Genomic DNA, 60,948 nt, shown 5'->3' with positions numbered 1-60,948 from the left:
GTGAAAAAGCCGGCGTCTGTAGCAGCAAAACAGCACCTAAATTCCTATTGGCTGCACCGCTACGTCACGTGCGCACATTGACGGAGCGGGCATCCCCGTGACACCACATCACCCTCGCTCTCGGAAGTCTGTTACCCATGCATTTCTTGTATGCACAAGCTGTCGCCTGCCTTCTAACTTCACCTCGGTAATTGCTATAAAGATATTAATGTAAAAAAACAGAATAAATCCGAAAGGAAGAACATTGGCAGCAATGAGTTTTGAACCTGGGACCCCACGCTCAGGAGCAGAGTGCCTTACCCACTGGGCTAAACCAGCGCGTCTTAAATAGCAGACCTCTGCTCTCTGCTTTGTGACATCACGCTACTTGAACTGAAATTTCTATTGCCAAGCCCGGCGTGACAAAAGTGGCAACGTCAAAATCACCATGGCTTACTCAGGAGCATCTCCATTAGATTCAATGCCAGTCAGGCAAGGTAGCATGACGTCAGGGATCGAAGTGCAACGAACTTGTGATATGCAGGAAACGTTGGCCGAGCGTCTCAATGCACTCGCTTGCCCACGAGGAGCTCATACCTCAAAGAACTGCTCAGCGGTGTTCAACTGCACATTAATGCTGTCGCATTCACAACTCGTAAGCAGTGCTTAGGTGTCCTTGGACTTTTTCGATGTACAACCAAACACATCTGAAATCGAGATTTATTCGCATGCCATTTAGCTTTCATTACAAAGTTTTTAGATTAAAATGTTACAACAAAAATCACAAAGAAGAACATAGCAGCATTTTTTAAAAGTGGCAACGAAAACAGCAAGCAAACACCAGTGAATCATTAAATCATTACACTACAGAATAAAATAAAAAAATAAGCAAGCCTAAAGAAAAATTAAGGTAAGTGGTCATAAATTCTGTACAGCTAAACAAAGTATATAGATAGTGGGCCTTGGTTTCGTCATCCAGGACAAGTGGAGCTGCTAACAGGTCCAGAGGGAAAGAATATACCGTCTCTAGAGCAGGTGGTAAAAATTGGAGGGAGGGGGAGCTCATCAGTAACCAGAGGCCCATGCTAAAATGATCAGCGAACAGTTACACACTCTCTGAAAAGCGTCAGTAGTGCAGCAAAGACAGAAAAAAGAAAAGGCTGCAGAGAAACAAAGGAGTCATCAATGCACAAAAGGTCTGATCAAGAAAAACAACTTCCACAATGCCGTGATTGTGTTGGTGCAAGTATCAGGCACAGAAAAACGGGCTTCACCGTGAAACGTCACACATAGACATGCACACAACGTTCGTAGTAGTATGTATATAGAGTATATGGTAAACTTGCGCACAACCATACAGGAGTGTAACACACGGTGTGCAAAAAACTGCTCTCACAGGATGTGAGGGAAGGTTATAAAAGGGCCACGTGATAAAAGGGCTCGAGTTCATTTTTTTTTGTGTGTGTGTGTGATGGCGAAGCAAAGCACAAGACATCTCTACTCTCTGCAAGGGGCCAACTGGAATGTTGGGACTGTGACAACATTGAAAGGAATTACAAGGAGAAGAGAAAGACCTTGCTCTAATGGGTAAAAGAATGTTTACCTCATACTAGTTAAGAAGATACAAGCACTAGCAAATAAGCCTAAAAAATAAACTCAAGGTACTCCAACTCCGTTACAGCCTCGCCTATAACCTGACAACTCACGATGGCTGACGGGGCGGTACTGTCCTGGACACGGATCAACTTCTGCCATGTTGGCATTTTGAGCCAATTGATAAGGACATAGCAGCCTTGTGGGCCAACCAAAGCTGACAAGATGGCAAATTCAGCTGCCTCCAGAATAGTACCCAGACAAGAAAAATGGCAATAACTAAAACAGCAATCTCCATAAGTACCATATTTTAGCAGCTGACTAGACAAAAAAGAAAGTTAACTCACATCCACAAGGCATGCGGGCACCAAACTAAAATCTAGGAAGTCGTAGCCAAGTGACAACATGCCCTTAGAATTTCCAAGGCTACTAGCACTGGCCAAGGGTAACCAGAGTGCTGCCTTTAAAAACTGCTTGTTCCTCTTTTGCGAACAGCCCCATTAAATTGTATCATACAAAACATTATGCAACACAGTAGCTTTCTCACTTAATACGAGAACAATGCAAAAAAACAACCAAATTGCATCGCAGAGGCTGGTATCACAGCCATCACAACAGGCGTTAAAAACAAGCAACAAGAACTATCCTGTGAGGTCTCAGAACAGCGGCAAGGTAGCAGCCATGTCTAGGATGAGGGGTCCCTTTCTTCCGCATTTTTTCTTGCATAGCTATGGCCTAAGACCCAATAGTAGTCATGAGACAGTGAAACCCATTCCATCCTCGTCATGGGCTTCAACCTACCAATTCCTATGCTAATTTTAAAAGACATCAACGTGGTAGTACTACGAAGCGCTCTCGGATCTGGACAGCCTCGCTGCGGACCTCACTTGCTGTACATCAGTAGCAACATTAGTGCCTTCTTTTCCCCCATTTTCCCCAGAGTACAAAAAGAATGTTGTAGCAACGTCTTCGCGAGTGCGCGACACGTTCAAGTCGATGGATCCTTGCAGTGTGATGGGGCAGGAGGTGCAGGAGGAGGAGGGAGGAGGTGCCTGTCTCTTCCCGGCTGATTTAGGAATCTATCGAATTAGTGTGCGTCAGTTCTTTGTAGCAGTGTCGGCAAACTGGCACTGGTCGCTTGGTCATGTGCCCAGGTAGACACAACCTCTTGTCTATGCAACGAATGCAGAACACGTCTCCGCAACTCCAGCAGTGGAACTGCAAAAATTTGACACAGAATTATGGCAGAGCACTGTAATATCCCGAATCTGTGCATGTCTATTAGTGCCTACGCTTGCAGAGCTTACAAGAAGAAAAATAACTGTTCTACATTTTTATCCTACCCTATGCACAAATCGTAATCCTCTTTACCTTTTTAAAGATGCATTGTGCTCCAGTGTGCTATGTTATAAAACCGCGACTACCACTCTGCCTTACTGTATGCCTTTGCCAAAATATTTTTCAAAAGTTACACGAGCTTAATGTGTCAAAAAAATGTTGTCTAATATCGTCGCATCCTCCATACTTCTGCAGATAGTGCACTGCGTCGACCCAAAATGTGTTGTACTGGAGCTAGTCTCCAGTACAACACATTTGGAGTACAGTACAAGAGCTATGCTCCCTGATATAGTTTTATGCAGTGTGGTCATGTGTAGTTCGGCCTTCAATACTGGTAGTGTGTATGTGGTCTCAGAGGCCATGTCCATAAAACCCGTCTTCATTATCTGCTTGCAGTGTAGCTGAGTCCTCGTTTGACTATGGTCAATTCGTGGATTTAAAAGCAGTTATAAAAGTCTCGAGCACAAATATGACCAAAAGGACACTGCAAACATTGTTACTGAAATGTCATGCTGTGGTAGAAAAGAAACATGCTACTCTATACCTACTTGCGCTAGCAAAGCCAATGCCATCTGTCAGTAGCGGACAAACATGTTCACATTCGAAAGAAGGTTGCGATTCAAGCATGACAACTCTTTATTGTGGCGGGTAGTTGAAGGCTGACTTTCACATGTGCTGCCACAGTTACTGATAACTGATATGGCACAACTTCATCACAACAGTAATGTTGCTTAATGTAATCCATACTGTCCTATCTTATCACTACTACCAAGCTTAGCAATAAATTAACTTCGTTGTTTCACCATTCCTTTGTGACATCAGGTGTTCATCTGTGCGCTGACAAGTCTGTCCTCACATGCGCAAACTGGCACTGACCAAACTCTGGACCTAAGTAATAGAACACTGACTGGTCGAAAGATCATGAAACTTTAACAGTTTAAATCCAGACTACATCAGGAGCAGCAGTGTTCCATCCTTTATTACACGATTACTACCAGTGATAGACTGTTTTTGGCAAGATTACCGAGGTGTTGCGAGAGCTTGAAGAAAATTTGGTCACTGTGGCCTATAAGCATATGAATATTTTAAGATGACCAGTGCATGCATCATTGCGGGAAAACTGGATTAAAAATGTGGAAAACCCGTGAAATCAACCAATTTAATTAATTTAATTCTGGGGTTTTATGTGCCAAAACGACAATATGATTATGAGGCATACCATGTGGTGGACTCTGGATTAGTTCTGAGCAACTGGAGTTCTTTCATCTGCACCCAATGCATGGTACACAGGCATGGTTGCATTTCGCCCCATCGGAATGCAGCCGCGGTGGCCAGGATTTAATCCCATGCCCTCGGGTTTAGTAGCCCATCACCACAGCCGCTACGCTACCGTGGCGAGTTAAAGTTAACTAACATGTTCACAGTTGTAAGCAACAGATTACCTTTCTCCTGAAGTGGTCGAACGGTGTGGAGCAGGGACATTCCTTGATGTTCCTAAACGACTTCCAGTCCACAGCCACTGAGTCGAATTCCTCCATCAACTTTTGAAGCACAGTGGAACCAAAACTGTCCCCCAGCTCTGAAACAGAGACAGAGGCGAATTCAGAGAAAGCAAGTTAAAAAAAAACATAAAATTTCAAGTTAGAACTTCTACTGGCTTCAAATAAAAAGCCCCTCAACCTGCGCTGCACATTTGAAAACAGGAATAAATTGCAAGAGGCTAAACATGTTGAGTAGAGTGACTGGTAGGGACGTGCGAATTATAAAAGTTTCAATTAAGAATAGGATAGTCTTTGCCCTTCGATTCAAGAATTCACTATTCAAGATTGTTGAATATTAGATAAGGGATAACAACAGCTGATGCAAGTGGTGGCTGTTCTAAGTGATACTAGTACTGTAGAACTGTGGTTGATCCACACGGACAGACCACTCCCTGAGCAAGCACAAGGGGTAGCTCACCCCTTCACAGCCTGCGAATTTGTTGTCTTGATTTAGGCAAAGCAATTTATTATTTGGCCTATTTCATCATGTTTGTATTTTTTAGAACAATGTGTGCTGCTGTAGTACACACTTAGCTCCTTAAACAAACACAATTCTATAACGTGCATGTGATGATATGCTGTCCATTTGTTTTATGTATTACTTTTGTTGCCACTGGTGCACCACATATGATCAAATTTAATTTGCTTTTCATTTAAAATAGTGGCGTGTGAATATCAAAATATTCAAATAGGAATCAGATACGAATAGTTAATTCTGAATACTGAACCAAACATTGAACAATGATATACAGACACATTTATTAAGAAGTTTCTTCACTTTAACATGTTGGGACATTGCAATTATGTTGCCAGCAGAAAAAAGTAGACTCCACTGCATGGTTGACACTTGTTAATTATGAAAATTGAGTTAGTTCAAGCTATGTGTCTGGCCTCGCCAACCTGCACATTACTATGCATCACCAAATTGCCAAATTAACTCAGAGGTCCTGCAACAGTTGTTGCTCGGCACATTTGTCATCAAGCAATAAGCTCAGGAGCGTGTGTAGCTGTGCAAAAGTAGTGACAAGTGGGCAAGACAAGAGCTGTGCCAGCAGCTGGCAAAGTGCACTGTTTGCTATGAGCATTGCTCGGAAAATAAGTACAGCGTCTTTTCTTTTGCCCTCATTTTGCAGCACATGCATGCAAGGCTACTGTAGCACAGCAAGTGCGGTAAGGCTGCTTTTCCCTTGGTGCGAGACATTTGTCCCACTCAGTCTCGTCAAAATACTGCACTTGCACGAATATAGTGTATAGTGTTACAGAAGGATGAAAGAAGAGAGAGGACGAACAAGGATCGGAGACGCTGGCTGCTGCATGTTGTTGGTGGTCGGCCATCTTAACTGCTCTGACTCGGCCTGTATATATATTGTAAATATAGTCTTTATATACTCGCAATATCCCCGTAACGTATTGGTGGGAGGTGCAGGGTACCACGGCTGGAAACGGAGCCCCGCAGAGGACGTCTCATCACTGTCCGCACCATGAATGATGGTGAGCATATGGGATCAACGTCGTTGCCGCCTCCAATGTCACCGTCGCCAGCTACATCGCTGTCACCTTCGGTTGTGGTTGTGCAAGCCAAGGATCCTGGAACTTTCTGAGGGACCGATGGCGCCGACGCCGAAGAGTGGGTGGCTATGTATGAACGCGTGAATGGAATCAACTGATGGGACCAAACGCTAATGCTAGCTAACTCGTTGTTCTACCTAAGAGGCATGGCAAAGGTGTGGTACGAAAACCACAAAGAGGAGCTAACCAGCTGGGACCAATGCAAACAGAAGTTGACAGAGTTGTTTGGCAAACCAGCCGGCCATAAAATTTCTGCAAAGCAGGAACTGGCCTCCTGTGCTCGATCCCCCACGGAGTCCTATGTCTTGTACATTCAGGATGTGCTGGCACTTTGTTGCAACACCGATCACGACGTGACAGAAGCTGAGAAGGTCGGGCACTTGCTTAAGGGCATTGCTGACGACGCATTTAATCTGCTCATGTGCAAGCCCTGCTTTACAGTTGATGCTATTATTAAAGAGTGCCGAAAATTCGAGCAGGCCAAAAGCTGACGCGTCTTGCACTAATTCGCCAGACTTCCCAATACTGCTGCAATGTCGACCTGTGAAGATCAACCCGCACAGCAGCATGCATCGCCATCAGAGGACGTGGTGCGAACCGTTCGAAGTGAACTGGACGCGATGGCACCCGCAGCTTTCTGTTCGCGTAGCCCTGATGCTACGACTTTTTCCGTTCCTCTTGTATAAGCCATCGTTCGCCAGGAACTTGAAAACTTTGGTTCACATTCTGTCTGTGCTGTCGCCAACCTCAGAACCAATGATCGCCCTTCTACTATTCTTGCTCCACCTCAACGCTTCTCTCTGCATTATTGCAACCTGACTGAGTGGAGAACTGTGGACGACCAGCCGATCTGTTTCACCTGTCGCCGCATTGATCGTGTTGCCCGATACTATCGCAACTCGTGGCCCTCAACACCTCGCACGCCGACCGACCTGAGCCGTTTTGATGCAAATGTCCGCAATGTTTCGCCCACCGCTGAGTCTAACAGCGCGGACAACTCTGATAGGAACACATGGTACAGTCGCTCACCATCGCTGCGCGGACGCCAGTCTCATTCACCGCAAACACGTCATCCATCTTCCCGTTCGCCACAGCCACGTCGCTTTTCGTCCCCTGTGGCGTTTGGCCGCACCATTTTGGAAAACTAAGAAATGCAGCCCTTGGAGGTGGTGCTGCATTGCCTACTACCGCAGCAAATCCTCTGTCTGTGCCCACAAGGAGGAACGTAATAGACATTAAAATGGCATACCTGTCCAAGCACTTGTCGACACTGGAGCCCACGTATCTGTGATGAGTGCTAGCCTATGTAGACGTTTAAAAAAAGGTCCTCACCCCAGCAGCTGCCCGAGTGCTTCGTGTGGCCGACGGCAGCGTACTGGTTGTTCTCGGAATGTGTACTGCGCGTTTAAGTACAGTCGGCTGCCCTAGTTCTGTTCTCTTTGCTGTGATCAACAACTGCCCTCACAATGTGATCCTTGGATTGGACTTTTTATCCACTCATTCTGCTCTCATCGACTGCGCGACCGGCATTTTTCAGTTGGAACTGCCTCAACTCGCCAATGCTCTGAGCACCGCCACACCACACTTGTGCTCGCTTCACAATGTGCATCTGTCACTCGAGGCAGTTACTTACGTCACTTTGACCGCCCAGTCACAGGTTCCCGACGGTAAATATGTGCTTCGGCCCATCATCGACGTGCTTTTGAACCGGAATGTTGCTGTTCCACATATGTTGGTCACGGTTACAATAACAACATCGTTCTACCGCTTCTGAATTTCAACCTGTGCCCTCAAGTGATTCCGGCTGGCATGTTCTTGGCCAGCGTTTCTAGTGGTTTGGAATTTGACATTGAGAGTCTGAATGCCGAGAGTGGCTTATTAGCGCCAATTGCAGCTCACAGCTCTGGTTCCTTAATGGATGACTTCGCGAAAATGATTGCACCTGACCTCACCTCTGCACATGCCACGGACATACATCACCTGCTTGAATTGTACAGTGACATCTTTGATTTTGGCGACAGGCCTTTAGGCTAAACATCTGTTGTTCACCACCGTATAAACACTGGAGACACAAATCCTATTTGTCGGCATCCCTATCGGGCATCACATGCTGAACGTCGAGTCATCCAATCAGAAGTGGAAAAAATGCTCTGCAAAGGGGTCATCAAGCCATCAGCCAGCCCTTGGGCTTCGCCTGTCGTCCTTGTGAAAAAGGAAGATGGTACCTGGCATTCTTGCGTTGATTATCGCCACTTAAACAAGATCACGCGAAAAGACGTCTACCCACTACCACGCATCGATGACTCCTTAGACTGCTTGCACAGAGCTAAATACTTCTCGTCTATCTATCTTTGATCCGGCTACTGGCAGATTTCAGTTGATGAAATGGACCGCGATAAGGCGGCCTTCATCACGCCGGATCCCTTAGATCAGTTCAATGTCATGCCCTTTGGCCTATGCAATGCTCCTGCGACATTTGAACGTATGATGGCCTCTCTTCTGCGAGGCTACAAATGGACCATCAGTTTTTGTTACCTTGACGATGTTATTGTTTTTTCTCCCAAGTTCGGCAGCCACCGTACCCGACTCGCTGCAATTCTTGCAGTCTTCCGAAAAGCCGGCCTTCAACTGAACTCCACGAAGTGTCAATTCGGGCGCCATCAGATTACCATGTTGGGACACCTCGTTGACGCATCCGGTGTCCAACCAGATCCAGAAAAAGTTCGCGCTATACGCAGTTTCCCTGTGCCACATTCTGCTTCTGACATGCGTTGCTTCATCGGCCTGTGTTCTTACTTTCGCCGTTTCACCAAAAACTTCGCCGATGTTGCTCGGCCTTTGTCAGATCTTCTAAAAAAGAACACACCATTCTCATGGGGCCCGGAGCAGGCTCACACGTTTGCCGCTCCCATCGGGTTTCTGACCACCCCTCCCATACTTGTCCACTTTGATCCATCGGCACCGACCGAAGTCTACGCTGACGGAAGCGGCCATGGCAAGTTCCCTTGTTGAAACTTCGACTTCATGCTTGTGGGCAACTTTCTGTGGCGATGAAGGAAAAGCTACGACGGCAAGGTATGTACAAGTAAGGATATTTCGGAAGAAACTGCCACATCATTTACATTACATCAAGCTGGGGAAGAGAAAGTATATCCATTCACAACTTATTTACAACAGTAGAAATAGACAAAGTGTACAACGGAGTGTTAAATATGGCCTAATTTTCTGCTTTTCTCTTCTATGTTTCGGCAAATGTGAAACTGTCGCATGTGGGAGCTTCGCTGATTCAGTAGCTGTTCCAAGAAACCAAAAGTGCTCTCAAGCTCCATCAGACTACTTGGTGCAATAACATATGTGCAGAAGCTCTGCCCCTGTAGCTTTCCTTTCACTGGCACAGAAAGTTGTCCATGAGTATAGTGTGAGATGTTCGACCACAGTTGGTCGTTTCGAGTCTCTACAACAGGAGGGTTACAGAAGCAGCACACTCACTGTGTTGATGCAGTTTCTGCCGAAGCTCTTTGCACTCATTGTAGTCGGTGTCCCCGAAGCCCGAGTCGCGCACACTGACAGCCCCCTCAGAAGAGGCCGGCTGGGAGTCCAGCTCGTCCCCGGTCAGCGACTCCCCCAGCACAGAATCCAGGTCCTTGCTCGGGGTGTCCGCGTGGTGCAGCAGCTCTCGCAGCTGCGCTATGCGCTGTGCATGGGCACACAGATCTTTGTATGTTTGCAAGCGTATCTCGCTTAACAAATATAGTTTAGGACTAGACTGCTGGGCTAGTTGGTGTCGCATATTGATCACCGCACTGAGCGGAAGAAATTGTCAATAAAGGAGAGGCCAGGCAGACAGCACAGACCGTCTGTCCTGTCCGCCTGGCTTCCCTTTTCTCAACAATTATTTCTGCTCAATGCAATAATCAGTACTTAACAACAAAGCACAGTTGCCTGTTTGAAAAACATTAAGTTGGCTTTCTAGCACATTCGCACTGACCAGCCATCAATGTGAGTGTCGCCTATTAACTCTTTCGGGACCGGGGAAAAAACAGGCAATTCTGATGGGTGTCAAAAATTATTTTTTATTACGAATAGTCATTATGCTATATTGCTGCAATGTTTATCAAAATGTAGCTAATTAGATGGTCTTTCATGCATAAAGAAAGGTTAGACTTAAAAGTGATATATAATATTTTTTAAAAAATCTCAAATTCAAGATTTGCTGAAAGAACAACATAAAAAAGTTGGAAAAGTCATGGATATACAAGTGGAAAAACATAATAAAAAAAATTCAAGATATACAAAATGTGCTACAATGCCTCCTTTCTTGCTTGTGAAAATTTGGCACGCGTATCTACAACTGTCTTTTTTTTGTGTGAAATCTAGCTTGCACCAGTGGTCAGCCACTCAGGTCCCACGGTTCTTGTGCCACTCGACAAAGCAGTTCCGGGCAGTCGTAAAACACAAGTGAACTTGGCATGTGCTGCAAAAGACATTAGTTTTGAGCTCGATTTTCTTCTGCTCATAGCACAGCTTGCAGTTTCTGCGTTTTGCCACTTTTTCCGGCTTGTGGAGTGCATGTTTTGCGACGGGTGGTGGAGGCGTGTGTGCTTGCTTGGCACCGTCAAGATTCAGAAGCTGCCGAATGAGCTCTTCTCTAAAAGCTAGGTGGTCAAACCCGGCAGTGCGTGCCAGCTCAGGAATCTCTGGGTGCAATGTGCGGTGAGCTTGGAAGAGCACGAAACTGTTCACACATGCAATATCGATGCAGTGGAAGAACAGAGTCTTCCACCACCGTACGCTTCTCATGAGAACATTATAATATCCAATCATTTGATCCGATTTATCTACGCCTAGCATGCCAGCATTATAATCATGGATCAGCAGAGGCTTTGTTATAGATATCTGAGTCCAGGAGTTTTGCCTTCTTTCCCTTCTTTTTGCGGTGACCGTGTCATTTGCAGTATGAACCGTGCTCATCATGTTGACAACACGCCGGTCTTTCCACTGAAGGTACAGGATGTTCTGATCGCGCAACCATCGAATGTCGCCACGTCGAGCTTTTTTTTCCCACCGTGCATCCTTCAGTTCGGCAGGAAATCCTCGGCGATCCTTGCGTGTGGTTCCGCAAGCCAATGTTTTTCGGCTGAGAAGATGACTGAACAGGCTAGTAGAAGTGTAAAAATTGTCCATAAAGATCCTGCAGCCCTGATCAAGATATCTGTGACACAGCTGGCAAACTACGTCGAAAGCTAAGCCATGGGGCCCTGGCTGCTCACGCTTACCGGTATACACACTAAACTGCACAGTATATCCGGTGCCAGGGTCAGCTAGGACCCACAGCTTGTAGCCCCATTTTGTTAGTTTATCTTTGATATACTGTCGGATGCCTGACCGCCCTTTCGATTTCACCATGCGCTCATCCACGGAAAGATCGCGATGTGGCTGGAAAAGATTCGCTGACACTTCGTTCATGTGTTGCAGGAGCCACCACATGTATCGGAGCTTTCCTCTTGAACTTTGAGTGACATCGTCCAAGTCTGCAACTTGCAACATTGCGAGTAGAGCTATGAACCGGCGTCGCCGCATGATCCGTGGTGGGAGCAGACCGCTGTACAGATCTCCTACGTTCCAATACAGCTTCAGCCGAGGAACCTTCACAACGCCCATGTAAATTACGAGTCCGATAAACTTTAGCATTTCACTTGGGGTGACTTCTTCCCAAGATCCATCGGAACAAGCATGCGTTGGTTTTTCCAAAATGTGAGTCCAAGCATACTTGTTCGTGTTGTCACAAATTGTTTCGATCACATTCATCGAGAAAAACAGAAGAAAGAAGTCCAGAGCAGTCAAGAATTTCTTTGATCCGCTTCTGAGCACCACACCCACTTCTGCGTCCAAGTACACGCCAGGTTCCCGTCGCGGCGAAAACTCAATCCGCTTCTGCGCTGGCGGCAGCAGATCATTGCCGTAGCTTGTTGAGACCCTATCAAGTAAAGATAAAATAATGAGAACATATAGCGAGGCCGTTCACCTACTCCAGAAAGAAATGAATGTGGAACTATGCTCACCTTCGGCTACTAGATGAAGTCCGTGGCTCATCATCATCCGAATCGGAGTCCGAAATAAAATCGGAGCTGCCGAAGTCGTCTTCAGACTCTTCGCTGCTCGGTTCATCAAAAAAATCCGTTGCCGAAGCAGCGGAATCGCGCGATTGACGGCGTTCTTTTCGAGCGACCGGACGCGAGCACGACGCCATTTTCCACTGCGTCCGCCGCCGCCGCAATCGAGAAAATTCTCTCTCGCGTATCGCCACCTGCTGGAAATGAAAGAAACTATGCCGAAACCGAGAGTCTAGTTCCTGACGACCTCCTAGATGGAGCTACATGTCCAAGCGCGCGGAAATTTGAACGGGGCAGTGCACGCAAAACCGTCGATCATATATGATCGATGGCCTATGGGCCGGTCCCGAAAGTGTTAAGCCAACATTGGCAAGTGCAAATGATTACTTTTGCTAACTAATCTTTCAAACCTGCTTAATTATTCCAACTTCCCTGTGACATTGGCATCTACTCCATAGAATATCTACATGTATAATAATGACCAAAATTTCGGATTCGGATGTTGTATGGTGTGTCACTCAACTTTTTATTGGAGCAAGCCAAGCGGGAAGCGGGAGTGAAAGATTATCACATTGGAACAGCAGTAAGCTATCGTAAAGGCATAAAATGTGGCATGTTGCACAGGCTGGACAGTATTATCTTATTAAAATTTCACTGCATTTTCACCGTAACAATATGCAGCCACGTAGCGGTTCAGCGGGCTGTGGAACTGTAGTCTTCCTTGCGTGTTTAATGTCGTGTACACCCCCTTGAATTTGAATTATGGGGTTTTACGTGCCAAAACCACTTTCTGATTATGAGGCACACCGTAGTGGAGGACTCCGGAAATTTCGACTACCTGGGGTTCTTTAACGTGCACCTAAATCTAAGTACACGGGTGTCTTCGCATTTCGCCCCCATCGAAATGCGGCCGCCGTGGCCAGGATTCGATCCCACGACCTCGTGCTCAGCAGCCTAACACCATAGCCACTGAGCAACCACGGCGGGTAATGCACACCCCCTTGGGCATATACTGCAGTAAAGGGCAATAGTCAATATAACGAATTAATAGATATAACGAAATGATTTCAGCTTCCCCTTCAACTTCATTTTAATGAGGTTTGGGTTTACAACAGGTAACAAAATACTGTAAAATTTTCCATTAAACTGGCCATCTAAAAAAAACAAAAAAAAAACAAAGAAACTGATTTTACAGTCGAAATTAGTTTTTTTTTTTTCGGACTGCCTGATCACTTGGACATTTTCTACATCTCTACAATACAGTCAAACCTCATTAATACGTACCCGCATAATGTGTAATTGCAGTTTAAGCGTAGTTGCGAAGATTCCCCCACCCAGCCCCCATAGAATCCCATGTATTGGATGACCACTTAAGCCGTAGGTGCAGTTGCCCCCCCACCACCACACGATTAGTACATACTATTTTTTTTTCTCGTTCTACACGCACAGGTACCAAATTGGCAAAATCTCATGTGCGCAGACGTTCAATTCTTGATTTGCGACGGCCTCACGACAGTCACCAGCGATAGTGACATTAAAACATGGCCACTGTGACATATTTCCTGCTCATACACGTGCTGCCGATTGCCGCGCACAAAAGCATGACCTTCGAGGCTGTCTTTTGGTAACACGAAGAAGCTACAGGTAGGAGTGTGAATTCGCTGTCGCCATCAAATCCAATCCAAGTAGTAACCACGCAGAAGCACTTTCTTTTTCTTCATTCCACCAGTGTGTTTGCAGTCATGGTGTTGTAGTGTTTTTGCTACGGTCTTTGCTGCAGCGGGCTGTGTTAATTGCTTCTTTATCTTGTTTCATGTTCGTGGGATGCGGCTAAAGACTGGATTATGCCGAAGTATCACATTCTGAGCATGACAGAAAAACTGGAAATAATTCGCAGCATTGAGAATGGGACAAAGAAATCTGCGGTCGCCCGCAAAAAGAACTTGCCCTTGACAACTGTGTGCAGTGTGTGGAACGCTTGCGAAAAGTTGAGGAGCAGCATAGTGAACAACTTGAAGAGGTGCCGTATCAGGGACTCGGCTTTTCCCGAAGTGGAAAAAGCGCTGCTGCTTTGGTTGAAGAAGGTGCGGAGCTTGAACTTGCCGATTAGTGGTACCCTTCTGGCCGAGAAAGCAAAAACTTTCGCGGATCAGCTTAACTGCAGTGGTTTTGCATGCAGCAATGGCTGGCTGTCGTGATTCAAAGCCCGCCACGACACAGTCAGAAAAACTGTATGCGGTGAGGCTGCTGCAGCAGACAGAGATGGCGCCGATGAGTGGCAGAATGACCATTTGCAGGAAGCCTTGGCAACCTGCACTGCCGCTGACATCATTAATTTTGATGAATCGGCACTTTCCCACTGCCTGCTTCCTAACAGGACACTGGCATTTAAGAATGAAAAATGCACTGGTGGTTAACACGAAAAAAATGTAATATCGGTCGCCTTCGGTGTGAACATGACTGGTAGTGAGAAGCTGCCACTCGTGGTGATCGGCAAGTACGGAAAACCGCGGTGCTTCAAGAGCACCCGTCTGCCACCCAGTGTTTTTTATAAAGACAACAAAAAGGCGTGGATGACTGCTCAGCTTTTAGAACAGTACATGCACCAGCTGGACCGGCGCTTTGCCACACAGCAAAGGAACTTACTTGTCATTCTCAACAATGCGTCGGTGCATGTTGACAAATAACTTGGCAAGCATCAAGCTGCTGTTCCTGCCACCCAACATGACAGCGCTCGCCCAGCTCCTCAATCAGGGCATCATCCGCTCTGTGAAGCAGATATACCGGAAGAATCCATTGCATAGAATGTTGCTCGCCATGGATAGCGACAGGACCTACTCAATAGACCTTCTGGGTGCCATACACCTGCTTGCACACTCCTGGATGCAGGTTCTGCCTGCGACTGTGCAGAACTGTTTTGCGCGAGCGAAATTCGTCGTGCTTGAAGGCGGCGGCGACGAGGTCAATGAGGACACTGAAGACTGCATGAGGCTCCTTGCAGCGGTACTAGAGCGGCAAGGTGATGCTGCGGAGCAAGTGAATTTTGAGACTTTCCAAGACGTCGATGCCGACACTGTTACATCTGCAGGGGTTCTTGGATAGCGACATTGTTGCCGCCGTCGCACCTCGCCCAACTTCAAGTGAAAGTGATGACGATGATGTCGATGTGGAAGTGGATGACAGCCCTTCATTATCTGACGCAGCGCACGCTTTGAGCATCATGCGAGCTTTAGCATGACGCCTTGCCGTCGTTGCGGCTAAGCTGCCACGACGGTCAGTGAAGATCACAGATATTTTGCTGCCTACCCGCAAATAAAGCCTGTCGGAGTGTGTGTGTTTGCAAGCATTATGATGTAGTTCTTCTCCGGCCAGTAAGTAGCCACTAAACTGGTATTGGCAGTTAATTCGTATATAGTTTAGTGCGTACCTAAATGATGTTCCTGGCCGACTACGTATTAACAAGGTTTGACTGTACGCCGTTATTTGTGAGATGGTAGCAGCCAAGATACACCATGCTTCTGCTATGTTAGAATGCACGTAAAGTTTCCTATATATGAAATGAGAACACGATGCATGGGAGTCTGTGGGCTCGGTGCCAGGACTGTGCAAAAGCAATGCAGCAGCCAGGAGAACACGACAACCAGGGAACTATCAATGGGGTTCCACTTCACTGAGCTCAGATCTGTCAACAGCAACACTCAAGATCATGGCCAATAGTACAGTCTAAGTAGACTGCTGATGACCACTCAGATTATTAGTGAAAGTGTGAGTGTGTGTTCAGGTTGCATTCATACTATGAGCAACACAAATAATGCTTATTTTAGTGTGCCGGCTTATCCTGTAATGCTGGCAGACACCAACAATGCTGCTAGACACACGGCGTTGGCGATTGAGTGCTCCATCTTCAACATCTGCTTGTTCCCTGGGTTACAGTGCATGGCCAAGACAACTGCTTCATTACTATCAATGCATTGTACGGTATTGGTAGGTCCACGCTTGGAAATTTAACAGTTTCAATGGCGGGTGGTCAACAAACCTATTCTGTTCTGAGCATTTCCCCCCCATGTGAGGAGAGCATGCACATACACATGCACACACACCTTGACAAGGTGTTGGATGTGGTCTTCCAGGCTGAGGATGTGATCCTTGGTTGCGGCCAGGATATCACTCAAGGGTTCACGTGGATGGACTCCATTCTCAAATCGGTTGTACATACCCCTCCAGAACCTGTGAACACAGAGAACGCAAACATTACTCTTCAAAAACTGCCGTTCTTGAAACAACTACAGTGAAATTGAAGTTGAGCGCACTAAAGTTTGTCTAAAATAAATCAAAGGTATGCACCATGTGTGGTCATGCCAGATGAGGAATGCAGATTTTCACAGCATGACGTGTCTTGCTTAAAGTGTGCTCTCTAATATTCCTGTGACAGATGTAGTTGCCATTTAGTTGCTGAGTGCCTAGTAATAGCTATGATGACTGCTTTATACTCAGAACCTTAGGTGGCCACAATCAGTGTATGCAACGAACGTGCAGAGTGCTGCAGTATTATGAGATGCCTTAACATAGGTCCCTGATGTTCATGGTCACTGGGAAGCCTCCAGGCAAATATGTGGAGCCATAATTTTACCTACGTGGTGTTCTATGAGCACTTAAATTTAAGTGCATGAGCATTTTTCCATCCCACCCCACTGGAATGCGGTTACCATGGCCATAGGACAGGTAGCAACACATGAACAGTTGGTGAGGCGAGTCTTCAGCTGTGACTGAAGGCCCAGCAATTAAAGATAGGTGTGTAAGTGACTGATTCCAATGCAAATCCCCTGCTTCCACAAATCTGTATATCTAAATTGCAGAGCAGTCAGCACATAAGGACTATATTAGCTACAAACTGTCTGCACAGTCAAAACCTTTACAATCATCTACTCTGTGGTATTTGCTGTGCACCATCATAAAAGAGCTATCACTCTCCTATGTTGATACTATTGATATGCTGCCTTCAAGCAGCATATCAATGGGAATGAACCCAATGTCACTGTTTTTCACTGCTATTACTGGGAGTGCCACTTCTGATGTTAAACAGAAAGAAAGCAAAGGCTTGTTGCAGACCTGATTGCCTGTGGAGCCAGTGATGGGTGGAGGGTGTCAGCTCCTCTCCTGTCCGTCCTGTACAAGGGGTTGACGTACTCCGAGATGTGGTTGCCCAGATAGGCCCACAGTGAGTAGGTCCTGGAGCTCAGCCTACGGCGTAACAGAGTCACTAAATGATGGCTTTCACATGCAAATGATCCATTCTTAAGTTTCACATTTTGAGAGATAACAAATTTTATGAGAACACACACATGTACGCACTTCTGCATGCTCAAACTGAAATGACAACCTTCCGAAGTAGGGGCTAAGGTTAGGTAGGCTAACCTTTGGAAGGGGGGCAGAGGGGTTACAACGTCCCCCTTCCTTCAATGCACAACTGCTCACATACATAGAATCATGTCTGCCCGAAAACGAAGACAAAACAAGGAATACACAACAACAAGATGAAGTGCCAGACAGGAATGACAATGTGTGCTTCGTTTTCCTTCTTTTCTCTTAGCTCTTCTTTAAAGAGCCTCTCACCAGGCCCCGCTGCAAATGTTGCTTACACATTTGAAGCTGTAAAACGCTGCATAAGGAGCGTTTTACCAAAATAATTTTTGAAATCGGTTCGTTATTGGGGGAGATAGAAGAAATCAACTGTCTTGCTACCATGCCACCAGGAGGCGAGCGTCGCTGCCAATGGAGACACTCTTCCTCTGCCTCTACGTAGCATTCCTAAGAAGTGTTCCTTCCCTGTTTTCTCCCATATAGGAGCTGAGGGATGTCAAACCAGTATGTCCTCTTTTTCCTTCACTTTCTTTATGACAATGCACCTTCTGCATTGGATGATTAATCATGGTGAGTGACAAAACACAGATGACAAAGAGGAACTTATGTGACTACCTGGCTGGAAGCGGGGATCCCTCGAGAGGGTGTGCAGCGCTTGGCTGGAAATTTCAGCTGTTTTCGCAGTGCACACTGACGTAATACTTTTATTTATTTATTTATTTGTGATACCCTTAAGGCACATAATTGTACATTGCAAAGAGGAGGGGTGAGTGCACCATGCATACAATGTATACACTACACTTCTCTGTTTAAAATGGCCAAACCTGGCGAGGTTTGCATTATGAACAAGGCCCCCGTGCTTGAGCCAAAATGTCTTGGTTTCTTTCCTTCTCTTTTAATGTTTTTGGTCGGCGTCTGCTTTACCCTTGACTGGTAAGGAGCCCTTTAAGCAACATTAATTTTAACCACTATATACCGAACAAGTCCACGAATATGTTCGACTAAACCATAGAACTGAGAACTAAGCTCAAGATAATTTGTCAAATGAAGTGCTGGGATGCTGTGCTACTGACAATCACCTCACCTGGAAGGCACATCATGTACATGTCCTTGAAACCGACATGACAACAAGCGACTTGTACAAGACACTTGAATAGCTCAAATTGGTTTGTTGAAGATATGTGGATCTCCAATACCGCTCAGCCGCAGCAGCACTGACCTCAAGTCAAGGCGATCCTTCTCGCAGTTCCCAACGAAAGTGCCAAACTGGCACGAGTAGACGTGGTCGTGGATGGTGAGCAGGAAGCGTTCGTTGAACTGGAACGAGGAGGGGAACTGGTGCATAAGCTGCCAAACAGCGTCCACAAACTGGGTGAACACGGGTGCCACTTCACGTTGGTCACCCTGAACCAGGCCACACCGGTCCATGAACTTGTGCCCAAAGGCCAGCCAGTCTTTCTCAATCAAAGCCTGCAACACATGCAAAAAACACTCCATGTTGAACATTCCTTCTAATGCTACGAGCAACAGCTTGTATGTGGCCCGTTTGTATTAAGCAGTCCATTTTAAGGTGGATGGAACAATGATAATAAATGATAGTGTTTAACTGACCCCACTTTAGAGAAAGTAAAGGAAGAACAAAATAACTTTATTATGAAGCAAAAGCTAGGAGATCTGCCTGAATTAAAGAAGGTTATGACTAGCCATACAACAATGGTGATTAGGAATGAGAACTAAAGGAGATAAATACAATAAAAGATAAAGATAATGATGTAAATTAAAATTAAATTATGGCATTTTTTATGCAAAAACTACTATACGATTATATAAGGTACGCCATAGTGAGGAACTCCGCATTAATTCTGACCACCTAGGGTTCCTTAATGTGCACCCAATGCACGGTTCATGAGCATTTTTGCATTCTACCCCGACCAGAATGTGGCTGCAGCAGCCGGAATAGAGGCCGCGACCTCATGTTCGGCATCGCAGTGCCATAGCCACTGAGTTGCCGAGCCAGGTGATGATAATGATGATGGAAACAATAATGATGGAGTATATATGCAGAGCAATAGCTCTTCTCAAAGCCTACAGTCAAGTCTGTTGTCATGAGAAAACTTCACATGACGAACCCTGCCAAGGGTCTGGTCAAGGGTCCAAGACAACTATTTCAGACAAAGCTGTGCTGTAGTCTTTGAGGGATACACCATAGTGGAATATTCCAGACTAATCTGATCACCTGGTGGACTCACTCTCACATATTTAACAAAGGTTAGTGCACACCACAGCAACATTACCAAGCAGTACCCTTCGGGATTGTGGGATCAACAAGAAAAGAGATAAAAAAAGAAAGAGTGATGGGCAGACAACACTGATATTTGGATATGAAGCTTGTTCTTAGGTCTCTGCCGATTTGCAACATTCTCTGTTTTATTTTTTTTTTTGCTCATCCATGTCAACCAATTTCCACCAGAACTAAATTTCTTTAGCATACTGCGAGTTTCCTAGTGGCAGTCTAAACCACTACCGAGGATGACACTACATGAAACAGAATGCATACGACAGGCTCCTCAATACGATTTTGACAGCTTCAATTCAGTGACCCTTACTCAGCTTCAGGAGACGGTGCAAATCAAACCTCTGTGCCAACCTGAAAACCCATGATGGTGCGATAGTAAGGGTCCAGCAGGAGGCTTGCCAGGGAGCATGTCTGCGCTGTGCGGTCCCAGCCGTCTGAGCAATGCACCAGCACGCTCACGCCGTCTTCTACTGCTCGGGCCACAAAGTGCGCAGTCTCCAGGATGGCTCGGACATGTCGCAGCCATCCGCTTGCCTCCAAGCCTCCCAGAAAGGCCCCCATTGAGGGTTCACTTGCTTCGCACGCTGCAAGAGGGCAAACTTCCAGCTGCAACATCCTTCATTGCAGTTCACGTATGCTTTCTCCATTTATGGCATCTGTTTTTTATCTATATATTATTAAATCTATGCATCTATATTTTTTAAACTCTTGCCTACCTGGGCCTGGTTTAAAAATTTCAGTGTTTTAGTATGTCAGCATACTCATAACCATTCGCCGTCCAACAAACAACCATCTTGAATGTGATGGATTGTACACTTGCACCAGCTATAAGGTATGCACAAATTTTTTTTTAAAGGATATCAGCCTAAGAACAGCATACAATTCTTTGCCACCAAAATCTGTCAACGAATACCACCAAGACTTCTATGCCAACAAATATGCAGCAGCTTGCCTTTATGCTGTGAATTTTCTATGATATAAAACAAAAGACCTCACAGCCACACAGTCATGTGCTTTCAGGCCTATCCCAGAGCGTTAACCAACGATGAAATTATTAGGTAATGGCAAGCTCGTGTGAACAGACTCGGAACTTATGAATAGAACTACACGACTTCCATGCAAATTGGGCAATAAGAATACAGTTGACTCACTGTCAATGAGCTTCTGCAGGCTATTGCGCATCACGTGAATGTTTTCTATACCGAAGAACTGAAACTTGATGTTCTCGTAGAAGTTCTCATTCTCGTAGCCTTTCCCGGCAGCCTTGTTAGCCATTGCATTGATCTGCACAAAGAGAGTGGATGCAGGTGAGCACAAGAACAAACTGCCATATCCCTAGAGACTAGAATATCATACGTGGTGCTTGGTGCAGACTGAATACAACCTTTTACTTATTGAGTACCTGATACACTGTTGTATAACAAATTTCTACTGCACCATTTACAATAAGTTCAGCATGTAAATAAGCATGCACATATGATGTTGCAGAAAATTTTTTTTTTACAAGAGCTTTTGTTTCAGCTACTGCCAGTAGGAGTCCAAGAATTGTGCCACTATGTGCCTAATGATAATCACTTATTATCATCCACTAAGTGGTAAGCCATGCTGCAACATCTATCTTAAAGCACAATGGCTGACTCATGTGTTGCAGGAAATTATATCAAGGCCATGTAGTGGGTTTTTGAAAGCAGTCATGACACTCTGTAGCTGCAAAATTTGAGATCAGACTTGCCCAACTTAAATATCTCAAAAGTGCCAGCACTGCGACACGAGGTACAGTATAGGGCTTAGAGATAAGCGCAATCACAACTGAAGTGGGCTGCAACCTTTTGACACAAGACAGCAATATCTGCTTGTACATCCAAGGAAGACAACTGCTTTAATGATTTCTGTAGACAGCATATGACATCATACAATAACACATTGCATAACTTCTGTGTTAGACAAGATTTTCTCTTTTCGCTCAAGAGGAGCGAGCGGGAACCAAATACTCAAGTTCCAGGATCTTATAGCAACAATGCCATGGATTCTTTATTACAGGGTTATAGTACAAGTGCAAACGAAAATGTGCACTGCAGCAAGGAAGAGCACAATTACTACATTCCATGACAAATTTATCAGTATCAGCTGTTTAAACATTCAGCACAATACTTACTCGAGGCCGTGTGTCCACCACATACATAAATTTTGAGGTAGGATTTGACTTCAGGATACAGTTCAAGAGTTGCTCGTCTTCGACACATCGTGCTGAGAATCCCGACAGTGGTTGACTGCATCGGCATATTGCTGCCTGAAAACATGTACTAAGTTTAGACATCAGCACAGAAATACCAGACGGTGTCATTTGGGAACTGCACACATTTTAGTCACCACATCGTGTAAACTAGAGTAAGAGCTGCACCTTTATTTTTTAAAATTTTATTTATTCAATACTGCCAGCAACCTTTTGGCCACCAAGGCATGAGTGGTTACAGTGCATTATAGGCTACATTTGTTACAAATCACTGCTGTGTTATTACAACAAAGGAACAATGAAACACACAAACGCCAACAAGAGCAATACAATGAGCAATCAACACTTATTAGCAATAAAGGGAAAATCAGACATCCACCCAGTCATAACAATTGTTACAATGGAAACCCATAAGGGTTCCTTGAAATAAAACTCTCGCAGTTGAAGAAAAATTCGTCTTGGTCTGGGACTCAAACCTGGGACCACCGCCTTTCTGGGGCAGCCGCTCTACCATCTGCGCTAACCAAGCGGCTAGCAGATGGCAGGGTGAAGTCGAATTTGTCAACAACTCAAAGCAAAGGCAAAAGTTACTGTTGTTTATTCGGATGACGAACATGCAAAGGAACTTTTATTTTAGAATCATTGAAACTATGTTTCACAGCAAAAATCTGTGACCACGGCTGTCCTTTCATTCACATTTGATACTGAGTATGCCGCCACATGCCAACCGTCACACGAAAACAGCGGTGGAACTCCCCTTAACAGCTTCGCTATGAAATAAATAAGGTTTGTGCTGCAGGTACTGTAGCGTAGCAATACAATGTAACAGGTAACAAAACAACCTAACGTAAACATACGAAAATCCACTGGCACTACATAACTCGAGCCCTATAATAAGTAAAATTTCACATACTTATGTATAACAAGGTGACATTAATTCACATTACGCCTGAAAACTTCGGTTTGCTTGTTGTTACTGATATACAACATATGCCCTTTAGAACTTGTTATATAACTTGCACAAAGGCGCAGCCAATCAAACTTGAGACTTGAGACTTATATTTGCTATATCAGTATTCATTATGAAATGTTAAGCTGTGGTGCCTTTGCATTTCTCCTGTGATATACCAGTTCCACAGCAACCAGTTTCTAAAGAGCAAAGTAGCAATTTATGAGAACCATGTTTCAAGGAAACATACATGAAGCCACAAAGAAAACCTGTGACTAAAACACAATGAAATTAAGCCCTAGCCTATTAAAGCACTACAAACAGCATCATGTGATTCATGCTCAAAATATGAGGCTAATACTTCAAAAGTCTCATTAGAGCAGAGACAATGAGTATTCTCTACTTGCACTCACCATGTTTTTATTCAGGTAGGAGAGAACAGGCAGCCTTCCTTTACTGCGAAATTGACTACTGCTAACGAGTATTGCAGTACTGGCCACGGAGGGGACATAGAGGTTCCTAGGGTATGTATCACAAATCTGAAAGATGTGCCCACAGGAATTAATTGCCCCACCCCTAAATGTCAAAGCAGGTAAAGTTCACCACGAGAGTTCAATGCAAGTCCAGTGATCATGCGGACGGTGTACAAGAACGCTGTGGACTTGTTCCGCACAAAGTCTGCACTAGACAAAACTAATAACGACACAAAAATTTTATCATTTTGCACTGCTCCAACTAAAAGCAAAACATAGAGCCCCTGTGCTAGTTCACAAAGTGCTGCACTTTACATCTGGGTGCGTGAACACATATACACGGACTTCATCACTCTATCTTATGCTTTCAAGCACGTATTCCAATGGGCTTGCAACAGACCAAAGGAAACTATGGCAACACCTAGCAAACTCACAGTGGAAAGGTTTATAGACACATAGTAATTTCTTCTTTTATGCATTAATTATATCACAGAATATATGCAACGTTTTTCTACCACGCATGCAGGGTGCCGTTAACAAAAAATGCAAGGAATTTTATGAAGCGTACTTTTAACACGTTCGGTATTTGCAACAAACTTCAGATGGCTGTAGGACACAGAGAAATAATATTTTTTTACATCCTGTAGATTGTGTTAAGGAAGTATTGGAGTGGATGCCATCATTGGTGGTAAACACAGGCACTCCTAGTGGTAACTAAAAATGTATGGTTGTACAGAAAGTTTGTGTGCATGAATATGGTTGCAAGAATGCATTCAATGTTTCACAACCATGTAAATTTGATGTAACTGCGCACAAAGATATGAAATCGTTTAAATAAATTCACCCTCCATAATGGTGGCACTGATTAACCAAAAATAAAATGGTCTATACCACACAGTTGCGTCGGCTGGGGAAAGAAAGAAACAGCCCATGCAGGTGCTGCAACGGCAGTGCAAACACTGAAATTCCAATCTCTATCAGCTAGCATCTACAGGGTCTATTCTGAAAGTAGTAAGACTCATCTTCTTAAAAAAATTTGTATTCATGAGAATAGTACCAACTATTAAGATTCTTCAAAGTAGCACCCTTCCGCATCTACACACTGCTGCTAACGAGGTTTCCAGTTTTCGTACCCCTACAGGAATGCCTGGACCGGAATGCTGTTTAGCTTCCTCGTCATGGCCTGTTCAACCACCTCTACCGATCCGTTATGTTTCCCCTTGAGCATCGATTTTATTCTCGGGAAAAGAAAAAAATCTGGCGGGGCCAAATCGGGGCTGTAAGGGGCCTGAGGCAGCGTTGCCAACTTGTGCTGGGCAAGATACTCCACTATGCGGAACGCTGTGTGGCTGGGCGCATTGTCATGGCGCAGCCACCAATTGTGGGCGACGGCTGGGTGGACACGAACAATGCGTTTTCTTTGAGGACTTCCACGTAAAAAACTGCATTAATTGTTTGTCCGGGCGGTACGAACTCTTTGTGAATGACTCCATATCGATCAAAAAAGCAAATCAGCATGGACTTTTGCTTGGATTTGCTCATTTGTGCTTTCTTGGGGTGTGGGGAAGAAGGGCTGTGCCATTCTGAGCTCTGCCGCTTGCTCTCTGGGTCGTAATCAAACACCCACATCTCGTCACCGGTCACTACATCGTATAAAAAGTCGAGGTCCTCATTCACATGATGAAGAAGATCCTGGCAGATCGCTTTCCGGTTGGCCTTTTGCTCCTCTGACAACACTTGTGGCACGAACTTCGCACACACTTTTCTCATGGCTAAGTTTTCTGTCATGATCTTAAAAACTTGGGTTTGAGGAATGCTCAAGTCATCAGCAATCATTATGATACTCATCCTATGATCACTGTTCAGTATCTTTTTCACTCGCGACACATTTTCATTGGTCTTGCTTGTCGAAGCTCGTCATCTTCCACTCTTTCCCTACCTTCTCAGAACAACTTGTGCCACTCAAAAGCACCTGATCTACCCATGGCAGCATCACCGTAGGCCTCCTTAATCATGTCGTGAGTCTCTTTGCCCGTTTTACCAAGTTTTACACAAAATTTGATAGCGTATCACTGATCCAGTAAATAGTCTATGATTCTCCATGACGAGGCGTTTCTACAGGGGTTCACAGTAGAAGCGACCTGCTCTCTTCAACGGCCGAGAGCCAAATGCCGATTTTTCCCAGCGTTCCCAATATCCCCCTTCACCGATCCTGCATGCGCAGACCGGCTCTCATCCGTCCATTCGTCAAGGAAAAAGCCAGTCCTACTACTTTCAGAACAGACCCTGTATGCACCAGTCCACACATTTTTAACGGTCCCTGAAAGCACCGGCACAAGACAAGGTACAAAGTAAGTGTACCTCATAATCTTGATTGATGTTTGTTGCAGACCAATAGGTGTTTGGCACACCCATTCGAACATACTCCGCTTGGAAGTCAAACTTGTTCCAGCCCATTGACTTCGTGAGGTCTTCATTTGATGCAGTGTAATGGAAGCAGTATAGGTCATTGATGTGTACTGAAAAGGTTGGGTAAAAAATTTCAAGCAGCATAAATTACTTTCATTTGAAGAGGCATGTGCAACATTAAACATCTGATAATTGGCGACGAAAAATATGTTTTCTAAACGTCAGTATTCATACTCACGGGGTTGGGAGAGTTGCTGCAGAGAGATAAAGATGTCATGGCAGTCCCTCTCCTTAGGAATCAAGAAGGTTACACAGAGGAAGTTCTTGCACCTAATTTGAAGCGGCGTGCCGTTTGCCGATATGGGAAGCTTTGCTATTGATGCAATGTGCATGTGAAGGATCTGCGAAACAGGGCACGAAGGCGCTATGTTCACGACAAACCTGACCTTATAAGTAAAGTGCAAGTAGGTCAGTGAAACGTTACCCATGTTTCCTTTTTGCGATCTGGGTCGAAAAAAATGAGATGAGTAGTAGTCAGATAAAGGGACCCGGTTGAAGATTTACGGTTGTTGAATCGATCCAGCATGCGGACATTTTCAACCTGCCGGGAGAGAAAACAAAACAGGCGATTAAATATTAACGGAAGCGCTTCGAATGAGTCTGTGTCAATTGTTCCTATTCACGATTTTGCGCTTCTTCGCATTTTCCACAGTAATGATGCGCGTGTAAATAAGTGACGTTTACGAGGCGCGGCGATAGTACCAGGCTGCCCGCATCATGCTTCTTAGTAGCGTTATGTATGACACATGAAAAGTTGTTCGTTCAGCAAGTTATCCAGCTATGTGATGGCAGATGAGTGCGGCGGCACCGTATCAGCTGTTAAGTTTTGCCGGCTTGGTACCAGATTGTACCAAAAGGGAGGTGGCGAGTCATGCCAGCATACGGGCAGTGCAAAATACTTACTTTAGGGGTTCGAATTGCTTCCATTCCGGTCCAATCAAGACGAAAATAAACTATAAACACATGAGGAACTGCCTCCCCTACGGACAGAGGAGGGATAAGAGTTTTGTTTACGTCCCCCCTAAAACCACACGCAGGCTTGCCGCTTCGCTACATCTCTCACATTTGTACTTTTGTCGCTGCGTTCTGCTAGCCATAAAAACGAGCGCCTGAAGCGCCAACGCGTGGATGGCGAGTAAGCCCGATGGCGCGCATTTCAAATATTGCCGTGAGGCTTACAGCAAATGGAAGGGTTTCCAGAGTGTACACCAGCATAATCAAGTGCGTGAACTGACGGTGACCTCACATTATTTTCAGACCATAATTATGCCTTGCCAAAAGGTACACAGTCTAAACTACCGCATGAGGTACCAGGAGTGTCACAGAATGATTGAAACTGTGTGCTTTTCTAAGAAAGGATCTTATCCTGAAATTTTACAGAGAGCCATTATTTACCACAAAATGATATTACCACAAAGAAATGTTTGACGAAACAATGTAGAGAAATGTTAAAAAGTCAGAGGAACAGTTATCCATAGAAGTGTGTGATCTTAATTATGCCGCACCCGGCCTGTAAAGAAATTGTTTTGCTTCATCAGTAAGTCTATATTTTGAGAGAACTTCGAGCCAAGAAGTAGTAGTAGTAGTAAACGACTTTATTGGGGTCCTGAGGAGCTAAACGGGGGGGTGGGGGGTGGGCGCTGCTAGGTAGGTCGCTACCAAGCCGTTGGCTAATCCCATGTCGGAACAGAGAGGCCATGCATCTCCGCTCGTTCACGGGCTCTCTGAACAGCCAGGAGCTGGACGTATTGTTTCGGGTCTGTGATGGCCTTCGTCCAGTCTTCTTCTCGGTTAAAATCCTGTAACCCAGGTCACTGCCAGACCATGTGATTTAATGAGCTGAATTCAGTGCCACAATCTGGACAGAGTGGATCAATGTCCGGGTGGAGCATGTTCAGAAAGCCCCTAGAGAGGTAGGACCCCGTCTGGAGAATGCGGGGCGTGCTAGCTTGTGGCCTGTTGAGCTTATGTGTTAGGAAGTTTTCTTGTTTCCACAAAAGTGTTTGACTGCGTAGCGCACATTATCCTGCTTAAAAAAAAAAAAAAAGTTAGGTCTATATGTGGTGTGAGGTCATGCCTTCCTACCAGTGGCGTAGCCAGAAATTTTGTTCGGGGGGGGGCTACGCCACTGGCCCAAGATATATATATATATATATATATATATATATATATATATATATATATATATATATATATATATATATATATATATATATATATATATATATATATATATATATATATATATATATATAGCCTCCTCCTTAAGAGGAAGCTTTAGCTCGGGTGCTCCTATTTAAGTACATGTAGAAGCGGAATTCGTTTTTCCCTGCAACCACTTCACCAAATTTGAGGAGGTTTTTTGCATTTAAAAGGAATAATTTATTTCTAGTGACTACTGGCTTCGAATTTTTCATTTAGGTGGTCAATTATTTATTAAAAATTGGCCAAAATTGAAAATTTTCAGAAAACGAAACTATCAAGTTTAAAACACCGTGACTCAACAATTAAAAATGATATCACAATTCTGTGAATTGCATCTAATAGTACATCTACAGCGGAAAAAATAGATATGGTACACATAAATCTCAAAAAATTTAGTATTGCGGAAATACGGCTTTTGCAGAACCCTTCTACCCAACGCAACCAATTCACGTAAGATACAAATTGACACAGCAAACTTGTCCGCTTTTACTGTTATAATAAATGCCGTTTACAGAACCACAATATCTGTTCTTCATGCATAGCTATTAGCTTGTAAACGTCGTGCTTCTATTTTTTCAAACTTTCGAATTTTCCAAAATATTCTAAACAAAATTCAGGCCCTAAATCAAAGTTCTGTTTCCAACAGACACTAGGATTTACCTGCAACCAATTTCAATAAAAGCGATTAGCAGGATTATCTCAGAAAAGCGTGTCTGCGGTTTACAAGTATTTGAATAGGCCGCGTCGGATCGGGCCCGAGCTAAAGCTTCCTCTTAAACAATTTATCGAGGGATCAACTATATGAATAATAACTGCATAATAACTGCATTGTCATTGCCAAAGATGCTGCAAACGAATTCTTGAAAGCTACGCTCTGTAAATACAAGTAAAATATGTATTTTTTCATAAAATATTATACTCGTATGTGCCAAAAATTGTGCCCAACATAACTGACGTCAATGCTTCCATGTTGTTTGTGTATTTATTAAGTAAAGAAAATATCACACGAACTTTAGAACTATATCAGTTCGAAACCAGGAAAGCAGTGCATACCGCTGATATGAAAAATTAAAAGGCAATGAACTGAACAAGTTGAGGACAAATATGTTAATGAAACTTTGTCATTCAAGAACCGTGCTGACATTCTTGTATATATGCAATGGCCAGTGAAAAATCTCAATGACGCTGTTGTTTGTTCCAATGTATTACGCAGGAGTAGCTGTCCCTTGTCGTGTATCGTGAGTAATTGCACCGAAGTTATAGTCGCGACAGAGAGCACGTATAAAAAGCAGGAGTTCTGCAAGATATATGAGGGCAAGTCAAGTGAATGAGCCAACGACGGGCTACTTTATTTAAAAGTAGTCTTCATGAGAATTTAGACATTTGTCTTATTGACTAACGAGTTGCGCGATTCCCGTCTTATAAAACTCCTTGGGTTGCTGCTTCAAAAAGTCTGTATCTGGTTTTCTTGAGCTGTTTTTTCGGTTGCCCCAAAATGTAGAAGTCGCAAGGTGACAGGTCTGAGCTCTATTGCGGATGTTGCAGCGTTTCCCACTTAAACTTTCCCAGTTTTATATTAACCACATAAGCGACGTGGGGACAGGCATTGTCGTGGAACAAGATGACCCTATTCGTCAATTTTCCACGTTGTTCGTTCTTGGTTGCGACACGCTGCCGTTCTGGCGTTTCACAATATCGGAAACAATTGATAGCCTCTCAAGATTTAGCAAATTCTATCAGTAATGGACCCTGTCGATCGAAAAAAAAAAGTCAACAACACCTTTCCAGCGGAAATGACGGCCTTTACGTTCTTTGGGCGTGGTAAATTCGAATGTTTCCACTGTAAGCTTTGCCGTCGTGTTTCAGGCTCGTAGTAGTGGCACCAAGGTTCGTCCCCGATCACAGTTGCAAACAATAAGTCGTCATGCTCATTGTGATACCCGATCAGATGAGTCAAGGCAGCGCGAAACTTCTCCGTCTTCTCGCGATGGATAAAAATCTTGGGGATCCATCGCGCACCAAAGAGCCGATAACCGAGAAGCTCATGAATTATGGCGTGAACCGAACCGTGACTGATGTTCAGACGGTCTGCCAGTAGTTCATCGATGCTTATCCTCCGTTCTTGTTTCAGCAGCTCATGAACCTTTGAAATTGTGTGGGGGTGATTGCACGATGCTTTTGGCCCGGTCCTGGAATGTTTTTGCAACGTCTTTTGAACCGTTTGCTCCAACGCTTCACAGTGGTCAATGAAATGCAGTGTTCAACGTACACGGCAGTCATATGGTGACTAATTTCTGTTTTCGAAACACCTTCAGCTGTCAAATCTTCGCGACACCGAGCTGTTCAACTTTTGAAGTGCCCATTATGTGACGCAACCATATTCAACCCAGTGTATGAGAGCATTAAAGAACATTTATCTTCACACCTGCGTGTCACTTTTGTAAATGAGACATGCCGTTCTCCTACGCACATGCCTCGCAGATAATGAACCGAACCATTATTGCGCGGTTAGGGTAGGCTCACTTTCATTTGACTCGCCCTCGTACATTAGAAATGCAAAGATACCATGGGATATACAAATGCGAAAATACGGCTTGATAAAGGACAACAAAGTGTCCCTGGAAACAAAGTTCACTGCATGTATACACAAAACCTCGCAACAAGATATTTAAGTATACGTTATAAGTCTCCAATGAGTCTATGTATGTAAGAAGAAGTAACTGTATATAATGCGTCCAACAAGGCAAATAAACATGTTGCACAATCATAGATTCACAGAATCCTAGATTCCGCCCCCATTCCATCGATTCCCCCCGATGTATTGCGCGCGACGGAAGGCAGCGCGCTTGCTCCCCGCTTTTCTCCTTTGCGCACACAAGACTGAGCCACCATCGTCGGCTCACCCATTCCACCTCCCCTCCTGCGCTTTCACTCGCACATACAGCATGCAGCGCGTGGTCACGATGTTATCACCCTTGGACTTCATACGAAACATGAGGGCGATGGCAGGAATGCGCCTGTAGTGTCCATATAATTGCTTTCGCAATAATATAATAAACGTATCCGGCAACTGAAGCGTCCCGTCGCCCATTACTTTCCGCAGAAGAAGTATCAAAATCGAACTTTCACCATGCGACAATTCGCTGCGCCGCAACAATGTATTTTTTTTTTCTGTGAGGCGGAGGCACCGAAATGAAAAAAAAAAAACGCATAGGAAAGTATGTTGGACAGAATCTAATGCCTACTTAGGGAACCTAGTGGGGCTACGGAAGGAATACCGAAGAAAACATGAGACGCTTGGTCCACTGAGAACCATACGCATACTGCTCAATATCCTACAGCGGCGAAACAAGACTTTCCGGAAAGGTTCCGCTCAAGGAGTGCGGTGCAATCCTTCGAGTCCCCACAGTGATGGCGGCGAGCGACCATTTTTTTTTCTCGTCTGCTAGCCAGAAAGCGTCCAAAACTCTGTCCGGTGAAAATCCACTCGGCCAGAGCAAACCGAACGCGCACCGAAGTGCACCGCACGGTGGTCGGGGCCATACGAGAAAAACGTATGCGCTCTGGCTGGCTCTGGCAGCCCGCGGGTAGGGTAGCGAAAATAAAAATTGAAGAGGCTCAATGTGTCCTCGCGAATAAAAGTCAAAGTAAAAAAATAAATAAGAACGTAGTTACTTTGGCTGGCTTTAGTGTCTTGGCATGGATGTTCTGGCGTAGGTTTAAAAAAATGTTGACATTTTTAATGTGACATGACGGCACAAATGAACCACCCCAACGCTTCGTCTCATTGGACCTCGCTGCCTGCTTTGTCAACTCGTCTGCTAGTGTGTTGATTTGGCTTGTCTCGTTGTATGTTCCGATGTAAGACTTTAGAAAAGTCAATAGACCTTTGGCGTCAAATGTTTATAACAACATTAAACCCACAAAGTTCCGCAATTGAAAATCTAAAGCACAACTTTGGAAACGTCAATGCACCTTTCACATCAAGAGCTTATGAGATATATACCCATAAAGTTTCGCAATTGATATCCATGCGCTCCATAGATTCGGTGGCCTCAGTGCGATGCCGCGGCGAGCCCGCTCACCATCAAAGCGCCCTTGAAACTTTGTGCTTGGATGGGACTGCTTGGCGTTATGTGACTCCCGGTGTATGGGCGTTGCCACGAAATCCAGCCCGAGTTTGCAATCTTCGCGGTTAAATGTCTTTTCGAGCGTCAAAAAGACATTATAGACAAAATCCAGAGTGATTTCCGGCGCCGGGGGTCGCTTTGGTCGGCGGTGCATGGACAGCACGAAAAAATTTCGGGGGGGGGCTGAAGCCCCATAAGCCCCCCCCCCCCTGGCTACGCCCCTGCTTCCTACTCATACAGACACATTTGTCCATCGTAAACAGACTGTTCAAAATGACAATCTTGAATCAGCAATACATAACATTAAACCGGTGTACCTCAGGGCAGCATTTCTGGGCCTATTCTTTTTTAATTTTTACAATAACTATAATATAAATATTGATACCAATTGTAGATTTGTAATCTACGCAGATGATACTACCATATACTATTATTAAGATGAGACTTACTATGATTTATCCTTGCGTGGTAAGGATGTCTTAAAGAAAGCTAGAATTGTGATCAAGCGCAAATGCACTCTTAGTTAATGTGACTAAAACTAAAACTGCAATTTTCCTCTCCTAAAATAAGAGATATCATACCCCATTAATCTTTCAGCAGAAATTTCAGTCTATTGAAGTTGTAAAATCTATAAAGTCCGTTGGAATTTATCTATCACGAAGTATCCAGTGGCATTATCATATCAATCATGTTTTACTGAAATCGTGGCAGAGCCGTTGGCATTATTTGTCGTCGTAGATCTGTACTACCATTTAAAATAAAACTAACATTATACCATGCTTTATTTAGCTCTCATTTACACTAATGTGCACTAGCGGGCACCACGGTGACAACATGTAATTTGGAAAAGAATCCGATTCTGCATAACAGAGCTCTTCATGTAATCTATAACTTGCCTAACAGACACACACCTCATCACTTTTTTTTTAAACATGACATCATCGATGTTTTCAATTTATACGCCTATATGCTGTTACTATATTACAAAAGTGAGCAAAAATAGACAGTGCATGCGCTATTTCAAGGTTAGCTATGCGCCTGTCTGAGTCGCGCTACCCTGCCGTCACAACAGCACTGCATACTTCCTCACATAAGAACTAATTATGGACAAGAAAATATCCGTTATCACTTAACGTCGCTATACTTAATAAACTGATTCTTGCAGGCACTGAATTCGCAGATATTAAGCACCTCCGCGAATTTCTCACTCAATCTTCATACTCTTCAATCTCTTCGGTACCCACATTTATCGATGTGCACCCGCTAATGTATCCATATGCTATTGAATTGTCACTATTTCACAAGTAATTTTGTTAAAAGGTCTTACACTTGTGTTTCACATTTGCCTCCTTGTTTGCCGTTTTGTACATATTGACACGTGTACCTGTCTGTCAAGTACTTGTCGTACTTGACACGTACTTGTGACGCGTTTCACCATAGCTGGAACCGCATGGCGCGTTTATCGCGAGCGAAAAACGCGACGCGGCGGCAAACGCCCGCGTTGCCGCCGACGCGCGAGCACCCGTACTAGGGCCCGTACAAACAAAAGAAGCGGCGCTCTCGCAGCGCGTTTTCCGGGTCGCCAGACAACCACGACCTACTGTCAGACAACATAACTCTCAACGACATGCATTGTCTCTGTTACCCCATATATAATATGTCCTTAAACTTACAGAAAACTACAATAAAAATAATCTTAGTGTAATTAGACAGCGACGTTTCTTTCCGAAGTGTATTTATCCAGCTCCGAAGTGTATTTATCCAACTTAATTTCAAGCAGCAATATTGTGTGTGAAACTGCCACTATGTACCTTCCGCATGCTGAGAGGCCGCTGCTTGTTTACAACTCAACTTCACATATAAAAAGGAGTGTCGGCCGCTTACTACCGAGCAGAAGAGGCAATTGTTACTATTAAGGGGGATGCTGATACTGAAGCAAGAAAAAATGCGGGTCAGGAGGTTTATGTGGGTGCCGCCTGCATGGTTGAGAAGAGAGCGAGTACATAGTAATATTATTTCAAATTGTCTTGCCAGCATTAACGATGAGACGCGACGCTTCTCCACTTCAGTTTAGGGCCTCGTTGGAGGTTGCTTTTTCCATTTTAGGTGAACACTATGCGCGAACCAACACGATGCGCGAACGAAATCACGGTAGCACGTGTTTTCTCTGACGCGCGCGCCAGTTCTGCCGAGGAAAAAAAAAAATTGCGCCAAGGAGGTTCCGTCGAGATGCGCAGAGAGCAGGGCCATCTGGTGGCAAAAAACAAACAAACCAAAATGCCACGTGACCAAATGCCATGTGACTTACCTGAACTCTGATTGGCGGACGCGCCGCGCGACGCATTTCGGCCTTTTTTCTACGCCGAGCAGCAGCACGGGGCGGAGCGATTTCGTGACGGATCATGCTGGGCACGCGTCAAAATGACGCGGCCGTCCCACCATCCGCGCGTCAATCGCGCCTGAAATACGCGCCATGCGGTTCCTCCTTTATGTTATCACACAGCGCAGGACGCGCTTGCATGTGTCGGAAGTTTCTGGAATGTTATCGATTGTTCCATCCGCTGTATGTTGTCGCCGAACCTTGTGTAATTCATGATTGCATGTATGCGCGACGCGAATGGCGTAGAACTTTGTGGAAGGCATGCGGGTCCCAGCGATTACTATGGAACATTGGACGACTGATCTATAAAAGCCGACGCGCTTGACCCGCTGATCAGATTTTCGACGATCGCCGAGTGTGTTCGCCGCTACCGTTGTTCTTCGAGTGTAGCCTCTTTTTGAGGGCACAAGTTCGCCCAATAAAACGCTCGTTTCGTTAATCACAGTTTTGCTGCCTTCTTAACCGTCACTACCACGTGACAGTATTATTCATTTGGTCGTGTATAAATTACTCAGTTGCTTCATGCATGGTCCCGGCCCCCAGCCTCCGCCTGGCGTGTATAAGTGGTGAGAACCTAATTAGGGTGGCTAACCTACCCTAACCTGGTCAAGCGGATAGTCGATTTTATTCTCACTCCCTCCGTCGTTGTAATAATGGACCATTACTACTACTACTACTACTACTACTACTACTACTACTACTACTACTACTACTACTACTACTACTACGTACAGAGCGCTTCTGCAAATGCGTTTGAAACTCCTTAAAAGAAAGGCGCGATAATCAGGCTATTTCCACGCGAGGGTTTGCTTTTATTACAGAGGCGCACATTTTAAGCCACTCGATAATGCAATTCGGCACGAAATTATGAAAATAGGCTAATTAACTTTTTAATCTAAACAGTAAGACGACGCATACAAATAAAAGACTTAAAAACCCGTCATCCGAGGAGCTCGATCGTCCAATCGCATACAAGTGCATATATATATATATATATATATATATATATATATATATATATATATATATATATATATATATATATATATATATATATATATATATATATATATATATATATATATATAAACAAGAAGATCTGGCGCTGCTGATTTCTGCATCGTAATGAGCTCGCAGAAAAATTCGCCCGCAGGTAAGCGAAAGTGAATTGCCGAAGAGCGCAGCTGTCGCACGCTCATAGCGGATGACGTGGCTGCTTGTATGCCTCGCTGTCGAACGAGCATGGGCGCCCTTGTCAAGCCGCGATCTCGCTCGCTGCTGCTCGAGTAGCGCCAGCGGAAGCACCTCAGAAACGTGCCCTCATTGCAGTCCACGTGCAAGCAAAGGCTGGCTTTGAAAGCGAAGTTTGCTTTGCCAACCCTCCCGGAATTTCCTGACCGTGGCTGCACGCGGGGCTGTCTCACCGAATAGCTCGCGCATAAGAAAAGTTGGATTACGTGCCTGATGGTGGGCTCGAACCTCAGTCCCCCAGCGCAGCAGTCCGATGATCCAACCACTCGTAGGGCCACAACGTTTCTCTTTATTCATTGCATGGAAATCGCACGTATATACTTTCATCGTGCTAGCGCCAACTGGCTCCTTGATCGTTAACTCTCTTGATCGTTAACTCTTCAGCGCGAAAGAGCTACGAAATGACTAAAGAGAGAACCACATGACGCGTCCTCTACACAGCACAAGGACTAGTGTAGTTCTTTTTTTTTTTTCGTCCTGAAGAGTTAACGATGAGCACCTACCAACTTGCTCAGTTCATCCTACTTCTAGCTCTTTGAGATTATCGCCGAGAGTGTCACATTGCGTAAAGCAGGTGGGGGCGAGGGCGAATGCGCGCGTATACCCAAGCAGCTGCGAAGGGGCTGCGTTTGGACTGCTTGCAAAGTGGATGATGCGGTTTGGGCGAGGGCTTTCCGTAGGACTTTGCAGTAACGCAAAAAGTAACAAGTGCGTTCCAACACTCTTTATGTATTAAAACAAAATTTCGCTGCATGTAGATTCCAACGAGGTGCGCTGAATCTGCCGGAATGTTTTTATTTTCGTTTGGCACCTTGGTTAAAGTTATCTCGACGATAGGTTTTGCATCTCACGAGGGAAGACACGTATCGATACTTTCAGTATAAGTGTTATTTTCCAAGTATATACATGACTGCCAAAGGCCTGCTGTGACATGACAGAGCACTACGATGCCGTGAAAAATGACATGAGGCAAGACGTAAGGTGGAAAGCCGCGCTGATTAGCTGAGATCTCCAACACCAACTATAGACCATCCGGCGAGCTCGAGAAGCGGCTGGGAGATAGGGTCTCTCCACCACTCCTGGCGTGGTCTAGGCCCAGGCCTCAATCCGCTGGTGTCTTCCATAAAATTGTTTCACTCACTTACTCAAAACGTAACAAATAGCCGCAGCAATAGTGACAGCAATATAATATATTAATAACCTTCACAGAAGGTTATTGTAAACATAACATCATAAACAACGGACGCGAGCAATCCAGAGCCATATTCACTGTGCGTTCTTTGACCGCCCTGAGGCTGACGGTAATTTCGTACTCAACAAAACAGTTAGCGAAGTGACTGACAGCATCTTGGCTTGGAATTCACCAGGAAATACGAAAACGATGCCATCCTGTCTTTAAATTACCGCTGCACTGCACGACGATAAACACACAACGACAGCAGCAAACATGACAGCTACAACAACGATCGCCTTATAGCTACTACAACAAACAAAGCAAAATACAAAAGACACTTCTTGCTGAGACTTTCCGTTTTGATCACGGTGTACGCGTCTGAGTTACAAACGAGTTCATCACGGGCGTTCAATCTCCACTCTCGTAGGCGGACTTCCAGATATCGGCGAGACACACGGAAGCGTGGAAACGGTAGAAGAGCATCAGCGGGAATGTGGCGTGTTTGACCATGACCCAGGCGTCGTCGCCGAAGCAGAGGCGAACGTACTGGTTCAGATGGTACTTCTCCATGTTGAACGTGTTGGTCACCCAGATGGTGACGTTGCAGATGATGAGGAACGTGACCATCTCCCTTCCCGGCTTGGTGAACCGGTGTCGTCTCGCATTGCTGCATCGCCGGAGGCCGTCACTCAGGAATATCGTCTGCAGCACCACCTGGGCCACGGTGAGCAGATGGCTGACGACGCTGGTGAAGTTCCAGTGCCACACGTCGGCCGTGACGGACATGATGTAGTACACGAAGTAGAAGGGCAGCGGCACGTACAGCAGCACGTCGTCGAGAAGCGTGATGGGGTGGACGTTGAAGTCTAGCTTGGAGATCTCGACGTAGCCCCAGACGACGGCCAGGAGCGACACGACGATGAGACCGGTGTCTTGGACGAGGAAGATTATGCTCTCGACGCCATCGAAGTCGGGCCCACTGAAGGCCACCTGGCCGATGACGAGCGACACGATGGCCGTGAGCAGGAGGAAGATGCCGGCGAAGAGGCCCTTGTTGGCGGCGTGGCAATCGGCGCTGACCACCAGGTTGCTGTGGTAGCTGGCGTCGTGCTGCTGCTCCGCGCTCGACTCGGACACCGACTCCCGCCGCGCGAAGTGGTGGCTCGGTTCGGTGCCCACGTTCTGCCACACGATGAACCAGACGCCCGCCAGGATGATGTTGTATTCGATGGTGAACGGGTGCAGGTAGGGCGTGATGGCAATCGTGTTGAACATGGGACCCCCGTTGGTGATCGAGTCGTTGCCAAGGAACTTGTAAGCTGTCTCGTTCGCCACTGCTAAAAGGACGAAAGAAAAGAGCGGAGACGATGGTGAACAGCAGCAGGGGGCGTCGAAAGTGCTTGTCAGATGAGGAGCGGTGGTAGTGGACAAGGATTTGGTATAAAATAAAGGAGGATCAGATTAGGCAGGATAAGTGAGGTAGGGACACGGCGGCCATTCTGGCTTGACACCCTTATACTGTACACCGACACGTCCCACTCTACACGACAAGACGGCCGTCAAAGCAGCATGCTTACAGATACAGCATGTTTTCTACCCAAGCACATCGTACGTAAACAGTTTTCCGCGGCCGCGGTCTTCACCTTGTTTCCGCCTCACACGTTTCCTTATCCATTTTAAATTACGTTTACGTATCTTTCTATGTGTTCATGATGCAATAATGGTACGCTCTTTTCTATAAAGTGTACTCTCTCTCTTTCTCTCTCGTACCACAAAGTAGGTTCACTTGTGCAGCTATTACCTTTGTGCAATAACATAAGCTTACCCAAGTAACCGTTGTCATCGCCGTAATGAGTGTTATGCCGGTACTCTTGCACGATGCTGCTGAACCAAAAGTGCAGGCAAGTACCAATCATGTGCATGAGACCGAACCTAGCGAGACCAGTCGAGTGGTTTATCACAATCTGGAAAGAGAATGAACCGAGAAAACAGTGGTATCGATGTGCTCTCTATACGCGAGTGTGATGTAAGGAAAGTGGTACCTACGTTTGAGTACTTGAAAGCCATGAACAGCTGGTAAAAAGAGTATGTCGGTCTTTGTACATGGAAAACTATGTTGAGGACGTCCTTCGCGTTGCATCCGTGCCACAGCAGAGCTTGAATGCTACGTTGTAGCAAAAGGCCTTCGTTCACCAAATGGCAGAAGCAGAAGACTAGAGTGAAAAAAAAAAACAGAAAGAAAGATATGGGTTATGTGAGGGTTATTGATACGGGAATGAAAGATTAACGTTGTTGCGAAACATCATGTTACTTGTCGCAGCGCTCGGTTACGATTCCTTCGGCAACGTGTTATTCGCCTCTGGCTACATTCGGCTCCTCTTTGACCGCCACCGGATCAATTTGCCATGTGATCGAAAGTTATGAAAGTTGCCTACTTTAAGACTCGCTTCTGCACGAACATACATGTGTTCGATTTACTTGTCATGTCTTCGGTGCGTTTCACTTGTTACATCGTTACGCCACCGCTGGAAGCTACTGATATCATCAACGTTCACTAGGACTCGCGCGGGTTGCAGCCAGGGCTGTAAATCATTTCGGCTCACGCAGGTACCCGGCGTCCTGAAGCTGTAAATGGCTGAACACCAGTCACAGAATCAAGAGGATACAGGTTCGATTCCAAGTTATGATACACGTAAATCTTTATCTGTTGCAACCTTCACCGGTGCCTATACTATCATTTTCGTTATACACGTACTTTAACCAGAAGCAGGCTTCGCCTCATAAAGACTCTTATTGTGGTGCAACCAGCCTTCAAGACACATACTGTGTACGTGCACACGTGTTCAACATTGTCAGGGTTCGCGCATGCCAAACAGGCTGTTCGCTACGAAATCGCACAAGCGTGCGGAAGACCGAGAAGTCCTCAAGTCATGTACTGCACACACGTGGCGAATTCGTTGTCGGCTACGTTACAGCTTTGGATTACAGTAGAGTGCGCTAAGGGCCGTTTGAAAAAAATCTACGCTAGTCATTGTGCTAGCTGTGTACAGAACGTGTCGTGTGGTTATCTCTTTAGTACTTTCATAGCTTTTTCACGCTGAAGAGTTAACGATCAAAGAGCTAGCTGGCGCTAGCGCAATAAAAGTATACGAGCGATTTCCATGCAATTATGAAAAATTTGTGAGCCCCTCCCCCCCTCCCCCAAGAACGCATGTGGGGGATGCATACAGGGGCTAGAAGTAAACAGCTTCGGCGTAAAAACGTAGCGGAGCCCGGCGGGGGTATCTAGGATAGCATACAATGGAGGTGAATTGTACTTTACATTTGTGAAGGCTAAGCTAGAGAGAGAGAGAGAGAGAGAGGGAGAGGGACTACTTCAGCAGCGAGAGGTGGATACCCCAAGAGCTACTAGGCGTTGAGAGTACAGAAACCACTCGTAACCGAAGGCACGGTTAATAGAACAGACGGTGTAAATACCAATTGAACACAAAGAACGCATTTAAGTGCTTGTCGCGTTATTACACATTCCTCTACGAATACCGCTTTCTTTAAGACCAGAAAAATTGTGCAAGTCCATGAATACCATTGTTCCCAGCTGGCACATTCTCTGCGTAAGCTCATAAGTATATTTATCTATATGTATTCAAGCCATCCTGAACTATTGAAATGGGCATTGTGTTGACGAAAGCGATTTCTCCGCTACTGGTGCGGTGTCGCGTACAGGCACGCGCGCAGAAGCGCGCTCGACGGGGCCGAGAGACACGTGGCCGACTCACCGACCATGCCGCCCTTGAGGTAGAAGCTGCCGCTGTGCCGCCCGCTCAGGAACCACAGCTGCGGCGCGGGAGTCTTGCGGGCGTACGTGCTGAACACGCTGGCGGCGCTGTGCACGTAGAGTCCGCTCTGCGAGGGGCGCACCTTGGAGCGCACCTGGCGGCTGGCCGAGTGCTTGTACCACAGGATGTCCACGTGGAACAGCGCCAGACAGCTCATGCCCACCGACGCGATCACGATGCTGAAGATCTGCACGTTGGCACAGAGGACACATTCGAACGGAGAGACCGCGCACGCGCAGTGTACACGTATATATATGGTTCACTCTTAAGCTCCGGTAAGTATTTTTGCCAATGATTACAGCTGAGATTTTTTTTGACGACTATTTTTTTGTCACGCGTAGGTGTGTGTCTAACGTTTCATTTCAGCTACTTTCTACCACGGTGCTGGACGTCAGAGAAATATCGCACTTATGTTGCCTTATAAAAAAAATTATGGGGTTTTACGTGCCAAAACCACTTTCTGATTATGAGGCACGCCGTAGTGGAGTACTCCGGAAATTTTGACCACCTGGGGTTCTTTAACGTGCACCTAAATATAAGTACACGGCTGTTTTCGCATTTCGCCCCCATCGAAATGCGGCCGCCGTGACCGGGATTCGATCCCGCGACCTCGTGCTCAGCAGTCCAACACCATAGCCACGGAGCAACCATGGCGGGCGTGCCTTATAACCAGTTAGGTGTACTGCCTAAAGCGTATGGTACTGTACATATAGATACGATGATTATACGGAACCGTCTCACGCGTTATAACTTTTTAATTAAAAAAAAAAGACGCAGAACGAGATTGGCTGAGTTTGCACCTGTACTAAACCTGTAATCTAATGTCGTGATTCGCATACAATATGTTTGCAAAATGCAGCAAGGTAAGATCAATCTTCTTCATATTTGAACTTCCACAAATGAACCATTTTCTCACTGACAGCACTAACATTTTACACATATTTTGTGTTGTGCAAGGCCTGTCATCAGACGCATCAAGAGGAAGGGAAGTACAAAGAGACAACGACCTACCTCGGGCGCATGAAATTCGTCCAGAACTCGGTCGGTAACGCAGAAAGTGGAACCCATGGTGAAGACGAACACTCCGTAGATGCAACTAAGCACGATACTGAAGAAACTCCTGCAAAAGAAAACGAAGCCAACAGACGTGGTGAGGAGAAATTCTCTGCATTTCGATGTTGTGTTATTGCCTGCTCTAGTTTAGCTCGCTCAGATAAAGCGTTACACTCCTGAGTATGTAATGATTTCGCTTTCTAACAATTGTCTTTCGTCACTGTCATACTGTACCTCTTCGCGTTTCTGTCACACACACACACACACACACACACACACACACACACACACACACACACACACACACACACACACACACACACACACACACACACACACACACACACACACACACACACACACACACACACACACACACACACACACACACACACACACACACACACACATATAGCGAGCCGCCTCCCATCCCACACTTGCAAATATGTCATCGCAAACCGTCTTTTGCTGTTCTCGACTGCGTTTTCATTCCACTGGCACCCGCCCTGTTACTCTACCAGACCACTGATTATCTGATCTACGCCTTACACTCTGAATACTTTACTTATTAGCATGCAACTCTGCGGCAGGCCGGCACATGAGATGCAGGATCGGAGTTGATCCGCGAAATGCATAAGCCAGAGCACTTCGCGCTTCTCGCCGAGGAAAGTCGGAAGAAACCCGCCCGTGTACCTTGGTCTCAAGACGTCCTCATCCTTTGAGTACCTAGTCGTGCTCTGAACGGAGTGCTCGACCACGCTCTCGTTCCACGTGACCCCGGACGACTTGGCGCTTCGGACGCTGCCCGCCGACGGGCAGCGCGACTTCTCTCTCCTGCCATCGAAGCCGTTGACTCTCTCCGCGTCACCGCCTTTCGTTTGCACCGTCACGATGGTGAGCGCTTCGTCGCCCAGTGCGCTCACTGCCCTCGACAGCAGGTGGCTCTCGTTCTGCGAGTTGTTGTTGCACTCGTCCAACTCGACCTTCCGGTCCCGAAGCGCCCCAATTCGCTGCGCAGCAAAGAGAAACGAAGAAGCAAGCAAACAAACAACAGTTTATATTAGTCGCAGTGCTGGGGAGTGAGACGCACTGTCCAATAGTTCATACCACTGTTCCCCCAAAACGAACTATAGGCGCAATGCACATCACTAACAGAATGATGAGGACCACTGTTACCAGGCGCGGAGTCCTTCACTGTAGTCCCCTGCCCCCAAACAGACCTAGCAAAAAGAAATTCTTTCGTCAAGAAAGACGGCCACCTCAGCGGCTCGAAGCCCACTGCTCGGCAAATTTCACAGAAATTTTCTCTAGCGTGACGCAAGGTCTTCACGTGCAGTGCTGTAAGCTTTAGGAACTATCTGCACAAGATATACGACTTAATCAGCAAGAATAAAAGAGAGAGAGAGAGAGAGAGAGAGAGAGAGAGAGAGAGAGAGTAAAGAAAAAATATACTTAAATAATCAATAAGCTAGTTGATCACACATAACAAATGTATTTGGCAACCGTTGTTGTGATAACTGTTTCGTAAACGTCGCTTGTGTGTGCTCTTGGGTAAAGCCCAAAAAAAGGGGTCAGACACCAAGCGCCAGTCTCGAGCTCGGCAGTTACGAAGTGACGGCCAGCGGGACATCTCGTTTTTCTCACTCGCTTATACCTATCAGTAGCTGAGAGATCCTGTACAGTACAAATGCAGTTCTGTTACTGTGCTTCCAAATATGATGATGCGGTGCTTACTTTCGACGCAGCGTGCGCTTTTACATTGCAACTAACTTGTGCTCGCTACGTACACCTCGCGATTCCGCCTAACTTCCTCACTTTGTCCATACGTTTGGCGCGGACTACGCCGTATAACGTTGGCTGTGTTCAGTACATACGGAGAAGCATCATCGCGTAATTTCCCTTTTTTTATGACGAGATTGTGGGATTTATAAAACCTTTCTGGTACAATGATTCCCGTGGAAATCACGATACCTATAGGAAAATCTGACAGAGACAAAAGGAAAAGTGAAAAAATAAAGTACGCGATAGACCACAATTTCCGCCGCTCCAACTACCCACCTTATCTAGAGTTAATTGGTGGCGCTCTTTGTTCTCGAAATATCGAAGACGCCCATACTTTATGGCTCCTAAATTCTGTAAAAAATTTTTGGAGCCCGGTGGCGGCATGTGCATTCTTCCAGTATTTTGTGGCCAGTCTTCACGCGCTTGCATTATTATGAGTATGAAGATATGGAGCGTAATAAGTTCCCTATATACGGCCTAAAAGATTCGTAACGAGATTTTGATGTGTTGAGAATAACTTCATGGATTTTTCGCCGTTTTTGCGCCTTTATCCTTTTCTGTCCGCGGTACACCAAATGTATAGATATGTTACTTCAGAGACAAGAGTAGGGCAAGACACTGCGATACGTGTACTCAGTGCGAGTGCAATATCACAATTTCTTTCGGGCATCCGCAGTTGCCCTTACGGTTCGTGGTTTTCATCACATGTGAATTTGATTGATGAAACCAGAGAAACAGGCACTGCGACATAGCGCTGCGACATATAGCCCTGTCAGTGATACACATAACTCAGGCAGTCATTTCAGTGCTGAGATCTACTTCAATTGTTGCGATAAGGCCTTGCAGCATGGCAGCATGCAACGGTTTGCGTTTTGACCGGAACATTATAGAGTATACTGGGGCCATTGCCGAGGATCTCGGAAGATTTTTCTCGGGCGATGGACCCTTGGCAGCCTAGCCCTTGGCACCAACAGCAATAACCATTGGACAAATGAAGTTTATTCCTATCCTATCCTATCCTATCCTATCCTATCCTATCCTATCCTATCCTATCCTATCCTATCCTATCCTATCCTCTGTGACATGACATACCGGTGGCCGCATGCGCGCGTCTTGCACGTACTGGCTATTCCAGAGGCCCGAGAGGCACGTCTTCTGACACGTGTTACATGACGGCTGAAGTAAGCACTGCCATGCAGCTTCATGCTGTACCTGTATCCGACCCTGCTATAACGCCATCCACTATGTGAGCTTAACTAGATAACGCGCCGGCTAATATAGCGAGCTGCTCGGATCAAAATATATGCATCCACGTTTCGTGCACCGTCGCACATGCATTCAGATACACACTTCCGAACCGGGAAAGACAAGAACTCTGTAACGGCGCCGTGGCTAAAACGCGATGGCCTTGAAGGGAACAGAACCAAACATATATGACTGCATAGATAGTGTTCCCAAAGTGTATGCCAAGGCACCCAAGTGTAATGGCTGAACTTTTAAGAAGATACAAGTGGGTGCTACGTATTGTTTGACGCACGTCCCTGACCACGTCGCGTTGTCCGCCGATGCGCACGAATGTCACGTGTTCAGATCACTATCAGCTGTTGATTCTCCGGGCACGTCTCTCATCACTTCCAGTGCTCTTCACTCCAGCTAGAAATCTCAACGAGATAATTCGGAAGAAACATCGCCTTCTGTTAATTAAACTCTCAAGAAGACGCAATATGTACAATAAACGAAGCGCTTCGGTACAGGGCAAGCTTCCGAATTATGAATGTGGCTCTAGAATAATACACCTACATTTCTAATCGCAGCATTCACTTTTGTCGTTTTATATATTGTACGCGCCTTTCATTTTTAATCATGACAGTAAAAGAAATGCCTGCCCTCACGGCACAACCATGCCGCGCGCGCATAGCGGTGGGATATCACTGAAAACGCACGCGTTCATGCCAGTGCTTTCTTTCCCGTATAGTCTTAAGTGAGTGCGTCACACTAAATTGTGACAGGGCCGACATGGACAAAAATAAGTTTAAATAATCCTCGTGGCGTCAGAGTTAAGCGAAATCGAGGAGCCATTCACCTCAGGTAATGAGTCCATGGCGATTTTCGACGTTGTAGGGACGCACACCCGTCGACGCGACCTGTCACCAGGCAGACACGACTTCCACGGCTGAGCGTATACCTTGTGGGTTGCCTTCTGCTGATCGCGATGCCGGACGTGGCGAAGGGGAGTTCGTTACGTCACCGCCGGTGGCATTACTCGGCCAATCTGCTCGAAGGTTGCCGTCCCCTCCCTACCTCCCCCCCTCCCTCACCCCCGGGCAAGAAAAAAAAAAGAAATAAGAAAGAAGGATACCCAAGAGCTCGCACCTATAGTCTTCCAATGCGACAGCATGCTCGCTCAGGCACGAACGCAAGGCGAATGCGCCGCAATGCGCCGACACCCTTTGGTGCCGCCTTGTGCACCTCTGCGCGAAGATAGCATATCAGGTGCTCGCATGGCTGTCAGTCAATCTAGCGTGAACGGGGTGATGCATGTCTCCCTGACGCACGCACCGCGTGTGATGTTACACGCAGTGTGCTGTTCTTCCTATCTTTCTTAAACCCTGTGGTGGACTCGTGTTTCGGTGTAACAAGAAAAAAAAAACGCGCTTAAAATGAAAACATCGACGACGCTAAGCCTCGAAGTATGGCGTGCTCGGGTGCTCGAGACCTTGAAGAAGATCTCGTCAGTCGGCGCGGCCCCGAGTGTGAAAATAGCGTTCTCTGTGCTTCGCATACGGCACCGGCCGGAAGGGCCGATATGCGTCTACGCTTCCCCCCTGTAATTTCATTTTCCCTTGCTCGTTGTTGTTGCCATTGTTCCTTCGGAATCCGTCTCTGTCTCTCTCACATCGTTTTTTGTCGAAAAGAAAACGCGACCGCACCATGAGAACGTCCGTGAAATTTATGCACCCTCGTAGGAGAAAATTGCGGTTTGTTCGGCGCGATTCGATAACATCTCAGGTACGCTGGCCGCATCGGTAGTCCATTGCTTTTCCTTTCGACGGTTGGGAGAGTACACAAGATCTCGCCAATTATTATTCCACCGAGCTAACATTCTATTGCCAATCCTGGCGTCTAGAAATCATAATTACTTTTCACCTAATTAAACCTATGAGTAGACTCGCGATGTCAGCCGAGATGAAGCCCTCCAGGCTATAAAGAAGAAGAAAAAAGAATGGCGATGAGGATTTCCATATAACTTGTCAAAGTAATAATTGGCGAGATCCTTTTGCTTGCGTATATCGTCTGCACCCCATTCCTTTTCGCCCCCGATCCTTCTTCGTGCGCAGAGTAACGCATGTACGCTGTTCAACAAACACCGGCAATCTTTTCTGCTTTTCTTCAAGGAGTTTTCTCTCTCTCTCTCACACACACAAATAAAAAAAATACATGTTGCGAAGCATACCCACGCACCAACCAGACAGCGCCATACGCGCATTTCCAATGCGGCCACTACGTGGTCACTATCACAAGCTGCGACGATTGGATCGGTCAGTCTGGAAGCTCGGCCTTCTCCGCAATGCTGTGCTGCCGTCGCTGGTGGCCTTCGCCACTGAAACCATGGCTAATACATCGCGTTTAGCTGCCTTTCATCTTCTCCTACACCACTCTAAATAGGCCGTGGTGTCATCCGTAATAAAGCGTTATAGTTATAACCCACTCACTCATGTGTCCAAGTTCCTTAAACGACGTGCTTACCGTGAAAAAAAAAAAAAAAAGGTACGTGAACGTTTCAGGTGTATGCTCGACCGTGGGCCTCGTATTCCATATTGCAGCGATGGCACGTTTTCGCCCCTATTTCTTGTTCTCGATCTGCCACATCTTCCCGTCTCGGCCTCTTCGCCTTTGCTTCCTGCGCTTGTTGGAATGGGTATTCACTGCTGGAACAGTTCGCGGAGCTTAATTTTTGCCCATTTTTACAGATCTAACCGACCCATCTCCAGGGTTTTCGCGCGTTTTCCTTACATTGCGCTTCGGCTTTGGTAACACTGCTTCATTACATGCATACTATATCCGCACGCTGTCGCGTCGTCGAAGTGTTTATGCTATAGTTAATGCGTCAGCCTCGATGGCAGTCAAGTCGTACTACTCTCATATAGCTCGTGCTGTTCACCTGAAGGCTAATGCCACGCTCCCACAACAGGGGAGGGGCTCGCGGCCAAAAATTGGGTGGTTGCCAGAAATGGACCAAGCACCCCTCCCCCCCCCCCCCATGCCAGAAGAAAAAATAAAGAAAGAAAGAACTTCGCTGAATCGGACAAAACGTTGAATTTGCGTCATTGTTTCGATGTTATCGACATAACAGGCTGTATTAATGTGCCTTGGGGAATCGAAATCACTTCGTTAAATCTACAGTTTTGTAAAATCGGGCTTCATTAAATGGAGGTTTGATTATACAGTATAACCAATGTTCTCTCAGTTGCCCGCCACCACCGATGAATCCAAGAAGACAATGGTAAAGGTTTTAACGGAATGCGCCCCTCGCGTGCTCCTTACACACTGGGTGAAAGAGAATAAGAAAAGATATACGCAGAAGAGGTAGGCGTAGCTCGGTTGGAAATTGGTGATGAAAAAAAAAATGGCAATTATGGCGCAGTTTACTCGTCGTGGATACTAATGCTATACTGAAGCACAGTAAGCATCTCTGCAGCATTAATTATATAGTTAACCTTCTGGTCCAAAGTTTTGTAATGATGGTTTTATGTACCCATCCTCCTCTCCCTTCGTCATTTAACCATGTTTCTCGGTCAAATCTGATGTTATATTCTCGTCAAAGTGTGTCTTGAAAATTACCTAAAGCCTTTACCGCAACATCTTAGGGCATCGTTTGAAATTTCTTTTTTCAATGAACGATCTCTTTTGGTTTCGGTAGTCACCTAAAGCTGCAGGCATATATATAGGTAAATAAGTTGGTCCACCGTCCGAAACTGTTGGGCAATAACCGCGAAGTTGTGCCTCTCTCTCTCTCTCTCTCTCTCTCTCACACACACACACACACACACACACACGCACGCACACACACACGCACACATTTATCCTCAGCTGATTTTTGCTTGTTAGGGCTTATATGCCATACGATTCCAGGAAGACATTGGAGGCCCGCCTGTTGCTACAATTCACCACCAACACCACCACCAGACATTGGAGAGCTTTAGGTTAAGGGACGCAAGTGGACGAAAGATACTGCGCATGCGCAGATCCAGACGTACGTGTCTGCTCATGCGCAGTGCCATGGCCCCTAGTTATTGCATACGCAAGCCGCTTGCATCCCTTAATCAGAAACCATCTACTGAATTCAACGCAAAAATCCCACTGAGGATATTTATAGGGGATCGCAGGATCAACCCTAAGGCACAAAGGCTGCATAGCAATAGGAGTGCGACGCAAAGAAGAAATAAAGAAAACGAAAACGATACAATAATATCAGATAAAGACTATGTTGCTGAGATCTTGCTGGACGATGACCGAGTACGAAGGAGTCTCCATTATAGTCCTCTACATGATGGTCTTCGTCAGCGTCCTACCGCCCGCCCAAAGTCTAGGCCTATTGGCCTCGAGCTCCACCACTGGAAAAGCTGGCGCCACCGTCGGCGTGACGTGCTAGGAGGGATCACGTGGACATAGCGGACGCGTCGGCTGCTTCGGGAGCGCCGAAGCGAGCTGAAAACGAGTTTAAATTCCCTCGTACGCTGCGGTCCTCATTTAGTGGCGAAATTTTCCCCCTCCGAGTGTCTCCTTTACAACGCTTGAAAGCCCTAAAATAGGTAGTGGCTGCCTTTGAAGGCGCGCAACATGGTAGGCTACTGCTCGGTGCCGCAGGGCCGGACGCACGTAACGGAGGCCGGTGTCAGCCTTATTCACACGCAGCCGCAGGACAAGAAGCTGTGTGAAACTTGGCTCGCGAAACATAAAACCGGCAAACAGACATCGGCTACAACTCGGGTATGCAGCAAGCACAGACGCGAGGAAGATTTCTGCTACGGCGCCCGGTCTGCGATGTTCTGAAAACGCGCACTGAGACGCTCGCCCCAGTCCGCTGCTCGACTAATGCCATGATGGTTTGGTCTATGAACTTGTGGATGCTATAGATACTGGCAAGTTCAGTGGAGTGGAAAGGCAGCGGTAAGAAGCACATTTAAAAAAAGCATGGCATATGGTCATGTTTATGTTATGAATTAATGCACTGGATTACAAAAAAGGAGCAGCGGGAAATTGCACGCTGAGAACACCGATAAACATACAGTGCGACGCAACTCGAGAAATAATATTGAAAGTTCAACGAATTTAGAAGAAAAAAAGTATTGAATCGTCGCGACGGCACATCACAGTCTCTGTAGGCGTCGAAGTCTCTACAATGAAATTATTTTTGAACAGCTCTGATAGCGCCCACGCAGCAATGGTTGCTTGTATACTGTCAAATGCTCATATTCTGCGGCCTAAAGCTCATGGCACGGTGCGAAAACGCGCACGTGGAGAAAGCGAAACAGTGCGCGGACAAGCATGCAGACGCACAGTCGGTCGCTGCGAATCTGCGCGATCGCTGCATTGAGGCTTCGTTCTATTACGCTCCATTTAGTTATACAAACACTATAAGAACATATTTCACATAGTTTGCTCTCAGCGTTTACCTACCTTTCACGCAAGAAGCCGGTTCGGGAGACTCCATCGCGGCGACCGCGCGCAGTGGCGTTCACTGTACGTATTCGGTAAAGAGATCGCGTCTGTAAACGATTCTGTGCTTTCAGTTTGCCCAAGATTATTATTTGGGCAGTAAAAACTTCTCTCGTTTCAAAAGTACTTACAGAAATGTCCGGGAGAGCTCGCGCGTGGTGTTTTCAGTGAGCGCTGACAGCAAAACCTATGAAGAGCGCGCCACGTGATCCCTCATACTACGCCAGCGAGGCGCTTCCGATAGATGGCGACTCCGTAACTCCTCGCCGCCAATAGCGTTGGGGCACACTGCAGATCTTCGTCATCACCGATAGGCTAAGTAAGACGGAGAAAGTTCTGCACGGCGGAAGAGATCGCGGGAAGGACGAGTACGCCCATCTTGGAAGGAAAATTACGGAATGCGAAACGCACGTAAGAAAGAACACAACGGAGAATACGCTTTACTGCAGAAATGACAGGCTGAGCGGCGAAGGGACAAAGACGCTGACACTGCTGCATAGCCTCAGGAGAAAAAAACAAAGCAGTCCCACAAGACAGCTGCCCTTTAGCTCCCACTGCGGCTGTTATTAATGCAGACAGGTACACTGCTTAACTCCTTAACTGCCGACGACGAGTTAACTCATCATGACAAAGGTTGCACTATCCAGTGATTTTTAGAGATAAATAAATAATACTCAATGTATTTTACTATATTTGTTTTCATCGAACAAGAGCAGTAAAATCGCTATAAGCATTTCCGGAATCATATTTCAAGGCAATGAGAAACTAAATGCAGGTATTTTTTTATATCCGCACTTTCAATATTCTTTTTAAATTTTATTTGCCTTGGCAGCTACTTTCCCAGTATTGTACTGAAACTGTTCGATACCAACATCACATAATTTGCGGCTGTTTTCTCAGCATGCAGTGAACATAGTCAAAGCTTCTTCTTCTTTATGGTTCGTATACGCCGATACTCTTCAGCCATTTGTATTTCTAATTACGCTTAAATAAGTACTTATGAAATTGTCCGCTACTGGCATCGTGGGTATGTATGTGTGCGTGTAGCTCTACTGGCGTATTCAACAAGTGCCGTGCCTGCCCATGACAAGGCGCCTAGGTAAGAGACCTGATATGTGCAAACGAGTAACAAAAATAATTAAAATGAATAAAATAGAGGACGCACAACACTTACATATTGAAATTCAAAGATTGTTCTATGCGCGCAAAATTCACTTGATAGGTACGTGCGTTCTGTACGCATAGAAGGCCCGTATAATAATGGCGGCGCTCAGACTATCGGCTCCGTGAGCCGGCTAAACCTCGCGCCTCATTCAGGCAACGTCGAGCGGAAAAAAACTCGGAAGCTTCGCTGTTCTTTTCCACGGAAATCTAGGGAAAGCAGCGAGGGAAAAGCAAAATTTAGCAAGAACGCCAACAACGTCCGCATCAACAACAGAAAAAGCGAGTGGAAAGGACAAGACGAAGGCGACCAACGCACAAAGAAAAGGGGAAAAAACAAGAGACAGAAATGAAGGCACAGCTCTGCAACCGGCAGGAATCCATCTGAAGTTATCGCGGGCGTCCCGGGCTTGCGCGTCCCGACCGTGCCGCCGCATATACGATGTGTTGCTGAGGGGGCGACATGACCGCGCTGAGACCGCGCTCTCGTCACACCGCGAAACAGCTGTGTGGCTGAATGAATTGGAGACGACACGTGTCATGGACGAACCCCTTCCCCTGCAAAAGTGCAAGTCACCTATTAAACGCAGTCGCTCATCTGAACGTCGACTGGTTCCCTCCATTCTGTCCCCGTGCACTGCGATCCATTAAAGGCACGAGGTTTGGACGAAAAGTTACGCACGCGCCCGCATGCTTGATGCGATTGTCCAAGAGTGTCGAAATGTCGCAACTCCTATTGTAGACCCTTTCCCAAGAGATGTCCACCCCCAACACAATAAAGGTCGAAGGTTAGCGAGGGCTAGAACTTTCTTAAAGAACATATCCGGAACGGAGACCTTTGTTGACGCGGCGCGACACGCCAGTGCCAACAAGTTCTCCGTAGCCATAGTCAATGACAGGGGAGAACTTCTCTCGGCAGCCTCGCTGAAAACCTCCTCGGTCGATGTGGCGGAACAGGCTGCTATAGCTCTCGGATTACTGGACTCAAAACGCACTACGGTGTACACGGACTCCCGAGCAGCCGTTAGAGCGTTCGCATCGGGATTGATAGCCGAAGAAGCAGCCAGGATTCTAAACGGCAAACACCCCTCTGACGTTGTTCACCACATAGTCTGGTTCCCAGCTCACATGGGACCAGACGTATTACCGGGTCACCTGAACCCCAATGAGATAGCCCATGACCGTGCGCGAGGTTTCGTATGCCGCGACGGGATGGTGTCTCGCGTGAGTTCGGGAGAGCTCGTCCACAGTGATCCATTGGTTACCTTTCATGAAATCACCTCTCATTACAAAGGGAATAGGCAGAGTTTTCCTTTCCCCCATCATAAGCTTAACAGGCCACAAGCTAGCACGCTTCGCATGCTCCAGACGGGGTCCTACCCCTATAGAGGCTTTTTGAACAAGCTCCACCCGGACATCGATCCACTCTGCCCAGATTGCGGCACTGAATTTAGCTCATTGAATCACATGCTCTGGCAGTGCCCTGTGTTACAGGATTTTAATACAGAAGAAGACTGGACGAAGGCCATCACAGACCCGAGACAGGACGTCCAGCTCCTGGCTGTCCAGAGGGCCCGTGAACGAGCGGAGAGGCATGGCCTCTCTGTTGCGACATGGGACTAGCCAGCGGCTGGGTAGGGACCTGCAGGCCCCCGCTTAGCTCCTCAGGACCCCAATAAAGTCGTTTGCTGCTGCTGCTATATCGCCGATCCGCGGAATCTTCGATGCTGCTGCTGCTAATGATGATGAGCCAGTGACACCCACCCATTCAGGGGGATTGGCCAAGATTCGGGTGGATTTTAGAAATGCGTTCGAGGTATGAATTTAGAATTATCTAAATATGGTAAATAAGCGAAAGGCGACTTGAATATACAGATATTTTCTTGAACAGTCATTCTGTACAGCACGGTTACGATTGTGTAACGCGAAGCGCTAACCGGGGCGTGGGTTACAGGCGCTATCACTCCCGATCTCGAGCGCACCAAATCGCTTAGGGGTTTTTAAGACACTTCAGTGTACATGACGTTTGATAGCATTCTCGTTTAAGCTACTACACCCCTTTTCGGTGCTTGAGCGCTCGCCGGATACCTAAGTACACAATGGTGCAGCCGAAGGTGGCGTGACAATCGTATAACAATTCTGAATGGAGGAAGATGGTATTATGACGACAGCGTGAGAACGACGGCATGAAGGCAATGGGATGACAACGAGTGTATGACGACGATGGCACAATCCAAGTAACATGACGACACACCCAGTGGCATACACTCACGGGAACTGTATGCACTATTTCCGGCATCGGCCAGCATGCCCTTCCAACCCTGCTTTCCCCCCAAACCCCCACCCTACCCGAGAGGACTGGGAGGCCACCCTGCTCGGCTGCTCAACTCTCCAGGAACAACGTGCTCTGGTGGCCCGAGCCAAAGCCGCTGCAGAAGCCACGGGGGTCCCGGACTAGGGACCGCCCCCTAGACTTTGTAAGGGCTGGGCCCTTAGGGCTCAGCTCACAGCTCTCTTGTAAATAGAAGAAATAAAGTTTGTAACCACCACCACCAGCAGTGCAGATGGCGCCAAAATCCTCCACGTGGCCAAACAGGAAGACTCAGACCAAGAAATACTAGAAATACTGGCGCAAAAATATCTGCCGGTTGATCTCTCATGCGACGCCGACTATATCCTCCTTACGAGGGTTCACATGCGGAGCCTCTAGACGAACCGTTCAGCACGTCTGAAATGAGGGAGGCCCTCATGGGACTGAATTGGCGCTCGGCCCCGGTCCCGGACGGGATCTCTAATAGGCTCCTTCGTAATCTGGACGATGCTTCCGTGCAAACTCTCACGGACGAGATTAACAGGCTGTGAGAACTGGGTGCCGTCCCGAAAGCGTGGAAACTGGTGTCAGTCATCCTTATCCCAAAACCGGGACGCCCCCTGGGTCTCTTTGATCTCAGGCCCATATTGCTTACATCATGTATAGGCAAGGTGGCCGAACACGTCATTAACAGCCGCATTTCTAAACACATTGAAGAACACGGACTCTTTCCGTACAACGTGATTGGCTTCCGACCGGAACTTTCGACCCAGGACACCATGAATTTAATCAAACATCACATTATCGACGGTCAGACGAGAGATGTCAGGGCAATCCTGGGACTTGACCTGGAGAAAGCCTCTGACAATCTCTCGCACATGCATATTCTCAAATCCATCTCTAGTTTTGGCTTGGGGCATAGATTACATGCGTTGATCAGTTCCTTCCTCAAAAATAGAAGGGCCACGATTAAGATAGGAGATCTCGAATCAGAACCCCTCGTACTTGGCTCCAAAGGTAGTCCACAAGGTTCGGTGGTCTCACCACTTTTATTCAACATTGCTCTCTGTGGGCTTTCCAAGAGGCTCTCGCAAGTCGAGAGCATACATCATACCCTTTACGGCGACGACTTTACCGTCTGGTGCACGGGCGGCAGCGATGGTAGAATAGAGGTGGCACTCCAACAGGCTGTGGATTACACTGAGGCTTTCCTTAGTGGAACCGGACTCCGACTCTCTCCGAGCAAGTCGGAACTTTTGCTGTACAGATCCAAAAGAAGGGGTGTCAAACCTAGGGGCTGGGTCTCCCTCTCGGACGTCAATATAAAGCTTCGCACCAGCTCTGGTCATCTCATCCCTAGGGTAGAGGTCATCAGAGTTCTTGGCGTGTGCTTATAGAGGATATAATGGCACTAATTTGCAGACCATCAACAAGATCACAGCTCAAACGGAAAGTATGGTTCGGCTCATCACTAGAGTCTCCAACTCTTGAGGTGGCCTCAGGGAGGACAATTTACTAAGGTTGTTCCACGGTTTTTTATTGAGCCACATTACCTACGTTGCTGCCATGGCAGAGTCCTGAAAAGGCTAAGCTCAATTTCCTGATCCGCAAGAGCATCAAGAGATTCCTAGGAGTCCCTTCGCGTAGTAGCATGGCCGACTCATGCAACTGGGTATTCACAACACGTTGGAAGAGATAATCGAGGCACAGCATACGGCTCAGATGGCCATGCTCTCCTCCTCGGCCGCGGGCAGGAGCATCCTGGCCTTTCTAGGGTGTAGTCCAGCTATACAAGAGGAAAGCAAACATAATCTCAATAAGGAGCAAAGGGCTTACACTACGGTATCTCCTTTTCCCCGCAAAGTGCACCCACAGCACAATGCGGGGAGGCGGAGGGCCAGTGGTGAAGCCCTGCTCAAAGACGTTCGTGCAAACCCAGTGCCTGCATGCTTTGTAGACGCGGCGCAGAGAGAAAGAGATAATCAACTTTTATACTGAGCCCTTAGTAACGGTTGGTGCGCGCTGGCACCAGATGGGGTGGAACCTTCTTCTCAGGTCCCATATGCGTCCAGCAGTTCCTGGCCCCTAGCCGCCAGCGCGAGCTGGGTCGGTAGGTCGGGACTGGACAACAAGGTCTCCCATCGCTCGGGGGGGGGGGGAGGGGAGGGATGGTGGGGGGTTATTGAGCTTAGTGCACTCTACAAGGATGTGTGCTAGAGTGCCTTTTGATCGTCTGCAAAACGGGCATGAAGTGTCATGCTCGGTTGGGAACATCTTGTGCAAGAGCACGGATGCGCTAGCGACTCCGCTTGCGTGCGTCGCACGATCGTTTGCTGCATTCGGCTGAGTTGCGGATGCGGACGGGGAAGCCTACATCTGCCGCTTCTGTACATTTGTGGGATTTCTTTGTAACTTGTCACGGGGTGCGGTAGCTCTGGCTCGTCCTCGGCCCGGATTGACAGTTCTCGGGCATAGTGGTCGGCGAGTGCGTTGCCTTCCACTTGCGAATAAGCCGGGACCCACACGAGCTCAACGGCCCGTCCCGATGATTTGCATTTGGTGAGGATCGCTAGTGCCGCGGGAGAGATTTTACCCTTGCTCTAGCTTGCGTAGGCGGTCTGGAAGTCTGTGACCACGGTGCTCACTCCCACTTGTGCGAGTGCGAGGGCCACGGTCACTTCTTCTGCTTCGGCTGTATTCGTCGTCCGTATTCGACGCGCCTGTGACCAGTTTATCGATGGTGGTAACGACTGCCGTTGCTCTGGTTCCGTGCTTGGGAAGCGAGGCGTCCGCGTAGAGAACCTCGGGGTCCTCTTCCAGCTGTCGAGCCAGTGCCTTGACCCGCGCAGAGCGTCTCTCGTCGTTCTTCCCCGGCTGCATGTTCCGGGGGAGGGGCTTGGTCTTAATAATGTCTCTCCACATTGTGGGGAGTGGAACCGTTGTCGGTTGCTGTTCAATTTGCCATCCTATGTTGCGTAGGACGGCCCGACCGTGCTCTGTCCGGCTCAGCCTTACTCTCTGGTGGGATAGGTGTGCTTCCACCAGCTCCGCGGCGCAGTACGGTCGATCGGCCAAATTATCGGCGTCACGATTGATCACACAGGTTCTGTTCTCCATTCTGCTTCTATCAGGAACGCCACTCCTGCTAAGGGTGAGCAGGTAGCTATCGCCCTCGCTCTCCTTGACGATTTTAAGCAACATATCTACACAGACTCACGAGCAGCGGTCAGGGCCTTTGCGTCCGGATTGGTATCAGCTGAAGTAACTCGCATTTTAGGTCATAGGGATATTTCTCCTCACACAATCACCTGGTTTCCGGCTCACCTCGGATCACATCTGGCCTTCGTGGCCAACCTGAACGAGATCGCCCACGTCCGAGCGCGCGAACTAGCTCACTGCGCTGGGCGGCCTGGGGCATCTTCGGACTCCAATCTAGCGGTCTTTAGGGACGTTCTCCTCACTTTTAATATCATCAAACATTATCAGTTGGACAGGAGGGTCTTCGCCCTTCCTCATGAGAGGCTTTCTACAGCACAGGCACCCTCCGCATGCTTCCTACCAGGTCGTATACCTTGTAGTCTTTATTCCCACAGCCATTTCATTGAAGGCCTTGATCCAACATGCCCAGATTGTGGCGCCGCTTGTACCTTAGATCACATGCTCTGGCAGTGCCTCTCATTACAGGGTCCTCAACACGTGACTGAAGAGGAATGGAGCTCCATGCTCAGGAGCTCAGACCTTGTACATCAACTCAGGGCCGTTCAGAGGGCCCACGACGCGGCGGTGAGCCTCGGCCTACCCGTCCCGACGTGTGAGCGGCCCGCTACTCTACCCCCTTTAGCGGTATAGCGTACCTCAGGACCTAATTAAGTTCTCTGTCTGTCTGTTAGTCACTGCAGCTGTCGCACTCTTCAACATTCATCGAGTTGTTGAACGGCGTGGCGGCCCCTAACATTCCTATATTTCTGTTTCTGCGTAGACTTCCTCGCCACTCACTTACCTGCCCTCCCCACTGTTTGTTGTGGTGCTTATTTAACTTCCCTGGCCCAGCACCCTTGTCCTTGATATATTTTTCCGTACGCAAATCAGCGTTCTGTATACGTATTTCTTTCTTGCCCCGTTTTTCGCCATGTTTTCGTTCGTAACAGTGTGTACAAATTAGCCTAACAGCAAGCTCTTGTCAAGTTCATTAACAGCATGGAAGTCAGAGACAAAGGAAAAAAAAAAAAAAAGGTGCTGTAGGGGGTGCTTATTCTGCGTTTTCTAGACAAGCAAGTCGCAATACTTTCGGAATGCTTTTCTTCCGCGCAGCGCGATCGACGATTCGGTCAAGTGCCAGAAATAAACTAGGGTGGTTGCTTGGGCTAGTTGGTAATTCATGATAAAACATGACGTACAACGCGAAGGACAAGGACTGCGAGAGATGACACAACGCATTGTTTGTCGTCTCTCGCAGTCCTTGTCCTTCGCGCTGCACGTCATTTTTGCCAGAAATAAGAAGCTCTTCGACGACACGAAGGCCTGGTGGGGAGCAACAATTAATGCCTCCAAGTTTTATGCATGCGCTCGTCCCATGTTTATGTGCGTGTGGAATTTTTACCACTGATCCCCGCCTAGCAGTTATGGTTAACACGATGTGTAATGAGGTGTAGAGGCGCGCCATGAGTGGGGCCGCAATGTCTTGTGCGCGGGAGAGGGAATCGCGCCCATGACAGCCCCCCCCCCCCCTTCGGATCGTCATTAGCCCTCGCCTTGCCTTCGCATTGAAGCTTGCCCTTTGATCCATGTCACTCTTTTGGAGCCCACTTCCTGAAACTTTCTGTTCCGTGGGAAAGGGGTAAATTGGAGGGAGGGGGGTTCGACACCCCACTCTAGGCTACGCAATGCGGACAGGATTGAACTGTGCATGCCTGGTCCAGAGAATAGAAGCAAGCAGTACCAGTAGCGCTCCTTCCTCCGTGGTCTAAAAAAAGAAGTAAAAATAAAACACCTCTGCCAGCCACTGTTTTATTTGTCCCAGATCTAACGATCTTGATTGTCCCGTTCCCGCCTACGCGTGCGGCATATCGCGCATATATTCCGCGGGCACATACCGTTTTTCTCGTGTTGGCTCTCGTGACACTTCAATTTCTTGAACAATAGGCGAGATACAGTTGCGACAACTCGGATTGTGTTGCGGTTTATGGGGCGGCTTACGTTTTTGAGCTCTTCGTGAGCAAATGTACGATTCGCTCGACTGCACTAGAATTACGGCAGTTCAAAATCTCCCGCGCGATCCACTAAAGTTTGTAGATGTGCTTTATAGTGATGGCAGCACTGTAAAAGTTTATGACCACTCATTTTAAACATGTTCTAGACCACGATGCGGAAGAACAATTAGCTTCATTCCACCGTTCTGGCATTTCGTGTTTGGTTTTATTGAATTGAGAATCAGAGAACCGATCGTAATCGCTTTGCGAGGATGCGGTGGTGGTCGTGAACTTCACATGAAAAAAAACCGAAGCTCGGCACTTGTCGGTGGGAAACGTCATGGAGGGGAAAAAGACCAGCTGTGGTTGCTTGTATCAGGGACGCTGCTACCACCGTTTGAGCTGTCTTGCGTCGAACGTGTGCGATCGCATGTGCCTGTGCATAGCGCACACTTTCTTGTTCAAGGTCTCTGACAAGGAAGGAAGAGGCAGCGCCTGGGGAAACAACTTGCCAAAGACGTGATCTTGGCTTGAGGCGCGGGCGGGAGCCGCGAACACAGTGCAAACAGCTGGTTTCAACCATTGCACCTTGAAGCGATCTGTCGTCGCTGGCTGTCACTGTTGTTTTGTATTTGCGCCACAGAATACCTACGGACTGGCTCGTGTTCGCTTTCAGCAGTCGACAGCACAGTGGAAACGTCTGCACCCGCATTTTCGAGACAGCTTGGCAGCACAACTGGTTAAACAGTTGAAAGTATTAATTGAGAAAAAATGAGTTCGCTCATCAACCATGTGGTTTTCTTTGTTAAGGACATGCTCTGGTTATACGCCCTGTCAGCCTATTATCTTCTCTGGGAGTGCCTACTGCGGATAAAAAGTCAGCTCTCGCCGCAAGAGCAGATGTCATGTAAGTTAACGATGTGTATTGGTTTGCTTATGTGCATCCAAGCTGCCTAGACACACTTCTGCACCTGATGGCCGATACCGTATATTTCAGATGGCTACATGATGAACAAAACTGTTGTAGTGACGGGAGGATCAGGAGGCATAGGGCACGAGGCAATTCGAGCGCTTTTATCTCTGGGCGCTCGAGTTATTGATGGTAACAACTTTTGTCTAACCAAAGAGCAGGCGAAAACAAGTTTGTATTAGTAATGTTGCTTTAAATATATTAATATGTGTTGTTTGTTTTAGGAAGTCCAGACACCAACTTCGATAAGGAAGAGCGAAGGCGCTTGCTTTTGGATGGCCAACCTACAGCACAAGGTTTTACCAATCAATCTTATTTGTACTCTTGTGCAAGTGTCCTTAGTTATTGCCTAACCAAAACTAAACATTGTTGCAGTGGAGCTGCTGCATCTTGACCTGGGCTCAATGGCTTCTGTAAAGACATTCGCAGAAAATATACTTAAAAGCGAAAGCAAACTTGACCTTCTTATTTGCAATGGTAAGTTTACTTGAATCTCCTGATGACACAGAGTATTTGCACTGGTGTCGTCTTTTGCCAAGCTGGCGTGATGCTGATGCCGTACCAGGAAACAGAAGATGGCTTCGAGTCGCACATTAGCATTAACTACCTTGGCCACTGCCTACTGACTGCCTTGCTGCTGCCTCTGCTGGTTGCTGCTGGTAAAAAGGGACCATCAGCGAGAATTGTTAATGTATCTTCGTGTGCACATAAAGCTGCGAGCATAAACATGGATGACCTCAACAGCAGGTGAGCATTATGTATAGAGTTTAACTGTGACAAAATTTGGTGATGGGGCCATTGGCAAATGCAAATAACTTTGCAGCCATTGTGAAAGAGGAATTATAGCACTCAAGATGCTGGCCACTGTATGC

The 60,948-nt window shown here is 46.7% G+C and overlaps 3 protein-coding genes across 3 annotated transcripts in view; 1 reads left to right on the top strand and 2 right to left on the bottom strand.

The window, feature by feature from the left end:
• Positions 1-681: 681 nt before the first annotated feature.
• On the bottom strand, positions 682-26,990 carry Mtmr6 (Myotubularin related protein 6). The gene is made up of 14 exons (XM_065426894.1): positions 26,818-26,990; positions 26,339-26,455; positions 26,093-26,255; positions 25,807-25,964; positions 23,386-23,511; positions 21,946-22,080; positions 20,942-21,074; positions 20,142-20,374; positions 18,714-18,964; positions 17,243-17,374; positions 16,234-16,360; positions 9,510-9,714; positions 4,353-4,489; positions 682-2,790 (listed from the first exon to the last, which is right to left on the bottom strand). The coding sequence occupies exons 1-14, from the start codon at positions 26,839-26,841 to the stop codon at positions 2,644-2,646; spliced, it is 2,088 nt and encodes a 695-aa protein (XP_065282966.1). The 5' UTR covers positions 26,842-26,990; the 3' UTR covers positions 682-2,643.
• Positions 26,991-36,265: 9,275 nt separating this feature from the next.
• Positions 36,266-45,975, bottom strand: LOC135898078 (proton channel OtopLc-like). The gene is made up of 7 exons (XM_065426822.2): positions 45,809-45,975; positions 42,637-42,953; positions 41,902-42,010; positions 40,831-41,077; positions 39,101-39,267; positions 38,880-39,018; positions 36,266-38,391 (listed from the first exon to the last, which is right to left on the bottom strand). Exons 1-7 carry the CDS (start codon positions 45,824-45,826, stop codon positions 37,463-37,465), a joined length of 1,926 nt encoding a protein of 641 aa, XP_065282894.1. The 5' UTR covers positions 45,827-45,975; the 3' UTR covers positions 36,266-37,462.
• Positions 45,976-59,081: 13,106 nt separating this feature from the next.
• Positions 59,082-60,948, top strand: part of LOC135898138 (polyprenol dehydrogenase-like) — a 9,276-nt gene continuing 7,409 nt past the window's right edge. The window contains exons 1-5 of the mRNA XM_065426895.1: positions 59,082-60,013; positions 60,104-60,208; positions 60,301-60,372; positions 60,452-60,553; positions 60,616-60,823. Coding sequence (XP_065282967.1) covers positions 59,878-60,013; positions 60,104-60,208; positions 60,301-60,372; positions 60,452-60,553; positions 60,616-60,823 — 623 coding nt within the window. The 5' untranslated portion in view covers positions 59,082-59,877. The remainder of the gene's footprint in view (positions 60,014-60,103; positions 60,209-60,300; positions 60,373-60,451; positions 60,554-60,615; positions 60,824-60,948) is intronic.

Source organism: Dermacentor albipictus, chromosome 3 (genome assembly GCF_038994185.2).
Source record: "Dermacentor albipictus isolate Rhodes 1998 colony chromosome 3, USDA_Dalb.pri_finalv2, whole genome shotgun sequence".
NCBI lineage: Eukaryota > Metazoa > Arthropoda > Arachnida > Ixodida > Ixodidae > Dermacentor > Dermacentor albipictus.
This window is presented reverse-complemented; position numbering and strand designations above follow the sequence as displayed.

Coding starts and splice junctions, on each gene's coding strand:
- Mtmr6 (XM_065426894.1), bottom strand. CDS start 26,841: ATGGAAGCAATTCGAACCCCTAAA. Junction 26,456..26,817: donor AAGCAATTCGAACCCCTAAA/GTAAGTATTTTG, acceptor CTCTCCCGGCAG/GTTGAAAATGTCCGCATGCT. Junction 22,081..23,385: donor CCTACCTGAATAAAAACATG/GTGAGTGCAAGT, acceptor ACATGTTTTCAG/GCAGCAATATGCCGATGCAG.
- LOC135898078 (XM_065426822.2), bottom strand. Junction 42,011..42,636: donor GAGGACGTCTTGAGACCAAG/GTACACGGGCGG, acceptor TTTCTTTTGCAG/GAGTTTCTTCAGTATCGTGC. Junction 39,268..40,830: donor CCTCAAGGGCGGCATGGTCG/GTGAGTCGGCCA, acceptor TTTTCACTCTAG/TCTTCTGCTTCTGCCATTTG.